Below are 69367 nucleotides of genomic sequence, written 5' to 3'. Positions count from 1 at the left end.
GATTTCTTTCTCTAAACAGAGCCCCAAATAGTGGCACACACCAGTAAGTAACCCTAGCACTCAGACTAAGGCAGGGAGATTAAAAAAAAATCCAAGCTAACTCAGGTACTGGTGGCTTACTCCTATAATCTCAGGGGTCTGAGATCTGAGGATCCACATTTGAAGCCAGCTTAGACAAGGAAGTCCATAAGATTCTTATCTCCAATTAACTACCAAAAAGCCAGAAGTGGAGCTGTGGCTCAAGTGGTAGAGCAGGAGCCTTTAGCAGCACCGAGGCCCCGAGTTCAAACCACAGGACTAGCATGGAAAAAAAAATCATCCAGTAAGATTTGCATGTTTGATCTGTGCCAATGAAATGAAGACACTGGTGTCGACAGAGAGTCTTAGCTCCAGGAGAACACTTTAAATATAAAGTGCCCTTCTGATCTGCCACTTGGGAATACTCTTCCAGCCCTGCAGCTGCAGTCAGTCCCCGTCTGGCTGAGCTGTGGTGGTCCTTACTCTCTGGGACGCTGCTGGGTCACACAGAAGAAGGGAGCCACCTACCTGCAGCAAGTCTTACAGAGAAGCACTAATCTGCCATTTTCTTTCACTGGGCTTGAACTTGGCCTAGGTGCTGTTCCTGAGCTCTTTTGCCCAATGCTAGCTCTCTATCACTTGGAGCCACAGCTCTACTTCTGGTTTTCTGGTGAGTAATTGGAGATAAGAGTATGAGAGTCTCATAGACTTTCCTGCCCAGGCTGGCTTTGAACTGTGGTCCTCAGATCTCAGCCTTCTGAGTAGGTAGGGTTACAGGTGTGAGGGCCACCGACACATGGTATCTCTGCCATTTTCACAGAGAATGATAGATTTGTTCTTTATCATCTTTGCCAAATAACAACAACAGGATTTCAGAGATGTCTTTTTGGGGTTTCCCCCATTATGATAGTTCTTAAACCACAGGCGGAAAAAGTTAGTCAGTGTGAAGCTTGAGGCACCAGTGGCTCACACCTGCAATCCTAGCTACTCAGCAGGCTCAGATCTGGAGATTATGGTTTGAAGCCAGCCTGGACAGAAAAGCATATGAGACTCTCATCTTCAACTAACCACCAAAAGCCAGAAGTGGAGGTGTATCTCAAGTGATTGAGTGCCAGGCTTGAGAAAAAAAAAAAAAAAAGGACAGCACCAGGCTCTGAGTTCAAGCCCCAGTATTGGCAAAAAAAAAATTATTTAAAAATTTAAGAAGCTGAGACAGGAGGATCAAGATTCAAGGCCAGCTTGAGCTTCATAGAAACACCCTATCTTGGAAAGACAGAGAGAGGAAGAAGAAAGAAATAGAAGAAGAAAGAAGAAAGGAATAGAGAGAGAAAGTGGGTGGGGATCAGCAGGGATGAACCTAGGAATTTGGGAGCATCAGGCTCTTGGGTTTTCTGTTTTTGTTTGTTGTACCGGTGCTAGAACTTGAACTCAGGACCTAGGCCCAGTTCCTATGCTTTTTTGCCCAAGGCTAGTGTTCTACCACTTGAGTCACAGTTCCATTTCCTGCTTTTAGGTAGTTAATCATATATAAGCATTTCATGGACTTTCCTACCCAGGCTGGCTTTGAACCTGGATCCTCAGATCTCAGCCTCCTGAGTAGCTAGGATTACAGGCATGACACCCTCACCTGTTTTAAGTTTCAGGGAAACCTCTGTTCCTGAAGAGGGAGGGGAACTGGCCAGGACTGCAGTGTGTCATTTTCTCCAGCCATAATTGAGCTCTGGGCTGGATTCTCAGCAACCTAAATGTCTAGCCGCAGGAAATAAAGTCTCTTTAAATGCAGACAGGAAAACTCTGAGTCTGGCACTTCACAGTCCAATGGTGATGAATCATGCTAACCTTTCATTGCCTTTCTCTAATCAACGGTCCCTACAGTATGCATCTACTTCCAGGACTTGTATTCGTTCTGTCCCAGAAACTCAGAGTCTGGGAACTGAGTCCTCAGGGCAATAAAATCATTGGCTATTTCACCTACTGTAGCCTGCCAGGGCAACACCCTTACCAGTGGTGGGCTCAACCAGGACCAATGATCTATAACCATTTTTTGTTTTTGGTGCTGGTCCTGGAGCTTCAACCCAGAGCCTGGATACTGTCCCTGAGTCTTAGTGTTCAAGGCTAATGCTGTGCTACTTAAGCCATAGCTCCACTTCTGGCTTTTTGCTGATTAATTGGAGATAAGAGTTTAACAGACTTTCCTGCCTGGTTTGGCTTCAAACTACAATCCAAAAATCTCAGTCTTCTGAGTAGCTAGGATTACAAGCATGAGCCACTGGCCTCTGGCTAAAGATCTATCATCTTTGTGTGTGTGTTCATGTGTGCCAGTACTGGGCTTTTTTGTTCAAGGCTGACATTCTACTACATTTCCAGCTTCTTGGTGGTTAATTGAAACAACACTTAGATCTGTCAGCCCCAGATGGCTTCAAACCTCCATCCTTAGATCTTAGCCTCCTGAGTATCTAGGACTACAGGAGTGAGCTACCATGGCCCAGGCCATCATCTGTTTGTGCGTGCGTGCCTGCGTGCCTGCGTGTGTGTGTGTGTGTGTGTGTGTGTGTGTTTGCCAGTCCTTGGACTTAAATTCAGGGCCTGACTCTGTCTCTGAGCCTCTCTGTGCTTAATGCTAGCGCTCTACTAGTTGAGCCACAGCACCACTTCCAGCTTTTCTGTTCATGTGGTACTGAGGAATCAAACCCAGAGCTTCATGCATGCTAGGCAAGCACTCTACGACTAAGTCACATTCCCAGCCCCATCTATTTTTTTTAAAATGCAATTAAGCCAGACATTAGGGGCTCAGCAGCTAGCCTGTAATCCTAGCTACTCAGGAGGCTGAGAGCTGAGGATCTCAGCTTGAGGCTAGATAGGCAGGAAAGTCTATGAGACTCTTTACTCCAATTAACCACCAAAAAGCTGGAAGTAGAACTGAGGCTCATATAGTAAAGAATGAGCCTTGAGCACCAAACTCAGGGACAATGCCTAGGCCCTGAATTCAAGCCCCAGGATTGGCATACACATACACACACACACACACACACAAAGATGCATGAAAAAAATAAAAAGAAATGTCAGCCAGGCACTAGTGGCTTACACCTATAATCCTAGCTACTCAGGAGACTAAGATCTGAGGATCACAGTTCAAGGCCAGTATGGGCCTCCAATTAACCACTAGAAAAGCAAAGTGGTGTTACTACATAAAGTGGTAGAGTGCTAGCCTTGAGCAAAAGAGCTCAGGGACAGGAACTAGGCCCTGAGTTCAAGCCCCAAGCCCACCACCACCAACAAAAGAAAGAAAAAAACAAAAGGAGGGGGGTGGGAGGGGCAGCTGGGAGAGCAGGGATGGTAAAGGGAAACAAAGGAGGAGGCAACGGTGCTTGATAAGAAATGTACTCATTACCTTGCTCATGTGATTGTAACCCCTCTGTAGGGTATTTTCACAATTAAAAAAACATTAATAATAATAACAAAAGAAATTTCAGAGGCACAAGTAAGGAAAGGGAGGTGTTTCGAGGTACCTGTAGACTTCAAATATGCAGGATTAGGCTGGATTCCAGTCCTTGAGGAAGAGCGCTGCCCAGCTTTTCAAGAAAGTTCCAACCAGTCCTCCACCCCATTAGAACACCCAATTCCAGAAGGTCCTGGAGCTCCCTCTTCTGGTCATTTCTGGGATTCATTGGTATAAATTGTTCAGCCACTGTGTGATTCTCTAGGCTGGGCAAAAATGTTTGTTGTCTTTCTGGGTTTCCAAATTCCTTTATGTCTGTGCATACGTTTTCTTCTTCTGTCAAATGCCTTTTCTCCTGCTTAGAAAACATATGTGATGGGGTTGGGAATGTGGCTTAGTTGCAGAGTGCTTGCCTAGCATGTGTCAAGCCCTGGGTTTGATTCCTCAGTACCACCTAAACAGAAAAAGCTGGATTTGCCACTGTGGCTTATATGGTAGAGTGCTAGTCTTGAGCAAAAAAGAAGCTCAGGGATAGTGCCCAGGCCCTGAGTTCAAGCCTCAGGACTAGCAAAAAATATCTGTGAGCCAGTTCACCTAAGATAAAACAAAATGACCCTGGTTTCCTCCCACCCAGGTGGAAACAATTGAGGTCCATACTCTCTCTCAACTTCAACTATGGGCACAGTGGTACAGTGCTTGCCTGGTATGTATGCAGTCCATGATTTCATCCCCATTGATCTCCAGCACTGCAAAAGAGAGTTGGGGGAAGAAGGGGAGGGGAGGAGAGGAGAGAGATTGAGAGAGGCAGGGAGGGAGGGGAGGAAAGTTGCCAGGTGCCATTGGCTCATGCTTGTTATCCTAGCTACTGAGGAGGCTGAGATCTGAGGATTGCAGTTTGAAGCCAGCCCAGGCAGGATAGTCCATGAGACTCTTATCTCCAATTAACCATCCCAAAAAGTGGAGCTGTTGTTAAAAGTAGTAGAGCTCTAGCCTTGAGTAAAAAAATCTCAGGGACAGCACCCGGGCCTTAAGTTCAAGCCCCATGACACAGACAGACAGACAGACAGACAGAGACACAGAGACAAAGGCACACACACACACACACACACACACCAGCAGCAGCAGCATTTACATTTTGACCATATCCTCAAAACTCTTCTCCCTGGAAAACATACAACAGAGGGGCCTATCAGCTACACCGGACATTGATGAAAATGAACTAAGCAACTCAAAGGCAGCAATGGGAGGGAGGGAATGAGAGAGATAGAGGGAACAACTTACACTAAAGGAAAGAAATGTACATACCACCCGATGTGGAAGAAATATTGTCAAAGCTCACAGAATTCACAAACTTTATAGATCATGATAATGACAATTTGCCTCATGAAGTTTAAGTATCACTATCTCACAATACTGGGAAATTTGTGAAATTTATGTAATCACAATTTTTTTTTTTAAAGCTGAAGGAAATGTTACAGTAAATGGAGCAAGATGCAGTCCTCTGGCTCTAGGCATCTTGAAAATCTTCTGTGGGAGATGAGACTCAGAGGCAAGGATAAGACCTGGAGGACAAAGAGGTTTTTTACTAGAAGGCACTGTTGACATTTTCTCAACTCTTTTTTTGAGGATGGAATGGAGCTCAGGCATCAGTGATGACGTGTGTGTGTGTGTGTGTGTGTGTGCACACGCGCACGCACACGCGTGCACGTGTGCACGTGCACGTGCAGGTGTAAGTCACCTAATCACTTCTGCTTGGCTCTTGTTAAGGAAAAGAGGAACTTCTTTGGGGTAAAGGATTTGTAAAATGTAAGATTTTTGTCCTAAACTGATTTCTTTTCCAGATGAAGTATGGCATGCCTCAGAGTGTGTTCAAGAAATAGTAGAAGGGGGCTGGGAAGTTGGCTCAGTGGTAGAGCGCTTGCCTTGCATGTATGAGGCCCTGGGTTTGATTCCTCAGCACCACATATGCAAAAAGAAAAAAGCCAGAAGTGGTGCTGTAGCTCAAGTGGTAGAGCATTAGCCTTGAGCTGAAGAGCTGAAGGGCAGTGCCCAGGCCCAGAGTTCAGGCCCCACGACTGGACCAAAAAAAAAAAAAAAGAAATAGTTGAAGGTCTGAGTATATTTTGAGATTTATTTCTATGCTGTTAATCTTATTTCAAAACCATATTATGTAAATACATTCTACCCTAGCCAATTAGAAGCATATTGTGAACCTAAGCTCAACCAATCTGAGCAGTGGGGCAGGGCATGCTATGTTAGGAATAAATAGCTGAGCAGACAAAAACAAAACAAAACAAAACCCCTCTTCTCCCTGATTTCTCTGGGCACCGCCTGTCCAGGGCTGTCTCTCCCTGCATACACTTACATAGGCTTCTGGAAACTCCCCATTTCCCCTAAGTAAACTCTTGTTTTCTTCTTTGAACTATTCTGCCTACTGTCTGTGGCCCATCCAAATGGTAAAGCCAAATCCCTGGGCATCATGGTATGTTTCACCTGCCCCCAAACCACTTGATCCAATCATGGACCAACTCTAGTCTCCTCTGCTTCCTAAACATCTTGGTGACTCACCCCTCTCCTCCTCTGCTAGTCACACACAGTACAAGAGTGAGCTCTGGAATCTTTGCTGGAACCGCCCTCTCACGCCTGCAGCTCTTTCCTGTGCTACTCAGCTCCTGAAATGCCAGTCTGTCTTTTGGATAACTTAAGACCTTATTTTCCTCTAGTACTAGAGCTTGAACTCAGGTCCTGGGCACTGTCCCTGAGCTTTTTTGCTCAAGTCTAGTACTCTACCACTTGAGCCACAGCTCTACGTCTTTTTTTTGGGGGGGGGGGGTGGTTCCTGGTTACCTGGAGATAAGTCTCATTGACTTGAATGCCTTGGCTGGCTTTAGACTCATGATCCTGAGATCTCAGCCTCCTGAGTAGCTGGGAGTACAGCCGTGAATCACTGGCACTAGGTTTTCTTTCTATTTTATTTTTAAGATAAAATATCTCCATGTAACCTGGGTTAGATTTGAACTTGTGGGCTCAAGTAATCTAGCCTTAGCTTCCTGAGTGCTAATATGAGCCCAAGCCATTATCCTGGCATCAAGACCTTTTGAAATCTTCATACAAGCAGGGAGCTGGAGGCTCACTCCTATAAACCTTGCCCTTCAAAATTTGTATGTATGTATGTATATGCATATGTATATATATGTGTGTGTGTGTGTGTATGTACAGATGTATGTATACATATATATGTATATAGGTGTGTATATATATGGGTATTTTATTTTTCTATTTATTATTGTAAAGGTGATGTTCAGAGTGCATATATATTTGTATGAATATATTTGAAACAGAATTTCATACATCCTAGGCTGGCCTCAAACTTGAGATCCTCCTGCTTCAATTTCCAGAGTGCTGGGATTATAGTTGCATGCTACCAGGCCCTGATACTTAATATATTTTTATTCTCATAAGTTCATGCCTATAATTCTATCTACTCAGGAAGCTGAGATCTCAGGATTGTGATTCAACGCCAGTCTGAGCAGGAAAGTCCACGAGATTCTTTTTTATGTTTTTGGTCAGTCATGGGGCTTGAACTCAGGGCCTAGGCACTATTCCTGAGTTTTTCTGCTTAAGGCTAGAGCTCTACCACTCTGAGCCACAGCTCTACTTCTGCTATTCTAGGTGATTCTAAGGGACAATTCTTAGGTCCTGAGTTCAAGCCTCAACACTGGCCAAAAAAAAAACAAAAACAAAAAAAACCCCAAAAAACTCAGCTATACCCAAGGCCCAGCAATCTTGATAAGAGGGATTCTGTCCTCAGAGCTCCACCTTGTGTGGCTCAGAGTTACCAAAGGCTTTTTTTATAGTGGGGACATAAGGAGCAGACAGTGTCTTCCTCACCCAGGGCGGTATGTCTCTTTCTCCACAGGAACAGAACACCCAGTGGACTTTGACCTCCTGCAGCAAGTTCCTGACCAAACTGAATGTTAAGAAGAGGCACTGCCAAGGTCATCTGATGTTCTGGGTTTGATCAAAATCACTGAAGTGGATCTTCTCTTTGGAAATCACAATATTGGCTGGGTATCAGTGGCTCTCGCCTGTAATCCTGGCTACTCAGAAGGCCTGAGGATCATGGTTCAAAGCCAGCTTGGGGGGCTGGGAAGGTGGCTCAGTGGCAGAGCGCTTGCCTTGCATGCATGAGGCCCTGGGTTCGATTCCTCAGCACCACATAAGCAAAAAGAAAAATGCCGGAAGTGGCGCTGTGGCTCAAGTGGTACAGCGCTAGCCTTGAGCTGAAGAGCTGAGGGACAGCGCCCAGAGTTCAGGCCCCACAACCGGACCCCCCAAAAAACCCAAACAAACAAAGCCAGCTTGGGCAGGAAAGTCTGTGAGATTCTTGTCTCCAATTAACTACTTGAATGCTGGAAATAGAGCTGTGGCTCAAGTGGTATAGCACTAGCTTTTAGGATAAAAAGCTCAGAGATGGTACCCAGGCTCTGAGTTCAAGCCCAGGAGCAGCACACTGGCAAAAAATCTGCCACAGGGCTGGGAAGGTGGCTCAGTGGTAGAGCGCTTGCCTTGCATGCATGAGACCCTGGGTTCGATTCCTCAGCACCACATAAGCAAAAAGTGGTAGAGTGCTAGCCTTGAGCTGAAGAGCTGAAGGACAGTGCTCAAGCTCAGAGTTCAGGCCCCACGACTGGACCCCCCTCCCCCCAAAAAAAAAAAGCCAGACAGAAGTGTGGCTCAAGAGGTAGAGTGCTTGCCTTGAGCAAAGGAAGCTCAGGGACAGCACCCAGGCCCAGAGTTCAAGCCCCAGGACTGGCAGATGAATGAATGAATGAATGAATAAATAAATAACTCTACCTTGTGAGGAAATAGCCCTTATCCTGCTTTTAGTATGAGAAATGAAGTTGGAAAGGTTATGGTGCAGTTAGGTGAGGCCTAACTGTCCTTGTCCCACTAATAGCTTTAGCTAGCACTTTCCATGTATAACCAACTGTACATGTACTCTATTTTTAATGTGATATAAAAATAGTTGTATGGGGATGTGATTCTCTTAGTCTATGAGTCACTCATTTAATGGGGACAATTCAGCCAGGTGTGGTACTACATGCTTGTAGTCCTAGCTTCTTGGGAGACTGAAGCAGGTAGATCCTTTGAGGCTAGGAGTTAGGTTAGGAGTAGCCTGGGCAATACTGTAAGACCTGTCTCAAAAACAGACATGCCAGGCACCAGTGGCTCACACCTGTAATCCTAGCTATTCAGAAGACTGAGATCTAAGGATAATGGTAGACTCATCTCCATCAGAAAACCAGAAGTCGCCCTTTGGCTCAAGTGGTAGAACACTTGCCTTGAGCTAAAGAGCTCAGGGACAATGCCCAGGCCCTGAGTTATAGCCCCAGGAACCAGTGTGTGGTGTGTGTGTGTGTGTGTGTCTGTGTGTGTGTGTGGAGGGAGGGAGGGGAGGGGGTTGCCTCACAGACTTTCACCCTTGGCTGCCTTCAAACCATAATCCTCAGATCTCAGCCTCCTTCACAAGGCATTTTTCTTTTCTTTTCTATCTCTTTCCCACAGACCAGCTGTGAACTTGAAATCCTCCTAACTCTGCCTCCCAGTTCTGGGGCTATGGGGGTATAGCACCACACTCAGCTTCACATTGATTCAATATATACTCTGAGCCCTACTACTGTTCTATTGTGTTCCAGGCACTGGGGTTTCAAATGTACAGGAAAAGGAAAATGATGGTTTAACATTTTAAGTATTGGCTCAAGAAAGCTAGATGTGGCCAGGTGCTGGTGTCTCACACCTATACTCTTAGCTACTCAGGAGGTTGAGATCTGAGAATTAGGTTAAATCCAGGCTAGGCAAGAAAGTCAGTGATACTCTTTTCTCCAATTAACAGTAAAAAGACAGAAGTAGAGGTGTGGCTCAAATGGCAGAGAGCCATACTTGAGTGGGAAAGCTAAGGGACAACACCCAAGCCCTTATTTCAAGCCCCAGTACTAGCTATCTCTCCCTCTCCCTCCCACCTCCCATCCCACACTCTGAGCTACACACCCAAGTCCTACACATGATTTTATTTTTATTTTTGGTGGTCATGGGGCTTGAACTCAGGGTCTGGAGCACTGTTCCTGAGCTCTTCAGCTCAAGGCTAGCATTCTACCACTTTGAGCTACAGTGCCACTTTCAGTTTTCAGGTGGTTAAGTCTCATGGACTTTCTTACCCGGGCTGGCTTTGAACCTTGGTCCTCAGATCTCAGCCTCCTGAGTAGCTAGGATTACAGGTGTGAGCCACCAGTGCCCAGTGAACACTTAGATTTTTTTTTTTTAATTATTCTTTGTAGTGCTGAGATTGAACCCTGGACCTCAGGCATGCTAGGGAGGTGCTATCCCACTGAGCCACATCACCAGCCCCATAGATTTTTTTTCCTCAGCTCTTCAGCTCAAGGCTAGCGCTCTACCACTTGAGCCACAGCGCCACTTCTAGCTTTTTTCTTTTTGCTTATGTGGTGCTGAGGAATCGAACCCAGGGCCTTGAGCATGCAAGGCAAGTGCTCTACCACTGAGCCACCTTCCGCCCTAGCCCCATAGATTTTAGAGAATGATTTATGAAAAAGGTTTCAATGGCTTGCATTACAAGAAATATATATCAGATGTCTTGATTTCCATATTTTTGAAAATAGGTTATTTATAATGAGATTGTCTGATAAGGAGAAATATTTGCTGGCAGTTGAAAGACTAAACCTGAGTAGCTCAAGAGAGCAAAGGCACCACAATTTGAAAACATAACATTTGCTGGGCACTGTGGCTCCTATTATCCTGGCTTCTTGGAGGCAGAGATCTGAAGATCACGGTTCAAAGCCAGCCTAGACAGGAATTTCTGTGACATTCTTATCTCCAGTTAGCCACCAAAAAGCTAGAAGCAGAAGTATGGCTCAAGTGGTACAGTACCAGCCTTGAGGGAAAAAGCTAAGGGACAGACAGCATCCAGGTCCCGAGTTCAAATCCAACTATTGGTACACACAGACACACAGACACACATGCACGCACACACACAGCACACCAACTACAGAAATTGAAATTAGTAAACAATGAGAAAAATCTAATCACATTATCATGCTAAAAATCGAGTAGCAAATTTACCTTTTCTTTTTTACAAGGATATCTTTCAGATTGGTCTCAAAATCTATGTAGCTCAGGGTGGTCTTGAATTTGGGATAGTTCTGATTCACACTCCTTATTTCTAGGGATGATAGGTTAAGCACTACCAGGGATGGCTTGATTTTGATATTTTTCTTTTTTTCATAAAACATTTTTAAAATTTCTTATTCTTTATTATTTTTGTGAAAATTGGAACTTGAACTCAGGACCTTGCGTTCTGACCTTTCTTACACATGGTGCTCAACTAGTTGAGCCACACCTCCAGCCCATACTTCTTAATGTTTTTGTTTTTTGTTTGCTTGTTTTCTGGTCATGGGGCTTGAACTCTGGGCCAGAGCATTGTCCCTGAGCTCTTTAGCTCAAGGTGAGCACTCTACAACTTAAGCTACAATGCCACTTATGGTTTTCTGGTGGCTAATTGGAGATAAGAATTTCACAAACTTTCCTTCCCCAGGCTAGCTTTGAACTGAGATCCTCAGATCTCAGCCTCTTGAGTAGCTAGGATTACAGGCATGAGCCCCTGCGCCAGCTTATTCATTTATTTGTGTGTGTGCCTGTCCTGGTGCTTGAACTCAAGGTCTGAGTACTGTCCCTAAGCTTTTGTGCTCAAGGCTAGCATTCTATCTCTTGAGCCACAGCTCCCCTGCTGGCTTTTTGTATTTTGAGAAGTTACTGGAGTGTCTCACAAGGGATGGCGTTGAACCATGATCCTCAGATCTAAGCTTCCTATGTAGCTAGGATTACGAGAGTGAGCCACTAGTGACTGGCTTATTATTATTATTTTAAGTAGTTGTACAAAGAGGTTCCAATTCAGTAAGTCAGACTATGAGTACAGTGCACCTTGATCAATGTCACCCTTCTCATCATTCTCCCCACCTCTCTTAGACCCAACACTCTTTCAAGCTATCTGGTTCCATTTTCATAGTTATACTTTGTATATTATGACTGTGACTGCTTATCTTTAATAATGAAAAATTAAAATCTGGGTGCTGGTGGTTTAGGCTTGTAGTCCCAGCTACTCAGGAGGCTGAGACCTAAAGACTGCAGCTTGAAGCCAGCCTGGGGAAAGGCTGGAAGTGGTGCTGAGGCTCAAGTGGTAGAGCACTAGCCTTGAGTCAAAACAGCTTAGGCACAGCTCCCAGGCCCATAGTTCAAGCCCCAAGACTAGCACAGGAAAAAAAGAAATTAAAATGTCTTAGGCTGGGCACCAGTGGTTCACACCTGTAACCCTAGCTATTCAGAAGGCTAAGATCTGAGGATCAAGATTCAAAGCCAGCCTGGACAGGAAAATCTCTTATCTCCAATTAACCATCAAAATGCCAGATCTGGAGCTGTGACACAAGTGGTAGAGTGCCAGATTGGGGCAAAAAAGCTGAACAAAAACTCTAGGCACTAAATTCAAGTACCAAAACATACATACACAAAATGAAGTGTTTAAACTAGATGCCAGTGGTTCATACCTGTAATCCTATCTTATCTCCAATTATCCACCAAAAAGCTGGACATGGCATTGTGGCTCAAGTGGTAGAGCACTAGCCTTGAGCAAAATGAGCTCAGGGACAGCACCTAGGAGTTCAAACCCCAGGACCTGCACCCAAAAATGAAAAAGGAAGTAAAAGTTTAATGGGGCTGGGATGGGACTCATGCTTAGCACGCTGGAGGCTCTTGGTTCAGTCCTCAGTACTATCACATTAAAAAAAAAAAAATCTAGGGCTGGGAATGTGGCTTAGTGATAAAGTGCTTGCGTAGCATTCATGAAGCACTTAGATTCCTCAGTACCACATGCAGAAAAAGCCAGAAGCGGCACTGTGGCTCAAGTGGTAGAATGCTAGCCTTTAGCACAGAGAAGCTCAGGGACAGTGCCCAGGCCCTGAGTTCAAGCCCAGGACTAGCAAAAAAGCAAACAAAATCCAAGGAAAAAGTCCTGCACTCTTGGTTCATGCCTGTAAACCTAGATACTCAGGAAGCTGAGATCTGAGAACTACAGTTTAAGGCCAGTTTAAGATCAGGCAGACACCAGACAGGCAGGAAAGTCTGAGACTCCAATTAACCAGCAAAAAGCCAGAAGTAGAACTCAGGTCCTGAGTTTTAAGCTCCAGTACTGGCACAATATGTATGTCTGTGTGTGCATGCACGTGCATAAATGTGTATGTATGAACTCAGTCCTGGGTTTGAAGCTCCAGTACTGGCATAGTGTGTGTGTGTGTGTGTGTGTGTGTGTATGTATATGTGAATGCATATGTATATATAAATGGAATATTTACTAATCAGAAGTGTTTAGAATGAAAATCTGTACAACTGCACAACTCATTCAGGGTATGCTTCCTAAAGGCTTGGACTGGCAGTAAAAGCTGTTTTAGGGTGCCCCTGGCTGGATTTCCTAGATAGGCATTCCTTCTGAGCACCCCTGCAGTCACTCACTGGAGTCTGATTTCTTATCAGAAGCAGGTGAAAGGTACTAGGACCCAGTGAGGGGGAACCAGCTGAGAAGAGTTCAGTGTCTTAGCTGAGTCCATGTAGTTCAAATCCTGAGCATGTCAAAGAGAGATAAAATCATTTTGACTCTTATTTTTTATCTTGTGTGTGTGTGTGTGTGTGTGTGTGTGTGTGTGTGTGTGTGTTTACTGGGACTTGAAGTCAGGACCTGAGCACTGTCCCTTAATGTTTTTGCTCAGTGCTGGTGCTCTAACCACTTCAGCACTTCCTGGGCTGGCTTTGAACTGTGATCTCCATAGCTTAGCCTCCTGAGTAGCTAGGATCACAAGTGTGACTCATTGATGTCTGGCTGGATAGAGATGAAATACATTTTCAAGTCTTTTTGCTGGTTAATTGGATATAAGAGTCTCAAACTTTCTTGTCCAGGCTGGCTTTGAATCACAACCCTCAGCTCTCAGCCTCTTGAGTAGCTAGGATTACAGGTGTGAGAGACTGGCTTTTGGCTCACTGTTCTTTAACATATGAAGAGAGGCCAGAGGAGGTAGAACTTCTTTCAATGTCCATGACTTTTTTTTTGTGTGTGTGTGGGACTTGGGGCTTGAACTCTGGGCCTGGGTGCTGTCCCTGCGCTCTTCAGCTCAAAGAGAGCACTCTACCGCTTGAGCCACAGCGCCACTTCCTCAATGTCATTTAGTATATAAGACAGGCCTCAGGTTCAAATTCTGATACACCCAAACCTCCAAATTAGCCAGGTGCTAAATAGCAGGAGAGAAAGAGACTGAGAAAGGAAATGAGAAGGAGGCAGGTGCTAGTGCCTCACACCTGTTATCTTAGCTACTCAGGAGGCTGAGATCTGAGGGTTGTGGTTCAAATCCAGCCCAGGCAGGAAAGTCCGTAAGACTCTTATCTCCAATTAACTACCAGAAAACTAGAAGTGGTGGTGTGACTCCAAGTGGTCGAATGCTAGCCTTGAGCTGAAGAGCTCAAGAACAGCACCAAGGCCCAGAGTTCAAGCCCCATGACTGACCAAAAAGAAAAAACAAAATTCTACCTTCTACATTTATGGCAAGGGGCACACACTGAGAGGCACAGAGACAATGAGCTGTTCTTGCACGCGTGGGAGACAGGAGCTGATACTGCCCTCAAGAAGACTGGTCCCCGGAAAAGCCATACAATGAAGGCCCAGGAAGGCAATTACACAGGCAGAGAAGGGTGAACATTGCAGCCAGGCCAGGGTCATGACCTCTCCATGAACGAATGTGTATAATGAGCCAAGTATGCAGCCAGGCATCACAGATTTCCTGGATGCCTTTCGGTTAAGCCTCAGGCTTCCAGGTGTACCAAGACACAGGCCGTGCAACCCAGAGGGCAATGGCAGCCACGCCTGACCTGACTAGAGAGGCTGCCCTTCATTCATGCATATCACTGTTTCTGCACCTATGTGGGAGCACAAAAGGGCCACTGGAATGTACAGTGTTCTTCCTGCCTGGCCCTTGGCTGGCAGTCATTGCTCAGGTTTCCCTCTTTTTCCTTTTTCTGTGCCAGTACTAGGGCTTGAACTGAAGGCTCTGTGATCTCACTGGCTTTATTGCTAAAGGCTGGGACCCTTACCACTTGAGCCATACCTCCACATCCAGATTTTTGCTGGTTCATTGGTAATAAGAGTGCCTTAGATATTCTTGCCTGGGCTAGCTTTGAACTGTGATCTTTGGATGTCAGCCTCCTGAGTAACTAGGATCACAGGTATGGCTCACTGGTGCCTGGCTGGACTGACTGGGACTCCATTTTCACAGCTGTCTCACAATTTTACAGGGGACCAGTGTTACCTTTAGGGAAAGGTATGCTGGTGGCACATACTTGTAATCCTATTCAAGAGGCTGAGATCTGAGAATCAAGGTTCAAAGCCAGCCTGAGGAGGAAAGACTGTGAAACCTTTTTTTTTTTTTTTTCTCTTTTTTACCAGTGCTTGGGCTGGGGCTTGAACTCAGGGTCTGGGCACTATCCCTGAGCTGCTTTTGCTCAAGGCTAGCACTCTACCACTTGAGCCACAGCACTACTTCTGACATTTTCTGTTTATGTGGTACTGAGGAATTGAACCCAGAACTTCATGCGTGCTAGGCAAGCCCTCTACCAATGAGCCATATTCCCAGTCTGACTGTGAGATTCTTACCTCCAACAAACCACCAAATAGCCCAAAGTGTTCGTGTGACTCAAGTGGTAGAGCACTAGCCTAACTAGCCTTCAGAGAAAAGGCTAAGAAATAGCATCCAGCCTCTGAGTTCAAACCCCAAGAAGCACACACATAAAAACACCCGTCCTGGGCTGGGAGGTGGCTCAGTGGTAGAGCGCTTGCCTTGCATGCATGAGGCACTGGGTTCGATTCCTCAGCACCACATTAGCAAAAAGAAAAAAGCCAGAAGTGGCGCTGTGGCTCAAGTGGTAGAACGCTAGCCTTGAGCTGAAGAGCTGAGGGACAGTGCCCAGGCCCAGAGTTCCCCACGATCAGACCCCCCCGCCCCCCAAACAAACAACAACAACAAAAAAACACCTGTCCTTTGCCAGGTGGTGGTGGCTTAAGCCTGTAATCCTAGCTACTCAGGAGGATGAGATCTGAGGATCGTGATTCAAAGCCAGCCTGGTCAGGAAAGTCCGTGAGACATTTTTTTTTGGGGGGGGTCAGTTATGGGGCTTGAACTCTGGGCCTGAGCGTTATCCCTCAGCTCTTTGGCTCAAAGCAAGAGCTCTACCACTTGAGCCACAGCACCACTTTGTTTTCTGAGTGGTTTATTGGAGATAAGAGTATCATGGAGTTTCTTGTCCAGGCTGGCTTTGAACTCAGATCCTCAGATCTCAGCCTCCACAGTAGCTAGATTACAGGCAGGAGCCATCGACTCCTGGCTCCATGAGACTCTTATCTCCAACTAACCACCAGAAAACTGGAAGTGGTGCTGTGGCTCAAGTGGTAGAGCACTCACCTTGAGCTGAAGAGCTGAGGGACAGTACCCAGGCCCAGAGTTCAAACCCCACAACCAACAACAACAACAAATCCCGTCCTGACTCTTCATCCGTTCTACTGTTCCCAGAGGACCTGGTACCCCACTGTTGGCACCAGATCCCTAAACACCCACTCCTGACAACACTCCCTGGGACTCACTTTTTTTTTTCATGTTTGAGCCTGGGACTTGGAACTTAGTACTTGCCACTTTTGCTGCCTAGTATTCTACCAACTGAGTCACGGCCCCAACACCAATTGCTCTGAAGATCTAGGTGGACTTACAGAAGCCTACCTTCTCCTCCCAGGAGGCCCTGAAGTCTCACCCACAGTTCCCCCACTCAATGTCCCTCTGCCCTGGGCTGGCTCTGCCCTGTGTGGCAGGTGAGCTGTTTCTTTAAGAGCACCTGGGGAAGGGAGGCTTCAAGCAGTTTACTAGGAGCTGACCAGCTCCCTCCAGTCTGCTGCTCTCTTGCCCTGGGCGGGGTTCTGGGTATAAAGAGCCAGAACCCACCTAAAGGTCCCCAGCCCAGCCCGCTCTTCAGACCTGCTGTCCCTTCAGCCTGGTTCAGGTAAGCCCTCAGATGAGCAGGCATTTGCTAGGACTTCAGGATGGCCAGGTAGAAGAGGTGGTCATGGAGATCCCAGAATTCTGAGTAATGAGTTGCTGTTTGTAGGTTTTGAAGACAAGTAGCTTTAGCAGCCCCTAGGGCAGTAGGGACTTCATGCTTTATGCCCTTGTGTGGTGGTGAGCTGGGGTTGGAGGAGTCAATCTTTAGTGGAAGGATCTGTGGGGTAGAGATGACATCTTTATAATCTACCAAATCCAAGCTGGGTGATGTGGCTCATGCCTGTAATCCCAGCTACTCAGGAGGCAGAGATATGAAGATCAGGGTTGGAAACCAGCCTAGGCAGTAAACATCTGTGAGACTCTCATCTCCACTTAACCACCAAAAAGCCAGAAGGGGAGCTGTAGCTCAAGTGGGAGAGTGCCGGCCTTAAGTGAAAAGTTAAAGAAATGTACCAGGGCCAGAGTTCAGCTTCAGTACTGGCACACATACTACAATCAATCAATTGATGGATCTAGGATCCAGGGTAGAGAAGAAGCAGAAGACAGATAAAAGACTAAGAGAAGCCAGTTTGGACACTGGCCTAGTTCACAAACCGCATGTCCCCTCTCATGGCAAAAGTACCCAGGTGTTTATTGTTTATTTAGTGTTGGTCCTGAGGCTTGTATCAGGGCATGGGCACTGTCCCTAAGCTTTTGTACTCAATGCTAACACTCTACCCCTTGAGCCACAACTCCACCTCCAACTCTTGCTGGTTAGATTGAAGATCAGAGTCTCATAGACTTGCCCAGACTCAACTGCAATTCTCAGATCTCAGTCTCCTAGTACCAGGCATATATCTTTGGCCTGGCAAATAGTTCATTTAACTCCACCATTATAACTTGCCAAGTTGCTGCTATTTACAGGTAACTGAAGCTCAGAGAGGTTGAGCAACAGCTAAGTCACACATCTGGTGTTGAAGAGGGAAGTGTTGGCCCCCGATCTAGGATTTCATTAAGAGACCAGAGCCAGGCAGGACAGAAATGAACAATGGCAGAGACTTCTCTGAAACCCCCAAGTGTTGGAACTCAGATTCTCTGGGAAATCAATATAAGAGCTCCAGACTGGAGTTCATGCCTATAACCCCTAGCCCCTCAGGGGACTGAGATCCTAAGGATCAAGGTTCAAAGCCAGCCTGGGCAGGAAAGTCTATGAGACCCTTATCTCCTAACTAACCAGCAAAAAGCTAAAAGTGGAGCTGTAGTTCAACTGGTAGAATGCTATCTTTGAGCAAAAAAAGTTAAAAGGACAGTGCCCAGGTCTTGAGTTCAAATCCTAGTACTGGCAAGAAAACATAACTAGTATTAGGTATATATAAAAGAGAGCAGAAAGTGGTCATGTGTGCAAGATTACCTTCTAGGAAAGTATATACACAGCTACTGTAACCCTGTTCTGCCTCTTGCCTGTCCACCCATACTAAGGGGATGAATGATGACTCCCAGACAGGTGGTTGGATTGCAGACACAGCCCCCTTCTCTTGCCTCTATATCTTGCTTTATAGCAGCCCTGCACTATACACCGACCCAAGATGGAAGGAATGACTTGTGCCTTTGTCTTCATGTTGGCAGGTGAGTCCCACAGAGACCCCACCCACTAAGGAAATGGAGACACACAGCCTGTTCCCCAAGGACGGCTTGTGTCCAATAAATGTGTGTATGTTTAAATTGTTAGCCAGATACCAGTGATTCACGCCTGTAGTCCCAGCTACTTAGGAGGCTGAGATCTGGGGGTTGAGGTTCAAAGTCAGCCCATGCAGAAAGTCTGTGAGACTCTTATCTCCAGTTAAGCAGCAAAAAGCCGCAAGCGGAGCTAACCTTGAGTAAAAAAGCTAAGGGACAGCACCCAGGCTGTGAGTTCAAACCTGAGGGATAGCACTCGCGCACACACACAAACACCACACACATTATACCACCACCACCACCAGTGGGAAGGTCCCTTCAACTTTGGCCAGTTCACCTCTCCTTAGGCAGCCTGGTGGGCCTCTCCCAATAGTGAAGTTGAAGTGTGGACACCCAAAACACAGTCCACTGTAAACCAGAACTCCTGACCACAAGTGATCATATCATCTCAGCCTCCCAATTAGCTGGCATTACAGGCGTACAATACTGTGCCCACCTACCCAAAATATTTGAATACCAGTGCCATGAATGACCATCCACTTCCTTTGCTTTGCCTACCCAGGCCTGCCTGCTTTGGAAGCCAATGACCTATTAGGTGAGTGACCCCTAGCTGCCATGCTTTCTCCTTCTGAGACCCCCACATCCAGTCTCTTAGTTCTGGTCTTTATTCTGTGTTTTTTCTCTTTCCTGCAGATAGAAGCAGTCCCTTCTACTATGGTAAGAGAGGTTTGCCTCCCTCCACCTTTTTTTTTTGTTCTGGTCCTGGGGCTTGAACTCTGGGCCTAGATGTTGTCTGAGCTATTTTGCTCAAGGCTGGTGCTCTACCACTTGAGCCACAGCTCCACTTCTGGCTTTTTGCCGGTTAACTGAAGAGTCTCACAAACTTTTCTGCATGTGTTTTTTTTTTTGTCGGTCGTGGGGCTTGAAGTCTGAGCCTGGGCACTGTCCCTCAGCTCTTCAGCTCAAGGCTAGCGCTCTACCACTTGTGCCACAGTGCCACTTCCGATTTTCTGGTGGTTTATTGGAGATAAGTGTCACTAGGTTTCCTGCCCAGGCTGGTTTTGAACCCTGATCCTCAGATCTCAGTCTCCTGATTAGCTAGGATTATAGACATGAGCTGCCAGCAACTGGCTGCATGTGTAGATTTTGAACCTCAGTCCCCAGATCTCAGCCTCCTCAGTAGCTGGGATTAAAGGTCACAGTACCTGATTTTTGCTATGGTTCCTCAGAGCCCTTCTTTCTCTGAACTTACCATTTCTTCAGAAAACCAGACACTACAAGTTGTAAAAGTTGTATCTGTTGACTGCCTTGCTTGCTTGCCCTCTCACTACCTGGATGGAAATGTCAAATGAGCAGGAATTTATTTATAAGGCAGACTGCCCAAGCAGGAGCTTGTAAATACTTGCTACAGCGCCTCAGGCTCATAAAATATTTTGAATAAAGCTGGCATTGGTGGCTCATGCCTGTGATCCTAGCTACTCAGGAGGCTGAGATGAGGATTGCAGTTCAAAACCAGTCCAAAAAGTCTGCACAACTCCAATAAACAAATCCAAAAAAGCAGTAAGTGGAGCTATAAATAGGTTCAAGTGGTAGGGGACTAGCCTTGAGCAAAAGCAGCTCAGGGACAGTGCCAGGCCCTGAGTTCAGAACTATCACCAAAGTAAACACACACACACCCTTGAGTAAATGGAGGTCACTGGGTGGGGAAGAGCTCACTATGCATGTCCCCTGTTCTGTTTCTAGACTGGGAAAGCCTACAGCTGGGTGGGATGATATTTGGAGGGCTGCTGTGTGTCGCTGGAGTTGCCATTGTCCTGAGTGAGTGTTGGGAAAAGGGTGGGGAGAGGGAGCACTCACACTTAACCAGCTCTGACTCCTCTTTTCCTTGCCCAGGTAGCAAATGCAAATGTAAGGGCAGTCAGAAGTCCAGGTAAGGCCAGCCCCCTCTGCACATGCACCTTCTGCTGTACACTGATGTGAGCATCAAGTCCCAGGTCTCAGCCAGCCAGGATAAGGCTCCTAGCTCTGTTTACTGGGCTTGCAATTGGATTGAGTCAGATATCAACTTTGAGGGACCCTAAATCAAATCTTGTATACTGGGATTGAACTCAGGGCCTGGGTGCTTCCTCTTAGCTTTTTCACTCAAGGCTAGTGCTCCACTACTTCAGCCACAGCTTTACTATTAGCTTTTTGCTGATCAATTGAAAATAAGTCTCAGGCTTTGCCATCCAGTCTTTGAACCTTCATCTTCAGAGCTTGGGCTCTTGAGTAACTAGAATTTACAAGCACCTGGCAATCTCACCCCTTCCTTATTTCCTCTCAACATGGCTCCCTCCAGGAATGTCCCAACTCCCCGGCACCACCTCAAATGCTGCTGATTCAGGAGAGCTTTCTTTAGTTCCTTTTTTTTTTTTTTTGTCTATGCTGGGACTTGAACTCTGGGTTCTCACTTTCTTGCTTGGCCTTTTTGGTCAAAGTTGGGACTCTACCACTTGAGCCAAGCCTCCATTTCCAAGGACCCCAAGATGGAGGCTAACCCCCTTGGGATTTGTGTGAAGTGGCCATGAAGTGTCACAGAGGAGGGCCACCAGGAAGGAGAAAGAAGCCCATCCCCAGTGCTAATCTGACTCCCTCCTTTCTCTAGTCCCTTACCTGAGAAGCCCATGCCACTGATCACTGCAGGTGAGTGTGAAGCTGGGGGGTGGGGGAGGCCTGGCCTGTGTCACTGAGGACCTGTCTTAATTTTGTAGGCCCTGCCAGTACCTGCTAAGTACCAGACAGCTTAAAGGGACTCCTGGGCCCCAGCTTTTGCTACCCTTTGCTGCTTCTCCTTCCTGGTTCTTCCTGTATGGCCTCCCTCTAGGACTGGCTGTTCGGTGCCCTGATCAGGGCAATGTCCAAAGCTTATTTTGGTATCCAAATAAACTGGTCTTACCTCTCCCATCTGTGTTCTTGTGGCCTTCTGTGGAGGGAGGAAAGGGTGTACTAGTAACTGTCACATTATTCCGTGTCCAGAGGCTCATTCCTGGCAATGCGCCACTTGAGAATCTCCCCTGGTTGATTCTGTCACCCACTTCATGTCCCATCACTCCCAGTCCAACAAGCCACAGGTTTTATCAAATGAATTTATAGGCTAGGCACAGGTGGCTGTGAGATCTGAGGATTGTGGTGTAAAGTCTGCCTGGGCAGTGAAGTCCATGGGACTCTATCTCCACTTAAGCAGTAAAAACCCTAACTGGGTACCTGTGGCTCATGCCTGCAATCCTACTCAGGAGGCTGAGCTCCAAGGATCGTGGTTCGAAGCCAGCCTGAAGTCCCTGACTCTTATCTCTAATCATAGAAAAAGCTAGTAGTAAGTGGCGCTGTAGCTCAAGTGGTAGAGCGCTTGCCTTGAGTTGAAGAGCTGAGGGACAACGCCCAGGCCCAGAGTTCAAGCCCCACGACCGACAAAAAAAAAAAAAAAAAAAAGCTAGAAGTGGCACTCTGGCTCAAGTGGCAGAGTACTAGCCTTGAACAAAAAGCTCGGGCAGCAACCAGGTTTAGTGGGTGGGAACTAATTGAAACTAGGTATGTCTCAGGCTCAGAAAACTTGAGGCGAGTGCAAGCCCCACTACCAGTATATAACACCTTTACAATATTCATACCTGATAACTCAGTGGTAGACATCATAGAACCTAGTTCTTTCACTGTCTCACCTGCCCCAATAAAGTCCTCAGACCAACAGTGATAGTAGCCTCCAGCTTTTTGGGGGATACCAGATAGTGCTTCATGGAGCACTGCCAGGTGCCAGTGGCTCATGCCTGTAGCCCCAGCTATTTAAGAGGCTGAGATGTGAGGATCATGTTCAAAGCCAGCTTGGACTGGAAAGCACATGAAACCCTTATCACTGTCACCAATTAACCAGAAAAAAGGCCAGAAGTGGAGCTGTAGCTCAAGTGGTAGAACACCAGCTTTGAGAAAACCCACTCCCCACCCCCCCCAAACACTAGACAGTTCCCAAGCTAGCCTAGTACTGACAGCAGGAGGGGTGGGGACAACTTATCTACACAAATCTTATGTTCCCATGGGCATGGCAAGATGCAAGCACTGGCAAACAGAAGGTATGCTTGCTCACTGCTCCTCAGGCAAGGCTGCATGGATGGAATGCAGGTGATAAGATCGTAGCCTGCAAGTACACGGGGTATGAAGTTGCAGAAAGCAGGCCTGAACAGAACCTGTGGAGGTAACTCAGGGCATGCTTAGGTACTGGGCAGTGAGGACAGTACTGTAGCATGAGTAAAAACCTGGTCCCTGCCTGGCACATTTGAACTGTGTGCTGGTCTTGGGATTGAACTCAGGGCCTGTACTGGTGCTTGGCCATTTTGCTCAAGGCTTGTGTTGCACTACTTGAGCCACAGCTCCACTTTTAGCTTTTGCTAAACTGGACCCAGTTCTGACTTGAAGTCTGCCCAGACTAGTTCTTAACTGTGATCCTTAGAGAAGTCTCGAGTGGCTGAGATCACACTGTTCAGCCAGTGGCACTAGGTTCACCCTTGCTTCTCAACCAGGGTGTCGAGCACCCCGCTGTTCTTGTGGGTATTTCCTGTTACATCCAGTTCTGCTGTCCTCAGGCGTCAAAGCCACAACCTAATTCCTATTATTCATTCTGATTGATGTGAAGCCAGCTAAGTCCCCAAGACCGTGTCCCAGTGGCATGGAGCATCAGCTATGTTAAAGACCAGTGCCCGAGCAGGGGCCAGTGCTTAGTGGGCCGGGGAATGGTAGAGTGCCAAGAGCTCAATCTGGATGAGCCAAAGGCAGACCTGAAGCAGCTGCTGATCCCCAACTTTGTCTTGTTTCCTTTGGTGCATGGAGTGGGCAGCCATGGGACTAATACTGGGTTCTATACAGGCTTTGCAAATTTCTCTATACCCCAAGTGCTGCCCTCAGCCAGGATCATGTGAAGCACCACTGTGGCATTTGTTATTTTATTGTTAAGTAAATACAGGAAAATGCTTTTGAAATAAAGGCCTTGTGTAAGAATTAAGAACAAGGAAGTGGAGGTGTGGCAAGTAGTAGTAGAGTGCCAACTTTTAAGTGAAAAAAACTAAGGGACAGACTAGGCCTGGAGATGTGGCCCCAAAAAGAAACTACATGCAAACATCCATAGCAGTTGAATAGCCACAAGCTGGTGGCTCACACCTGTAATCGTAACTACACAGTAGGCTGAAATCAGAGAATCACAGTTTGAAACTAGCCTACATAGGAATATCTGAGATTATTTCCAGATAACCACCAAAAAGTGAAAAGTATAGGGGGAGGGGTTATTAACCAAGATGCACTATACTTAAATAATATAACTCAGATATTTAGTTGTGAGTCAGAGATTGGGAGGATCATTGTAAACTATGTTGTATGAAGCCTGATCAGGATTCTCATTTCAGACTGGGAATGTGTCTTAGCCGTAGAGTACTTGCCTAGCATGCATAAAGCCCTGGGTTTGCTTCCTTAGTACAACATAAACAGAAAAAGCCTGAAGTGGAGTTGTGGTTCAAATGGTAGAGCACTAGCCTTGAGCAGAGGCTCTAGGACAGTGCTCAGGCTCTTGGTTCAAGTTCCAGGACTGGAAGGAAACCAACAAACAAAAAATTCAATTAGCAAGACCTGGTGACAGGCATCTGTAACACTTCACCTAACAATCTATGCTGGAGGTTATTAGCAATGGAACTAAAGAGCTGACTCAAAAAAAAGAGTGCCAGTGAGCACGGTTCAAGTAAGAAGTGTTTGAAGCACCAAGTTCAAGCTCCCAATTAAAATAGGAAATACATGGCAATAGCATCAAGTAAAAAACTTGAGAAGGGCCAGATACCAGTGGCTATCATCTATAATCCTAACTGCTCAGGTTGAGATCTGAGGACCAGTTTGAAGCCAGCTAGGCAGACAAATCCAATTAACAAGACTACAGTTAACCAGAACTGAAGGGACTGATCAAGTGGTAGAGCACCAGATGTGAGCGGGACAGGGTTTTGAGTTTTAACCCATAGGCCAGTACCAAAACCAAACTTTGAAAGATTGTAGCCTTAAAACTAAAGCCATTACATATGGGCTCAACAAACAAAAGAATTTTAAAGTAGAAAAAAGATGTGGCTCAAATGCGAGCGTGATTCAGGGATGGCTAGGAAATGTGGGGCTTCTTTGTACCTGCTTGATGCGTTCTAGTCACCTGCCTCAACCCTTACAAGAAAGCTCAGACTTGATGTGTGACTTGTACTTTGATGTGTAATCTGTACATTAAAATCAATAAATCCTCCCTGAGTACCCAAGTCATTTGCTAGCTATTGCTGAGTAGATAATCTGTGCCAGTCATTGTGGAAAAGTCTTTATTTTAAGAAAAAAATTTAGTTAACAAAAAAATTTTCTTTTTAACAAGTTTCACTTAGCAAAATACACCCGAAAGGAAATCACAGTACAAAGCTTAAGTCAAGGCCTCACCAATTCCTACAGTATTAGTATTGTGTCTCAATTCGCAAAACTAACTTTTAAAAAGCTGAAATTCAACCTAAAAGATTTTAAATGAAGGAAATAGAAACTAGAATGAACCAACATGAGAAATGTTTCTCTTCGAATGAGGGACCTAGCACCTTGAGTTCTCCAAAAAAGCAATCGGCCCAATCAATGTGCTCCCTGCAGTTTGGTGTGAAGATCCAACATCTAACAGTCAGAACTACTGGAAGGGAAGGTCACTATCAAAATGTGAACTGCGGAAAGTGGAAGCAGATAAAGTTTGAGTTTACTCCATATCAGATGCTAGAAGAAAGGTCTGCATGAGAACACTGAAGAGGTAATTTCTTTAATCCAGATTTCACAAACTCATGGTGCAATTTGGGTCCCACAGCTTCCTCTAGTTATAGACTGCTCTCTCCCTGCTTCTTGGCTGCCTGGGAATATTTGATTGAAACTCCAATGCTTTTACAAAACTAGTCATAGCCACCCATGCTGTTCTGACTGGTGTAGCCAGTACCGTAACAACCGCTCACAGACTGGCTGTCCAGGCCACTGTAGGTGGCCTGGGCGGCAGACACCCCCATGCCCTGCATCACCTGGCTGCTGTATGCCCCATTGCTGGCCCCTGTGGTGGAATTCAGGAAGAGTTCTATGTATCTGTGCTGCATGTTGGCCCTGTCTTTTGACATTGCTGCCACTGCTTCTTCGTGAGTAGCAAACTCCACATCAGCCTCTCCGGTCACTCTTCCATCAGGCCCGATCTCAATGTGTACTCTCACAGGGTTGAGTGGAGAAAAGAAGTTGTAAATGTCGTTCTCGGTGGCTTTGTAGGGCAGCCCCCTCATGTGGACACAGTGGCCAGTGGTGCTCTGCACGGTGAACTCGCCATCCCCGTATCTATGGTCGTACATGCCCGAGAGACAGTAGCTGAGGTCTCGCCCAAAGAGGTCAGTGGTGAAGCCATAGCCATCGCTGAGCCCGCTGTACTCCTCGTAGCCCCCATAGCCTGCACTGTAGGCGCTGGACCTCATCCGATCCAGGCCTGCCTGCTTCACAATGCCAATGTACCTCCGGGCAGTGCCAGGCCGGTCATAGGGCCCTGGGCGCTGCACAGACATGAACTTCAGAGGTGGGTCTGAGTAGGACCTAACTTCCTCCTGACTGCTCTTGAACACCTCGATATACCTGTGCCCTATTCTCTCCTTGTGTTTCCCCAGGGCCTTCTCAGCTAACTCCTGCGAGGCAAACTGTACAAAGGCCTCCCCTGTAATCTTGCCCTCTGGGTCCACTGGTAGTGTGATCCCATTGGGCACAATTTCTAACCCTGAGAAGAACTGAACAATTTCTTCCTTTGTGCATCCAAACGGGAGGCCCCGGAGCCGCACGAAGCCATCATTGGCGCTGTCAGCGCTGTTTGGACCGCTGTGCTTCAACACCCAATCCATCTCGGTTCTGTGAGACTTGAACACCTCGATGTACCGGTGGCCCATGCTTTCCCTGTCTTTTTTCAGGGCCAATTTTACATCATCTTCAGATTCAAGTTCAACAAAAGCCTCACCACTCTGCCTGCCTTCCCTAGTGTAAATGAAATGGACCCCTGCAACCCCATCGTGAATGGTGCAGTCAGAGAGAAAGTTCTGCACATCATCAATTGAGCAGGACCAGGGCAGGCCACGGAGTTTGACCACAAAGCCTTCACCTCCCTCAGGGCCCAGCATCATGGACACTTTGCAGGACAGATGTCACACAAGCTTGGGTAGATTTTGTAGCTGAAAGAAAGCAGAAACTACTTCACATAAGTTTTCAGTTCATATATTGAGCAAGAACTTGCAGTAAATACTTTTTCCTCATTTACTAGTAAGATAAATATCAATCCATTTGAGACATTAATAGTCAGGCAAAGTGGCATGGTCATGTAAAGCTTAACATTAAGATGAGGAAGGAGTCCAGTTCAGCTCGGGCAACATACCCAAGACCTACTGAATCTCCAAAAATAGATGTTTCAAGATGGCAATCCAATCCTAGGGTCTTCCAAAACAGGCTGATGACCTAAGACACTCAAGTCAATAACCTAGAATTCTTTGAAAATGTAGCAGTGGGTCAATTACTGTGGACATAAAAACACAATCAATCTGGAGGTAATATTCAGATTCCCAATTCTCAGAGGAGGACATGCTCCCAGGAGGAGCACTTGAGTCAAATCATTTTTGGACTAGACTAGGAAACACAAACCCATTAAAACAACTGTTTTCAAATGTAGACATTTTACCTTTTTACACTTGCAAATATTGAGACCTAACATCAGAAATTTATATCATAGTGCAAGATGCACAAAGAGTTGCTAATGAGAGTTGAGCACAGCCTTCTCTGCATAAACGTCCTACTACCAACTGCATGTACACTTGGAGTAAATGTGCAGTCACTTAACGGGCCAACTCTGAGGCATTCATTGTCTAATGGCCTGAAGTGCTGGCAGCTCATGCATGCCTGTTATCCAAGGATTAAGGTGAGGACCCTATCTCCAATTGAGCATCAAAAAAGCTTTAAGTGGAGCTGTGGCTTAAGTGGTTGAACACAAAATTTCAGGGGCAGTGCCTAGGTCTGATGCAACCATTTACTTTTTTCTGCAAAAAATAGCATCTACTTATTAGTCTCTTTCTTTACCTGAGAACATAAATGAGGATCAGTGGGGCTCCTTGCACTCCTCCATTTTTAATGCCAGGACAAAAGTGAGTGGCCAGATGACTCCTGGTCATATACCTCTGAAGACACCACGTTACCAGGTCATCCTAGATTATCTTCAACGATCCTCCACTAACTGTTCCCAAGCACTGCTTCTGAAAGTCTAAGAGTCACAATGGAAAATCCCACTATGACCACATCCTACAGCTACTATCCTCCAAAGACTGCAGCTTCCTTATTCAACCCCCTTTCTCTACTTTCCTGACCCACCTCAGACTCAGGACTGGATGGACCTAGTCCCATGGTGCTTCTGGGGGGCTCATGTGCACTCACAGATATGGTGCCTCTCTACTCAATACTGCTTGCATTTTGAAGCAGTCTCTATGTAGAGCCTGCTGTCTTGTGCAATTCCAGGCTCTTGGCTGCAAAAGTGGTCTCCACCACTAGAGGCCAGTGGTACTCTTCATCCCAGTTATCTCCAGATATTCTCAAATGTCCCCTGAAGTTAACTGCCTCCAGGTGTGAACTTATGGAGAGTAGTCTCCTTAAATGAAGAAAGCTACCACAGCTGCCTCCTGGCAGACTTTCAGATCACTAGGCCCCAACCTAGAAAAACCTTTTTCCTCACTTCCACTGAACAGTCTCCTACCAACAAAATATGCTGTCTTAACCATCTTTTAACACAGGCCTTCTCTGCTTCAGCTTCTAAGAATCATCTTGGAAGGACAAATGCCCATCTCTTCATTGTACTGTCCCCTCCAGCGGGTGCCTCCAGATTCTATTTTATACTCATTTCTGGCCAGGATAGAGGACATGACTATCCAGCCTTCAGTGATTTTCTTTCTAATGCCCAGCTTTATAGATAGAATCCCATTTTCAAACTGAACCCTTGTCCCTAAATTCTATTCATTAACAGGATTGCTACACTTATATACCAGAAAGTCCATATATTGAAAATATCTCACATGTTCTTAATGCACCCAATATTGCTGAAAGTATGGCTCAAGTGATGGAATACCTGCCCACTAAGCAGGAAGCCTTGAGTTCAAACCCTAGTATCACTATCAAAACCCACTTAACTTACCCAACATTACAACTTTCACTTGGGTCCTTTCTAAATGTGCTCAGATTATTCCCTAATGCCTACAGTCAGACAAAGTTCATGGCTGACCTAGGAACCCTTTCTCAAGCCATCACAATGTTGAAAAATTTCAAGTTGAACATGGTGAAATTAAAGAATCCTATAAAGGTTTCTCACACTCTGTACTTTTAGACACCACTCTGCAGGGAAGATTATAGCATTAATTACATCTTACTTCCTTTTTTTTTTGGGTCCGGTCGGCCTGAACTCTGGGCCTGAGCACTGTCCCTCAGCTCTTCAGCTCAAGGCTAGTTGCCCTACCACTTGAGCCACAGCGCTACTTCCGGCTTTTTTCTTCTTTTTTTTTTTTTTGCTTATGTGGTGCTGAGGAATCGAACCCAGGGCCTCATGCATGCAAGGCAAGCCCTCTACCACTGAGCCACCTTCCCAGCCCCTCCTTTTGAAATTTTTTCCCTCCTCAGTGCCTAGAATTTGCTATACTTTGCTCCCTGAGGGATTTGACCCACATGGTTGACTTGACCCACATGGTAATTCTCCCTCCAAATATACTCTGCCCAACCTTCTGCTGATCTAAATCCTGCTAATCCTTCAGGTGTCAGTGCTAGTCCTCGGTAGTCCCACACACAAAAAAATCTCATTCTGTGGCTTGCAACCTAAAATCTGGTGTTAACTTTCAGCACTCTTTTGCTTGAAAGTTCTTCTCAAACAGCACTGGGAACAAATTAAGTCTGTTGTCCACTATGATCCCATCTTTACCATAAGCCAGACACAGCAGGCCCCAACCAAGATTAGCAAAGGATTATAGCTAAGTGGGGTCAACAGCTTCTACAAGAATGCAGCAGCCTAGGTAGGCTGAAAAGACAAAGGAAGTATGAAAACACACACTTTACACATGCCTGAGATCTGACAAAGCATCACGCAAGTTTTCTTTCAGAAACACTAGAGGCCAATAAGGGAAAAAGCAATCTTTCCTAAAACCCATGTTTACTTTTAACACCTTGCTTTCACTACTCAATTTTCTACTCCCATCTAATTCATTAACTAAAACTGAACTGAAGAATGCTGTGAAACTCTAGTCAAAGTAAGTGGTAACAGGAAAGGAATATAAAGATGGAGAGGAAGGGTAGGCTAGTTCAGTCAATACTCAATGTACCTATACAAAAATTAGACCAAGTAACTGAGAAATCAGTGGGTGGGGTTGGGAGAGAATGGTATAAAGGGGGATTAATGAAGGGACTTTAGCATTGATATTTGTGATCAAGTAAAGCTTTATCAAGTATAAATGAGTTGAATGTTTCCTTAAAAGAGCTTACCTCAAACAACCACAGATGCCTTCAGTGGGAGATACAATAGATGGCAGACTGTTCTTCAGGGAAAAAAAAAAAAAGAACATTGGATTTCTGGTCAGAAAAACATGGCCCTCTGGTACTAACCTGGGCATTCCCAGGACAGGCCTTTTCAGCACAAAGGCTAAGACTTATTATTTTCATAGAAGAATGGTGTTTACTACAATGATTTGGATCAACTTGACTTATACTTTAGGGTGGTGTGAAGACAATGAAAAGACTGGATTTATTTGGGAATTCCACATGAACTGATTTTATGATATCGGAATAGGGAGACAAAATGTTGAAATAGGTTTTAAAAAATAGCAAAGACAAGGTACTACCCTCATCATTAGCCATTTGAACACTGCCTGCATGGGTGTAACAAGGGCTAGAGTCTACGGAATATTGCGACTTAAGCTGCAATTTTTAAGCTTTGATTGGAAGCATGAAATTGGAAATGAATTAATGTTACTTACTCAGCTTGCTGCCTTAAAAAAAAAACCACAAACTAGCCTGGGGCGAGTGGCTCACACCTGTAATCCTAGCTACTCAGGAGAGTGAGGTCAAAGAATCACGGTTCAGCCTGAGCAGGAAAGTCTGCGAAACTCTTATCTCCAATTAACCACCAGGAAACTGGAAGTGGTGCTGTGGCTCAAATGGCAGAATGTTCGCCTTAAGCTGGAGAGAGCTCAGGGACAGCGACCAGACCCAGAGTTCAAGCCCCTTGCCGGACCCCTCCCCCCAAAGAAACCCCAGCAACACATACTTACACCTGACCAGTCTTACTTTTAACTTGTGATTACATAAGACGAGGAGTGGGTGTGTACAAATAGAAAAACTAACAGTTAAAGGGCAATCTATTAGGAAATGGAATGGAACCAGGTTTTCACCAGGCTCTCTCTACCCACATGCCCAGCCCCTCTACCTCCTAGGAGGCAGGGATCTGAAGGGTGGGTGACACCTATTCACTCACCTTTCAGACTCTTTTCCACCCCAGTTTATCTCCCCCACCCCCAGCTCCTTTCCAAGCAGTTTGCTGAACCACACCTAAGGCCTCCCTGAGGTCACTTGTGGACTGGCAACTGGCCACATTTGCTGGTTGGCAGACAATGTGGATATGGGACAGTTATGAGTGCAGGCTGCAGGTACATTAAACATTCTCAGTACAAGTCTATGGGTGTGTCAGCATGAATGGCCCAGGTGACTGAAAGGTGTAGACAGCATGTCTAGTTTGTGGAGTACAAATCAAAAATGAAGGTGCACACGAACCCTGTGAGAGAAAGTGGCTGGGAAAAGGTTACGATACTACACTTCTAACCAGCAAGGAATAAACACTCCCAGCCAAGGGGATAGTGGTCAGACAGGATAGGAAGCTGCCTCAAGGTAGAAGCAATCAAAATAATCAGGGTGTGCCTTTGAATTCTAAGGTAGAGTAAACAGGGCAGTGCACCACCCACCTGGTTCTTTTTTGTGGTGGAGCTGGGGTGAGACTCTGCCTACATTCAAATCTAATTTACCCTCCCAGTCTCCACCCCTTTCACTGGGAGCCCTTCACTTTCTAAGTTTTGACCTCCGGACTGTTGGGAGTGTGTCCAGACTAGCCTCAGTAAGTTTTACTTCTGAGTCAAAGTCCACAGGTGCTGATTGGGGTTCCAGAACTAAGCCTCTTGTCTTTTCTGCTCCAAAGACTTACCTCCAAGGAAGGTACAACAGGTCTCAGTTTTCATCAAGCAACAGCGGATTACAGCCAGGGAACCCCAAATTCCACCCAACGCTTTAAAAATGCAGAGAGCTCCGAGGAAAGTCCAGGTGCATCTTCTTTTGTTCTTAACCTGAAATGGAAGCTCAAATAGTCAGAGTCAACTACTGAAAGGGTGGAGCCTCCAGGGCCTGTGGCTTGTTTTGGCGGGAAGAACCACTGAGGCTCAAAGACAAGGGCGAGCAGTTTTCCACCTGGCCACACAGCTCACAACACAGACCCAAGATGGTTGGGCCCAGGGCCTGTGCTAAGGCGTTTCCGGGCTAGGGCGGCTGGCCGGTTCCTCAGCTTCCCCCGCAGCAGGGGGAGGGCAGGGCTTGTGGAGTTCGGCAGCCCCTGTTCCTGCCCCTCCAGGGCCTGTGGGCCGTGGGGGAGTGAGTCTAAAGGAAAAGGGTGGCGGTGCAGGGCAAGGGGCAGTGACAGGCCGAGGTCAAAGCCGTGCATAGGCTTTGCTGTGGCCTGGGTAGTTTTTTAAGCGGGTGCCGGAAGGTTGGAGTCTTGGGGCTTCAGGGAATGGGGCCCGCAAGGGGCTCACCTAGCCTGGGACGGGCTGTAGGGTCCGGAGTCCGGGACGCAGAGGCCGTGTAAGCCAAGCCGGCAGCCGGACGTGGGTCACGGGGTGCCGAGGAGGAAGTGCCACCGCCGGCCCGCCAAGATGTCACCAATGGGAAACGCGTGCCTGCAGGTGCAGCCGCGAACCGCGCGTTTGGCCCGGGCAGGAAGTAGGGAGGGGGGAAGAAAGCGAACAGTTGTCAGCAAGCACGCTGGAGGGGGTCAGGATGACCGCAGGGGAGGAGAGTGACCGGGCAAAGTACAGAACAGCGCAACGGGAGGCACGGGGAACCTCAAAGATCACCTGGAAAGGTGAGATGGAAACCTGCCTTGTTATCCTGGCCCTTAACGAAATTCCTAAACTATATACTTTTGAGGCCTAAGTCAAAACAAGTGGCAAGAACAGTGACTATTTTTTTGGAACTACTGTTGTATCTGGAGTCGAGTCTGTTTCAAAATAAAATGGAAGAAATCAGATGGGTATCCAAGCTACTAGTAATGTGTACATGGAGGAGTTTCATCATACTTCCTGGAGTTTAAAAGCCAAGTACTTTTGCTGAAGATCCCCAATTCAAACCCCAGTATGTTACCCAACCAGAAGTGTGTATTGTCCTAGTTATTCCACTATAGATAGCTTTCTATTTCTGAAAAACGCAGCTCCAGGGACTTGAACTCAGGGCCTGATTTATTTTTTGCTAATGCAAGTGCTCTACCACTTGAGCCACACAGCTCAAGACTTTTTGGCAGAGACAGAGTCTCAAATTCCAGCCTGAGGAATATAGGCATCAGCCACCATCACCCTCAGATCTCCATTTAACTTTTTTCTTTTTGTTGGTCTTAGGGCTTGAACTCTGGGCCGGGGTGCTGTCCCTGAGCTCTTCAGCTCAAGGCTAGCACTCTACCACTTGAGCCACAGGGCCACTTCCAGTTTTCTGGAGGTAAGCATCCAAGGACTTTCCCTCCTTGGGCTGGCTTTGAACCTCAATCCTCAGATCTCAGCCTCCTGAGTAGCTAGGATTACAGGGTGAGCCACCAGCACCCAGCTTCCTTTCAACTTCTTTTCACAAGCTCCATGGGTCTGGGAGAAAGATTTCCCTGGTGATACAGTATATGAATATAGCCTATACCTATACCTACTTGTCATGGAGGTCTTTTGGGTTTTGCTAGAAATTAGATTTAATGGCCTCAACACCATCTTCCCGGTTTTCTGGCTTGCTTCTTCCCTGGTGGTAGGTTATTACATGCTGTGTACTCAAAAAGACTATACTCCACGCCAGGACAACTCTGTCAAAAACACATACTAACAATTTGTCTAAACTTTTCAAGGGGCGCAAGTGATCCCTAAAGCTCTCTATTAATGACCAAGAAGCTTTAGATGAATAATTAAAATTGGCATCCACCAAAAGGAAGCATCATTATCTGTATGCCAAGGGAAGGCATTTTTCCATTTACTTTTTTTTGGGGGGGTGGGAGGGAGGGAGGTCCGGTCGTGGGGCCTGAACACAGTCCTTCAGCTCTTCAGCTCAAGGCTAGCGCTCTAATCACTTGAGCCACAGCGACACTTCCTGCTTTTTTTTTTTTGCTTATGTGGTGCTGAGGAATCGAACCCAGGGCCTCATGCATGCAAGGCAAGTACTCTACCACTGAGCCACCTTCCCAGCCCTTATCTTTTTTAAGCAGAAGTTTATGTGCTTTATCTAATTACTTTTCTCAAAAGCTGTTTTATTAAAATATATAATGTAATATATTAGGTTAAGTTTTCTGTCCCTAATGCTTTTATTAAAACGCACAGGAGGAACAAATTTTTACCAACACAGAATAAATCCTTGCTGATAGACTGCATTTTGCAATTAATTCAAGAACCAAGACCATCTAAATTAACAGAAGCCACGACAAATAATTTCCATGTTCATGAGATGCAGCAACTAGACCAAATCTGCCCTCAACTGAGGGAGAATCCTCATCATCCAAACAATTGGTAGCTATTTACCCCAGGAGAAATAAAATCCCTGTGTAGCTAAGAAATGTGAGTACAGATTCTGTTAAAGAAAATACAACCGAGCTCGGTATTGGTAGCTTTTGCCTGCAATCCTAACTACTCAGGAGGCTGAGATGCCAGCCCAGGGCAGACAAATCCGTTTAGACTAGCTATCTCCAATTAACTAGCAAAAATCCAGAAATGGAGTTGTATGTAGCTCAGGGACAGCACCCAGGCCCCGAGTTCAAGCTTCAAGAGCTGTACCAACAAATATATAAAAAAAAATAATTAGGAGAGAAGAAGAGAGAAAGGGGGGAGGAAAATACACTCTGGGAAGATTAGGTTATCACAACCTCCTACAGCAACATTCCATTATCTCCGGAGCAAGGCTTGAGAAGTCCTAATAAGATCCTGAGCTTGGTGATTAGGCATAGCAAAGCCCATGGGGTTTGGATACTGCTCCCTAGGGAGACTACAGCCTTTCAGAAGGTGTCTCTCTTTTGGCTTACAAAGATGGATTTTTTTTCCTCCACCTTCTCTTCAGAAAACAGACACCTTGCCTGGGTCCTGTGTATGTGACCATAGGTGCTCATGCTGCGGTAGCTCTTGTTCCTTTAGAAACAGAGTACCCAGCCGAGGGAGAAAAAAAAAAAAAGGAGAGCTAGGAGCAGAGAAAGGAACATGATAATGTGTGGTGGTGGTGTGGGAAGCCATCTCCAGCACCTGGAATAAATATACCAAACTTCACAGGTGGGCAGTTTCAGGGAACAAGAAGTGCTAGACAAAACCATCAATATTTTAACAGGAACAAAACATAAGCACTTTCAGACATTTTGTTTCAGTATTAAAAACTTTCTGGTAATAAAATCCTTTCACCTTTCAATTTATAAGTAATGAATTGGCAGTAAAAGTCAGTAGTAGCCAGGTAATGCAAGTACAAAAAAAAAAAAAAAAAATCACACAACATAAAGAAGGGGAAAGGGAGTCTTTGGGACATACTTTGTGAATCAATTCTATCTGTACTTTAAATATAGCTTAAAAAAAAAAATTTTATGCTTGGGTTGAGTTCTTTGTAAATATCCCAATGGGAATACCACAGAATCAAGTGTATCTTAAGCCAGCAAAATTTCCTTTCATTCTTTTATCTCTTTCCTCCAACTGAGTCTGTTTCCCTTGTCTCTGAAGGAACTAACTCTTGCTGACAAATTGATCCTACAGACTTCTGGCACACAGAATTAAAAGAAAATAAGTTCCCTTTAAGCCAGAAGGCTTTGGTACTTTACCAAAATCAAACACATCAAAGAAAATAACAGACTGGAAAGTGTCAAAATGTCACAGAAGCTATCACTTGAAATCCTAGGTTACTCAAGAGGTTGAGTCTTGAAGGGAGAGGCAATTAACCTGAAAAATGTTGGTCCTCAAGTATTAGACAGACATGTGTAATTCTCTGGCCCCAATAAATTCAAGTACCACTTTTTGCCAGTACCAAAAAAGAAAAGCAGAAAAAGATTACAAAGTATTGTAAGATATAGAACATTCCATACATTCACAAATTTGACTACTAAAAACTTTTGAGTTGTTCATTTTTAAAAACTTGAGTGAAGCCAGGCGCTGGTGGCTCACGCCTATAATCCCAACTACTCAGAAGGCTGAGATCTGAGGATTGTGATTAGAATCCAGCCCGAGGATGGAAAGGCCAGGAGGCTGCAAAAGCCGGAAGTGGAACTGTGGCTCAAGTGATTGAAGTAGCCACCAGCAAAAGGAGCTCAAGGACAGTGCCCAAGCCCAGAGTTCAAGCCTCACAACCAAAGATACAAATAAATAAATTAAAGCCTAAGATTTCATATTGTAATTTTATTGAAAAGCACTGCTCTAACCAGGTATCATTAAGCAGAACAAGAGCCTGGATTCTAACAAGAACAGAGGTATCAATAACTGATCCTCTTCGGAATGTGTATGTATGTAGTTACTGACTTAAAAGTTGAAATTATACTGGTAATATGAAATGTTTTAAAAACAGCGTGCTTGCATCTTTCTGATTTAAATCTTGCATTTTTAGATCTACAATCACCCTAAAATCAGTTTGTCATTTCCAACAGTTCTAAAATAAGGTAAATTTCAGGAAATAATCTCACCTATGACTTAGATGCAAACATCCTTAACAATAGCAAACATCCTTAACAAACACTAGCCCAAGTCCAGCAAGACAAAGCATCAGAATCAACATGACCAAACTAGATTAGAAAAAGCAAGTGTAGTCAAAATTTTCAAGGTTATTCCCAGGAATTCAACATACTGATGTATCAACGGACAAAGTCTGAGTCTAGATATAACAAGTGAAAAGCTGGGCTGGAGATGTGGCTCATGAAAATAAAAAGGCAACTTGAGCACGCTTGGTCTTGTACTCAATACCCAGTAACAAAATAAAATTTGACAAACATTCTGAAAGGTACCCACTGGCCCCAAGCAAGATTATCAGGATTTTGCTATGTACAGCACTGGGGCTCGAACCCATGGACTCCTGCCTCCTAAATTGGCTCGATATCGCTGAACCATGCCTCATGGAAAAATAAAAATACTTAGGTGGCTGCGACTACAGCTCATACATCAAGTCCTGGATTCAATTCCTAACCCCACAAAAATAACTGGTATGGGATTAAAAAAAAAAAAAGCAATTTTTGCTTGAGCTCGGTTGCAGCTCAACCAGCTGATCCCCAGAGACCTAAGTCCCAGTCCAACTGTGTCCGTGAGTAAAGGACTCCACCTTTTTCACATCGGCTGTTCTAAGAAGTTAATTTCCTTTTAAAGGGAGTTGGTAAAACCACCAACTCTGCGCCTGGACATTACGGGCCAAATGCTCCCGGCTCTCAATGGTTTAGTCTCAGGGCAGCACCGGCTTCCCTATATACAACCAATATTTTGCTTTACAACAATCCTTATTTTCAGCAGGAAACTGCATTTAAGAGAAAACTTTTTTTCTTGTAACACCACGAGTCATTTGCCAGCTTAATAAAAAGTTATAGCTTGGCTGGGCGCCAGTGGCTGGCCAGTAATTCTAGCTACTCAGGAGACTGATAGGAGGATGGCCGTTCGAAGCCAGCTCGGGTAGTGAAAGTCCGAGGCTCTTATCTCCAACTAATCAGCAAAAAATTGTTAGTGAAGCAATGGCTCAAGTAGCAGAACACCAGCCTTTAGCGAATAAGCCAAGCGAGAGCAAGGCGCGTGCGCACACACGTTACAAAGTGTTTTCACTGAGACCAGTACACGTTGTCTAACAGAAGTACCTTCACTCTTTTAGCTCTGAAGTTAAAAGAGTTCACTTATGTCTAAAGCACCAAGAATACGAAAATCGGTCCAGTTCTCTTGTGTGAACAGATAAATACACGGCCCTCCAAACCCGGAGCTCGGCTCCTTCCTAAACCCCGAGCGGGCCGTGCCGGGAACCCCAGGCGGCCACACAGCTCCTTCCGCGCTGCCCGCCCCGCGCAGGCAGGAGCCACGGCTCCCCCGGCACTGAGGCAGTGGGAAGGTCTTCCCCCACCCTGCCTCCGGCTGAGCGCGAGAGGAAGGAAGAGCGGCCGCGAAGCGCCCCAGAGGAGGGGGTGCGGACCCCCCGCCCGGCACGCGCGGGCGGCTCGGCTCCCGGGCGCCGGCGCCGCCCGCCAACTCCGGGACGCGCGGTGGGGGGATGGGCACGGCCGAGCCCGCCGAGCTCTCAAGTTTCCCCGGACTCGGAGAACCGCACCCGAGAACTCACAATTGGAGAAAAAGAAGCCATCCACTAACCTCACGAGGCCTAGATCTTTTTTTTTTTTTCCGTCAAAAGCGCAAACACGGGACCTACGGGCAGGGGACGAACGCACTCCGGCGCAACCGGCACGCGCGCCGCCACGAGGAGGAAGAAAAGGCCGCCGGGCCCAGGAGCAGCGGCAGCCCAGGCGCGGCGTGGGTGGGGCGGGGCGGAGCGGCGCCTCCCCGCCCGCCGCCGAGAGCGCGCGCCCCCGCCCCCGAGGCCCCGCCCGCCCGCCCGGCCCCCGCGCACGTGGCCCTCCCTCGTCCTCGTGGTCCGCGGCCCCGCCACCGCAGAGCGCGCCCCACCTCCGGGACCCCACGCTTCCGGTCTCTGGCGTCCCGTCCCCTACCCTCCCGGTCAGCCCCAGGGTATCCCGTCCCCACCACATTAGTACCCCAATCTCGAGCCCTTGGGGTCCCCGTCTCGGAGAGACGGGACTCTGTTCCGCCTTGCGGGAGTGAGACCACACCTCGGTTTCCGCCTCAGCGATGCCACACTCCAGCCCCGGGGGAGCCCGGCTTCCCCTCGCTCGCGGGGCTAGCCCTCGACTCTCCCTCCCCGACCCCAAACCCCAGTCCCGAGACCTCCCCCCCCCCCAATGGCTCAGGCGCCCTCCCCTTGGATCCTGCGGGTCCGGACCCGGGATCCCGCCCGAGCCCAACTCCCGCCTCCCAGCCCCAAACTTGGGCCCCACTCTCCAAGGCCTGGTCTCCGCCCCCGCGCGACTCCGGACTTGGTTTCCCGCCTCCTCGACCCCAAACTCCGGCTTCGGTCACCCGCCTGAGGGCCTGGACCCCAGTGCTCCCGGGATGCGGCCTCAGACTCGGACTCGCTCTCCGCTGCCTCTCACCTCGGGCTCGGAGCCGCCACGCTCCCGCTCTCACATCCGGAACCTCGGTCTGCCCTCGGAGCACCTAGAGGAGGGTAGAACGCGGGGCACTTGGCAGTTGTAGCTGAGGCAGTTGAGGCTTGTTTACCGTCACCAAGGTAACTCGCGGCAACGCGCTCTCGGGGCGGGGCTTCGGAGGGGCGGGGCCAGGGCGGAAGGTCAGAGTTGGCCCGTCGAGCGCACGCGGCGCATCCGGAAGTCTTCACGGCGCGCAGTACACCCCAGCTCATGCCCCACGCCCCGGACACCCGGAAACGGCACTCCAAGAGCCCTCGCCCCGTTCCCACTGCTAGAAGCCGGCGTGGCGGCGAGTTAGCCTTTCCCGAACCCCACCTTCAGAAAGACGCGGCACTAACCTGCTTCCTCGACGGAACCGGAAGAACGTAGGCACCACGGCGGGGCGGAGCCCCGACAACGGATGTTAGGGGGCGGGACCTTCACGGCGCTATTCTGACGGGCCCCAAACGGAGTCAACCATTGGCCAGCCGTATGCAGGGCGGAGCTGGCAGGGTGGAGCTGGCGCTGGAGAGGGCCCGCCTCTGTGTGGGGGGGGGGCGACACGGGGGAGGGGTAGCGCACGCACCAGCCTATTTTAGAGGAAAGGCGGGAAGTCTTGACGCTGGTGAGCTCCGAAGCTTTTGAACCTCTAGGGGCTGCAAATTTGAAGACCAGCGGGAGTGAGGAGACAGAGGAAAAGAGACAACCTAGAGGCATCTGTGAGGGTTAGGCTTATGGTGGGATTGCCTGGTTGAAGTTGTTTGATGGTGTGTGTGTGAGACCTGAACTCAGATCCTGTTTGTTCACCGACTTAAGTCAAATTTCCACTTCCGGCTTTCTGGTTAAGTGGAGATAACTCTCACAGATTTTTCTGCCCCTGCTGGCTTCGAACCATGAATGTCGGATCTCCGCTGTCTAAGAAGCTAGAATTACGGCCGTGAGCCACTGGTGCCTACCAGGTTTGTTTTTCATATGGGTCCTAGCTCTGTCCTAGGCTGCCCTCAGAATTCTATCCAGCCACAATCTCCACACTGCTGGGATTACAGGTTTGTAGAACCTCATTGAGCCCATAAGCCCATTCTCTGTCTCACTTTCTCATGTGAAAGGGGAGATGAAAGAACTGAGAACGCCAGTTGAATGGCCCAGACATAGTATAAGCCCAATCCAAACTGGGCATTGGTGGCTCACAGATAGGGAGGAGACTGAGATGATGGAGGTTCACAAACAGCCCCAGGCAGGAAAGTACATGACTCTTTCCAATTAATCACCGAGAAAGCCAAGTAACAGCAACCTGGCTGAGTTCAAGCCCCAGTACTGGTGCACATGCAAATCACCCTTGTCTGAATGCCACCTTTCTCCTCAGGTAGGGTCATGTCCTCTAGTAGATGGATAACTCTAGTAGTAGGATAACTCAGTTCACTTCATTGTGTGCATATTTTCCCCCTCTTTTTCTTGCTCCTGGAACTAGAGATCCATTTTATTTTTATTTTTTTTGGTCCAGTTGTGGGCCCTGAACTCTGGGCCTGGGCGCTGTCCCTCAGCTCTTCAGCTCAAGGCTAGCACTCTACCACTTGAGCCACAGTGCCACTTCCGGCATTTTTCTTTTTGCTTATGTGGTGCTGAGGGATTGAACCCAGGGCCTCATGCATGCAAGGCAAGCGCTCTATCACTGAGCCACCTTCCCAGCCCCTTTAAATCTTATAGGAAGAGTCTTATTATTTGGCCAAGGTGGTCTTGAATCTCTAGATCAAAGCAATCCCCTTGCTTCAGCCCTCCAAGTACCCAGACTACAGGCATGTGTCACCACATCAAGTAAACATCTGGGTTAATGAAAAAGTTCACAGAGCTGGGCACCAGTGGCTCATACCTGTAATTGTAGCTATTGAGGAGGCTGAGATCTGAGGATCACAGTTCTAAGCCAGCCAAGGCAGAGAAGTTTTTGAGACTCCTATCTCCAAATAACTAGCAAAATGTCTGTGGCTCCAGTGATAGAGGATCAGCCTTGAGTGAACAAAGCCAAGAGAGCCAGAGACCCTAAGTTCAAGCCCCGGGAAACGTCCTCTTCTCTCCCCCCACCCAAAAAAACCCCCCATAAAACATCAAAACTGAAGGACGGGGAATATAGATCAGTGATAGAATAATATAGCTGTGAAATCCTGGGTTCCATCCCCAGCAACACACACAGCATTACTATAAAGACAACTTCTGAATAATGAAATCTTTCAAAAGTTCAGATAAAGTGTAATATATAACCAGTGAACAGAATTGAAGATTTTGGACCAGCGCCTTAGCACAGTATGTTCTGCATTTACATAAATTGGTTTACAGAACACTGCTTTTTGTAATGTAGTGTTGTGTGAGGTTTTATTCTTCCTTGAACTACTTCTTTTGGGCTGGCTTGAGGCTCTCAGTTCTTTTTGTGACAGAAGATTAAGACTACACCCCTGAATACCTCCTTTATCAGACAGAGTATTGACACTAAGAGTTATTACTCTCCTGCCCAGGCCCTAATCATCCTTGGGCCAAGAGCCGACCAACAGGAGTTCACTGAAACTCGCAGAGCTCCTGAAGCTACTCAGACTAGGCGGTTCTCAAGCTGTGCCCTGCCTAACCCTTTTCTTCCTGCATAAACCACAACAAAAGTGCTTTCTTGCAGGTGCTGATAGCTCAAGGCTGGCAATTCTAGCTACTCTGGGGACTGAGATACGAGGATCTGGGTTCAAAGCTGTCCAGAAGTGCAGCTGTGGCTTTAGTTAGCCAGCCCTAAGAGAAAAATAGCTAAGGGACAGTGCCCAGACCCTGAATTCAATTACTAGTACCAGCAGAAAAAAAAAAAAAAAAAAGGAGGGGGGCCTTCTCACAGCACCCTCCTCTTGATTGTTGTGCCTTTTGATGTACCCCTAAGTGACCCTGAGTGGGGTACTGTGTCTTTAGTGAACTGTGGGTGCTGTGCTACCTCTCCCTTATCTGTGGTTTTTCATTCTATAGATTCAGTTACTTATGGTCAACACTATTCCAAAAACATTGAGTAGAAAGTTCCAGAAATATGCTTGTTTGAAACTCCCCTATTCTAAGTAGCCTGATGCAGTCTCTCCTTACTCTGAGCTTTCCAAGTGACCCTGTGTCTAATTTATTAATGGATGTAGTTACAAAATTATTTTTGATGGTCTCTTTGTATATACCACTGGCCTTGAGCTCCTTAAAGGTGCATGCCCCCATGCCAGGCTGTTAATTTCCCCTTCCTTCCTTCTTTCCTTCCTTCCTTCTTTCCTTCCTTCCTTCTTTCCTTCCTTCCTTCCTTCTTTCTTTCCTTCCTTCCTTCCTTCTTTCCCTCCCCCTATCTCCCCCCCTTTTTTTCTCTCTCTCTTTTTTCGTTCCTTCATTCTGCCAGTCTTGAGGCTTGAACTCAGGGCCTGGGCACTGTCCCTGAGCTTCTTTTGCTCAAGGCATCTTACCACTTGAGCCACAACTCCACTTTTGGCTTTTTCTGTTTATGTGGTACTGAGGAATCTAACTCAGGGCTTCATGGATGTTAGGCTAGCTCCCTACCACTTGAGCCAAAACTCCACTTTTGGCTTTTTCTATTTATGTGGTAGTGAGGAATCTAACCCAGGGCTTCATTGATGTTAGGCAAGCACCCTACCACTAAGCCACATTCCCAGCCCTCATTGTTAATTTCTTAACCTAACTTTTAAACTGTATTCTAAGTATATATGGAAAAAAATACACTGTGTTTGGGGTATGGTATAGTCTTGAGATTCTTGCTATCCATTGGGAAGGGGGTGGTCTTGGAACATGTCCCTAGCAGAGAAGGGAGAATTAATGTCAAGAAAATTGTAGCTGAGGGGCTGGGAAGGTGGCTTAGTGGTAGAGTGCTTGCCTTGCATGTATGAGGCCCTGGGTTCGATTCCTCAGCACCATATAAGCAAAAAGAAAAAAAGCTGGAAGTGGCGCTGTAGCTCAAGTGGTAGAGTGCTAGCCTTGAGCTGATGAGCTGAGGGATAGCGCCCAGGCCCAGAGTTCAGGCCCACGACTGGACACAAAAAAAAAAAAAGAAAGAAAAAGAAAGAAAATTGTAGCTGGGTGCTAGCAGCTCCTAGCTACTCAGGAGCTGAGATAAGAGGTGTAAAGCCTTTATGGGCAGGAAAGTACTTGAGACTCACTCATCTCTAGTAAACCACTCAGAAAAAGCTGGAAGTGGCTTAAGTGGTGCAAAAGCTCAGAGACTGTGCCCAGGCTCTGAGTTCAAGCCCAGGACTGGCCAAAAAAAAATTGTAAACTTTTTTTTTCCCCACTGTATACCTGTAATGATGAATCTTGAACTCAGGTTCTGGACGCTGTCTCCTTAGCTTTATGGGTTAAGGCTGGTGACCTAACATAGCTCCACCTCCAGCATTTGGTGATTACTTGAAGATAAATCTCTTAGATGCCTGGCACTGGTAACTCACACCTAACTACTCCTAACTACTCAGGAGGCTGAGATCTGAGAATCAAGCTTCCAAGCCAGCCTGAGCAAGAAGGTCTGTGAGGCTCTTACCTCCAATTAACTACCAGAAAAGTGGAAGTGGAGCTTTGGTTCAAAGTGGTTAAGTGCTCTTGAGTATAAAAGCTCAAGAACAGGGCCCAGACCCTGAGTTCAAGCCCCATGACTGATTAAAAAAAAAAAAAGAATCTTACAGACCTTTCTGCCCAGGTTGATTTCAGACCTCAGTCCTCAGCTCTCAGGTGCCTAAGTAGCTATGATTATAAGCCTAAGCCACTAGCCTACAGCAAAAGTTCTAAAACTCTTTTCTTTTGCATTTTTTATTGTTAAATTATTAAGTAGTTGTACAAAGAAGTTACAATTCCTTAATCATTTGTTTCTTGATCTGTATAATATGACACCATACCTCACCCAATTGCAAAGCATGTAAAGCCAGTAGCTCACACCTGTGATCCTAGCTACTTAAAAGGTTGTGATTTGAAGATCTCAGTTTGCAACCTGCTCAGGTGGAACAGTCCATGAGACTTGCCAATTAACTGCCAAAATGCTGAAGTGGAGCTATGGCTCAAGTGGTAGAGTGCCAGCCTTGAGTGAAAACACTAAGGGGCAGTGCTCAGGCTCTGAGTTCAAGCCCCAGTATCAACACACACACACACACAAAATACATAAAATGTGTTTAGTTGTGTGGAAAGAAACTGTTGCCTGTGGGCTCTGCTGCATTAATCCCACATTCCTGGATGTACACCAGCCCCTGCATAGTTGGAGGGAACATTAGGAGGAAAAGGTGGCCAAGGGTTCCTGAGCCTCATTCCACCTAGGAAAAGAGGACAGAGGAGGGGTCCCATGCATTCCTCTGAGAAATAATTATCAGCCTAGCATTTTACATTTCCTCAGCTTTTGTTGGGAAAAGGTCTGTAGAAAAAAACTTTGTCCTGCTAACATTGATGTATTGACTAAAAAATATTCCCACTTACACCTGTAATCTTTTTTTTTCATTAAAATTTGACCATCAAACATTCTTTAATAGTTCTTAAATTACAACTATAATAAATGTAATCATACACACTCATAAACCTTTTTAACTTCCATCTTTCATATTTAAGGCTGATTCATTTGATACAACCTTTTCAGCCTCTTGATATTTTTTGTCCTAGCTTTTTAGTGCTTTGGAATATATTTAAAAAAAAATTATTTTCTTGTAAAGATGCTGTTCAGAGAGGTTATAGTTACATCAGTAACACACCTGTAATCTTAACTACTCAAGAGCCTGAAATCTGAGAGGATCATTGTTTGAAGACAGCCTATGAAGTAAAGTCCATGAGAGTTTTATCTCCAATAAACCGGGGGGGGGGGGGGGGGGGGGGGGGGGGGGGAGGCCAGAGCTGGAGATGTAACTCAAGTGGTAGAGCACTAACTTGAACACAAAAGCTCAGAGATAGTGCCCAGTGCCTGAGTTCAAGCTCCAGGATTCCATCTCCCCCTCTCCCATCTCCCCGACATATACACATACAAATTCCCAACTTTTAATGGGGTGTTAGTGGCTAACCCTTGTCATCCTAGCTACTCAGGAGGCTGAGATCTAAGGAGCCAGTTCAGAGCCAGCCTGTGATACTCCAATTAACCACCCAAAGGCCAGAAGAGCAAAAGAAGTTCAGGGAGTGCCCGGGCTGAGTTCAAATCCCAGGATTGGCACCAAAAAATAAGTGGTTTCGTGTACGTGACGCCCTTCGTAGACCAGAAAACAATGCGCACTCGGGATCCCCAGGGGCAGGGCCTTCCTGTTAGCCACGCGGCCCCGCTAGGTCCCCTTCCGCGTATGGCCAGGACTACAAAGTCCAGAAGCCTCTGCGCCGGACGTGGGGAGGGGGGCTGGGAGAATCTCGCGAGCTTTGGAAAGCTCTGCTGCCACCACCCTACAGCTCTCCTGCTTCAGGCGCCGGGTTCCCGCCTGCTGCTACCCCAGCCTTGTTCCATAGCTGCTGCTTAAGGCTGTCGCTGAGGCTGAAGTGGGTTATCGTAATTTAGTTTTGCTGTTACTAGGGCTTGGACTTAGGGCCTGCTGCTGTCCCTGAGCTCTCGCACGTTCCTTCCTAGGCTGGGTTAGAACCTCGATCCTCAGTCCTTAGTCTCCTGAGTAGCAAGGATTACAGGCGCCAGTTACCACCAGAGCCCGGCTTTTCCAGCTTTTTTTCCTGGCTAATTGGAGACTGTAACAGGCGTTTTTTTCAACCTGGCTAGCTTTGAACTGCGATCTTCAGATCTCAGCCTCCTGAATAGGGCTACAGGCCTAAGCCGCTGACGCCTGCCTTGAAAATAAAGAGTTTGAGCTGTCAGGTCCTTCCCCTAGACCAGCCTGCGACTGGTCTATTTAATCAGCAGGTTTACTGAGTTACCTAGGACCTCTTGGCTATGATTTACTGGCCTGGGGGGTAAATTAAAGATCTGTTGGCCCACCCTACTTGGAATGCTGCAAGTGTAGTACTCTAAAATCCCATCTTGGAATTCCTGATCTTGATGGGAGTGGTATTAAGGGCTTAGGGAAAGCTTAACTACAGTGTTTTCTCTCAGAGACCTGGGATCTCATCCTATTTAACATCTCATTTGCATTTCCCATTGTTCTTGGCAACCTGCTACTTGTGAGTCTACTAGACTTTCCTCCCAGGCTAGTTTCAAACTGCAATCCTTAAATCTCAGCCTTATGAGTAGCTAGCATAACAGGTGCCAGTCATTGCCTCCCCAAACAGTAGTTGTTTTGTTGTTGCGTGTTGGTCTCGGCATGGCCACTGTCTCTGAGCTTTTTGGCTTAGTGATAATGCTCTACCACTTGAGCCACAGCTCCATTTTTTAGCGTTTTGGAGATCATAATCTCATGGACTTTCCTGCCTGGTATGGCTTTGAACTGGGATCCTTAGATCTCAGCCTGAGTATATAGGATAACAATGTTAGTTCCAAGGAGAAGCAGCATCTGGACTTCTGGATGTATAGAACTATCAAGTGAAGCTGTGTGGGGGTGGGCTTCATGCTTGTAGTTCTAGATATACTCCGCAGGCTGAGAGCTGAGGATCTTGGTTCTAAGCCAGTCTTGGCAAGATAGTGTGAGACACTCTTATCTCCAACTAAGCACCAAAAACACAAGAAGTGGAGCTGTGGCTTAAGTGATAGAGTGCTAGCTTTGAGCAAAATAGCTAAAGGACTGTACCCAGGCATGAGAGCACACGTGCACACACACACACACACACACACACACACACACACTAATGTGAAATAAGGATACTAAATCTAACTCATGCCATCTTGGCATCTTGATAGAAGATGGGGATTTTCTGAAACTTCTTGAGGTTACAGAGGACATTTAAAAAATTTTTTTAATTGTAAAAATAGTGTACAGAGGGGTTGCAGTTATAAGAATAAGGTAATGAGTACACTTCCTATCAAGCATTGTTACCTCCTTCTTTGTTTTTCCCTTATGATCTCCCCTCCCCACCCCAAGTTGTAAAGTTTGTTTTCAATATAGTGTCTTGTACATCTCATTGTTATAATGGGTCAACCTGTATCCTTGTTTCAGCATTTTGTTATTTCCCTTCCCCACAGAGGACATTCTTTGGATTGCAAATAAGTCATGAGTTGGGCTCCAGGGAGCTCATGCTTCCTCTAGATAATTGGGGTCCTAATGGCCCCTTATTGTTTCCCTGTATAGTCAGCTCTGCCTGTGTATGGTGTATGACTTTTATTAGAAATAAGTTATCCTCATCTAGCTTGTTTTTTTGTTGTTGTTGTTTTGGGTCCGGTTGTGGGGCCTGAACTCTGGGCCTGGGCGCTGTCCCTCAGCTCTTCAGCTCAAGGCTAGCGCTCTACCACTTGAGCCACAGCTCTACTTCCGGCTTTTATCTTTTTGCTTATGCGGTGCTGAGGAATCGAACCCAGGGCCTCATGCATGCAAGGCTAGCTCTCTACCACTGAGCCACCTTCCCAGCTCTTGCTTTGTTTTTATGGTCTCCACCCCAGCTTGTGGTTTTTGCCTTTAAAAGTTTTGTGTTAGCTTGGTGCTTACATCTGTAATCCTAGCTACTCTGGAGGCTGAGATGTGGGATCGCATTTCAGCACCAGCCCAGGAAGGAAAGCTAGTGAAACTCTTATATCCAATTAACCACCAGAAAATCAGAAATGGCACTGTGGCTCAAGTGGTAGAGTCTGAGCCTTGAGCTGAAGAACTCTGGGACAGTGCCCAGGCCCAGAGTTCAAGCCCCACGACTGACAAAGTTTTGTTAGCTCTGTTCAGAGCAGTAGGTCTTTGAGACAGGAGTCTACCTGCAGCCACTGGCTTTCTAATCTAATAGACTCCTGATTCAGCCTCCCAAATGTGGCTTCTTTGTTTCTCAAGACTGAATTCCCGGAATTGCCATACATTGGTAATTCTAGATTGGAATTAAGCCAGCTCTGGCAGAGTCTGTTGAGACTCTTATCTCCAATTAACCTCCAAAAAGCCATAGATGAACGTGGCTCTAGTGGTAGAGTGCTAGTTTTGAGCAAAACATCTTAGGGACAGAACTCAGGCCTTAACTTCAAGCACACACATGGGTATACAACCACATACACAAACGAAAAGAAATATCAAGTGAAAGGTAAGATAGCAAGTTGAAAGGTAGATGGGCAACCATATTTATAAACTACTCTCAACCTATTGGCTTTTTGAAAGTATAAGTGATCCGTTTGAAATCTGACAGTAATTCCTCCTCTGGTTTTTTTCTAAAGTTTGGGCCCTCTTTGCCAGGATGAGTTTTTGTCCAGGTTCAGTCTGTACAGAATCAATCTTTCCTTCCCCCTCCCCCTTCCCTCCCTCCTCCTCCTCCTCCCTTTCTTCTTTGTCTTTGTTGTTGTCCTTGTCAGTTGTGGGGCTTGAACTAGGGGCCTGGGCACTGTTCCCGAGCTCTTCCGCTCAAGGCTAGTGCTCTTTGAGCCACAGTGCCACTCCTGGTTTTTGAGTTGTTAATTGGAGATAAGAGTCTTAACGGAGACTTTCCTGCCTTGGCTGGCTTTGAACTGCAATCTTCAGATCTCAGCCTCCTGAGTGTAAGGTATATTAAATAGGTCGGTTTCATTAGGTAGCTGATGAAGAGAACACCACGTGCTATTCAGGCAGGAAAAGAAGTTTATTTACCGAACTGCTGCCCCGCAAACCCCCCCCCCCTCCCCCGCCCATGCATGATGGAGTAGCATGGCTGAAAAGAAAGGGGGTAGGAAGGGAGCAACCCACTCCTGGGCCAGGACTTATCTAGGCCAGGGACAGGAAGCGGTGTGGCCTGGCGGGAGAAAGGTGTGGCCACACTGGATTTGGATGGGACCTCAGGGTCTTAGGACCCTCCTAAGGTCAGATGAGAGGCATATGACCAGAGGTGGCCCAGGATGTGACCTGGGGGGGCGGGGAGTGACTGCTTCCAGGTCTGCCAGTTACCTAGGTAACAGATACAGGGTAGAAACAGCCCAGAGGGAGGGAGGTGTCCTTATTCAGACCTTACTCTCAGCAGCTGGGATTATAGATGTGAGCCATGGGCACCCAACTCTTTCCTTTTTATTTTCTCCCTTTCATTCCTGTTTTTTTTTTTTTTTTTGCTGGTACTGGGGCTTGAACTCAGGACCAGGGTGCTGTCCCATAGCTAGTGCTCTAACACTTGAGCCATAGCTCTACTTCTGGCTTTTTTCTGATTACTTACAGGTAAGTCTCATAGATTTCTCTTCCCGGGCTGGCTTCCAATCACCATTCTCAGATCTTAGCCTCTTGAGAAGCTAGGATTATAGGTGTGAGCCCCTAGCACCTGGCTGAAATACATGATTTTGATAAAGTTTCTCATCACACTCAAGCAGCTCTGGATACTTGTCTGTGTTGCTCTTAGTGTTTCCAGCCCAGCATCTGCAAATGGAAATCTTGGCTTAACACAATCCTTACCACACTACCTCCACCCATTTGCTAAATTCCCAGTATCTGGGAATTTGGTTTGCATATGTATGTGTATATACATATTTTTTTAATCTTAATTTTCAAAATTTTATGGTTTGTTTGTTTGTTTTTTGCCGGTCATGGGGCCTGAACTCTGGGTCTGGGCACTGTCCCTCAGCTCTTCAGCTCAAGGCTAGTGCTCTACCACTGGAGCCACAGCGCCACTTCCAGCTTTTTCTGTTTATGTGGTGCTGAGGAATCGAACCCAGAGCCTCATGCTTGCAAGGCATGCACTCTACCGCTGAGCTCCCTTCCCAGCCCCTCAAAATTTTATGTTTTGGCCAGTTGTGGCACTTGAATTTGGGGCCTGGGCACTGGCCCCTGAGCTATTTTTTGTCAAAGTGGTCTACCACTTTGAGCCACAGGTTCACCGCTGCCTTTTTTGTGATTCATTGGAGGGTCTCACGGACTTTCCTGGCAGGCTGGCTTTGAACCCCAGCTCTTCAGAGCTCTGCCTCCTAAGCAGCTTGGATTACAGGTATGAGCCACCAGCACGGGGCTATTCAACTTTTATGTATTATAAGGAACTCTGTGAAGCCCCATCATTATTCACACATTTCACTGTTATTACTACCACCAAGACTACTTTCCTGTGGGTAGTGAATCCCTGTGTTGTCCTCCCACCACCGTCTCTGGTTTAAGTCCAGCCCAGCAAGGGCAGAGCCTTAGCACTAGGTTCCCACCTAGAGGTCTCGCTCATGCGCGTGCGCAGCTCAGCTCCCAAGTCTTCCCCCCTCCCCCCCATAGCCTCTTGCGCATGCGCCTCTCAGGTTCTGAGTAGTTATTTTTCAAACTGCGGAGGTCGCGCAAGCGCAGCTTTGATCTGGGCAGAGTCGGGTCCCACTGTGGGTCAAAGGGCAACCAGAACACGTCTTCCTGGCAGAGCCGGGACTTGATGCTGCCAGAGACCCAGGCGGGCTGCGTCGGGCGGCTACGGGCGGGTCTCTAGGCTCGCGGTGGGGTCTCAAAACTTCCGCAGCGCCGCCCACGGGTCGCGATGGAGGAGGCGCGCCCCCTCGCGGCCATCGCCCGCAACTTGCGCTCCTGCCCGGCCGTAGCCGGGAAACCTCCCTCCCTCCCTCCTTCCTTCCCTCCCTTTGGCCTGGGCACTGTCCCTTAGCTTTTTCCATTCAGGGCTGGCTTTCAGTCACTTGAGCCACACCTCCTTTTCTAGCTTTTTGATGGTTAACTGGAGATAAAAGACTGAGGGACTTTCCTGCCCCAGCGTCTTCAAACCTTGGTCCTCGGATCTCAGCCTCTCAAGTAACTAGGATTATAGGTGTGAGTGGCCACATCCTGGTTTCTTGAATAAGAACAAAATAGTTTGGGCTGGGAAAGTGGCTCAGTGGTAGAGCGCTTGCCTTGCATGCATGAGGCCCTGGGTTCGATTTCTCAGCACTACATGAGCAGAAAGAAAAAAGCCGGAAGTGGCGCTGTGGCTCAAGTGGTAGAGCACTAGCCTTGAGCTGAAGAGCTGAGGGAGGGACAGCGCCCAGGCCCAGAGTTCAGGCCCCACGACCGGACCCCCCCCCCCCCAAAAAAAAAGAACAAAATAGCTCTGGCTGTGACAGGCACCCAAGATATGACACTGGACCTAGAGATGGCAGCACTGTGAAACCACAGGTTTAACCTGCTCTGTCCCAAGACCTGGCCTACAGTGGTGATCTTTAGCTCCCCAATTCCTTGGTATGAATGAGGACTGTTTGGATAATTAGTACCTGCACCCCTATTCTATGTAAGGTCCAGGACTTGTCATAAGTTAGAGCATAAACACCAGATCCCTTTCTAGTAATATTTCCTGCATTACTATAGCAAAGCATATATCCGTGTGTTTAGATTTTAATTCCTGGGACTTGAACTCAGGTCCTGGGCAGTGTCCCTGAGCTGCTTTTGCTCAAGGCTAGCACTGTACCACTTGACCCACAGTGCCACGTGCAGCTTTTTCTGCTTATGTGGTACTAAGGAATTGAATGTGGTACTAAGGAATTGAACCTGGGTCTTCATGCATGCTAGGCAAGCACTCTACCACTAAACCACATTTCGAGCCCTACATTCCAAATTCTAATGAGACATGAAGCATGACTGTGTATGTAGTGGCCTTTGCTCCTGTCCTGTATGTGAGGCTCTCATTCCCAATATTTAACCCAGACTACTCACTTTCACTATCATAAAACCTTAAGTTTGAGGTGGGCACAGTGATTTACACCTGTACCCCTAGCTACTCAAGAGGCTCAGATCTGAGAATCTTGGTTCAAATCCAGCCCAGGCAGTAAAGTCTGAGACTCTTATTCCTAGCTAACTAGCAAAAAAAGCCAGAAGAGATGTGGCTCAAGTGATAAAAGTGCCAACCTTGAATGGAAAAGCTAATTGACAGTACCCAGGCCCTAAGTTTAAGTCCTGCTACTAATATGCTCTTGTGTGCCCTTTTAAGAGCCTTTGAAGTTCCTTTGATGTTCGCTGCCTTTTCCAGATCCATATATTGTTACTGGAACCAGTGAAGGTGCCAGGGGGAGGTCTCTGCCTGGTTCTTGGAGTGGGTACTGAATTTATTTATTTACTTGCCAGTCCTGTGGCTTGAATTCAGGGTCTGGGTGCTCTCTCTGAGCTTGTTTTGCTCATGGCTAGTGCTCTACCACTTGAACCACAGTACCACTTCCAGCTTTGTCTGAGTAGTTCATGGAAGACAAGAGTGTCATGGGCAGACTGGCTTTGAACCTTGATCTCAGCCTTCTGAGTAGCTGAAATTACAGGCGTGAGCCACTAGTGCCCACCTAGAAAAAGAATTTATGATATTGTCACAAAAAACCTGTAAGGACACATCAAAGAAGAGACAAAGAAAGTGCATTAGTAAGCAAAGCCAAGCCAGTACACAACCAGAAGTGGATGTGGGCATGTCAGATGACAGGTACAAGGACCACCCTAGTCTCTGGGATACTTATGGTGAAAAAAGCAGTCTGGGGAAGCCAGCAACTGTGGCGCATGCCTGTAATCCTAGATGCTCAGGAGGTTGAATTCTGAGGATTGTGGTTCAAAGCCAGCCTGGGCAGAGAAGTCAGTGAGACTCCTATCTCCAGTTAACCACCAGAAACCTGGAAGCGGAGCTGTGGCTCAATGTGATAGGGTGCTAGCTTTGAGTGAAAAAGCTCAGGGGTAGCACTAAGGCCCAGATGTCAAGCCCTATGACTAACAAACACAAAAAATAGTCTAGGGAAAGTAAAGGATGACACTGTCCAGTAAAGAAACGTATTCATTACCTGACTTATGAAATGGTAACCGTGCTGTAGTTAATAACAACAATAAAATTATATTAAAAGAAGAGTTTGGGGTTTGGCTTAAATTCTTAGGATGAGTGTTTCCCTTTCATCCCACACTTGGTGCATTCTACCATGCCTGTTGTCAGTAACAGTTTTATCAACTGGTTAGAATTTCTAGGCTGGTCTGTTTATTTCATTTGGATCATTAAAACATAAAATGTCTGAATATTCCTTTTACCAAAAGGATAGGATCTGTCACAAACTCCTGGTGTCCATCTTTGAGATCAGTATTTTCCTTTGCAAACACTTCTCAAATGATTTGTTTCCAGGATGAGTATCTTTAAGATTTCCTTGTCTGTTCCAGAGTACACATTTGAACGAGCAGACAAGATTACAGGGAGCTGCTCTTCCCCCAACCCTGCCACTTTTTTTTTTCTTAATGTTGCAGTTTATTGAGGGAGTATAAGGCTAAAAGCAAAGAAAAAATAGTATCTGTGTGCTGCAGCTTTTCTTTCCTTTTTTTTTTTTTTGACAAGTCATGGGTCTTGAACTAAGGGCCTAGATGATATCCCTGAGCTTTGTTTGCTCAAGGCTAGCACTCTACCACGTGCTACTGCACCACTTCTGGCTTTTTGTTTATGTGCTACTGTGCTAGGCTAGCACTCTACCACTAAGCCACATTCCCAGCCCAGTTTTTTTTTTTTTTAAACTGGAGTTAGGGCTCAGTCACTTGAGCCACAACTCTACCTCCAGCTTTTGGGAGGTTAATTGGAGATAAGAATCTCAAGTCCTATCTCAGCCTTCTAAGTAGTTAGGATTACAGGCATGAACCACAAGCACCCAGCTTGCATTGCTTTCTTTCCTTCTCTGCTTGTAGTAAATGTACTTTTTCTAGTTCAAGCTGGACACTTAGAACAACTTAGGATATTTCTTCTTGTCTAAGGTAAACATTCAATACTACCATTTTCCCTCTAAGCCCCATTTTAGCTATACACAATTCATATTCATTCAGTTCAAAATTCCCTGTCATCTTCCCTTTGAAAGCTTTTGCTGGTTTTACCTGCTTCTGTCTTTGGGTCTTATCTGATGACATCAACAGCTCTCACAAAGCTTTCATTCACTAGATAGCTTTTCTCTGAAAACTACTTGGGCTCTTTCTTGTTTTCACCCTGGAGTACCAGTAAACTAGCACCACTCAGGAAATAAGAACTTATATTCATGAATAGTTGCAGGAGGGTTAGTAAACTTTGTTAAAATTATATACAGAGATGTACCTCACAAGTAACTCTTCTCTACCTTGTGTGGCCACAGATCAGTGTCTTTTGTGTGTGTGTGTGTGTGCAGGTTCTGTCTGGCACTTGAAATCAGGGCCTGTTTCCCCTGAACTCAAGGATGGTGCTCTACCACTTGAGCCACAGCTCCATTTCTAGGTTTTTGGTGGTGAATTTAAGAAGTTTTGGACATTTTCCTGACCAGCTTGCTTTGAACCTCAATTCTCGCATCTCAGCCTCTTGAGTAGCTAGGATTAGAAGGGTGAGCCACAAGTGCTGGCTGATGTACATTTTTGCATTGAACATCTGAGATTCCCAGGCCCACTCTCTGACCACCCTCAGGCTCATGGATAGAGTATGCAACCAGGGTTTAAAAGAGGATACTGAGGAATTACAGAAAATATGAAGATGGGGTTGGAGGCATGGCTCAGTTGGTAAAGCACTAGCCAATGAGTGAAAGTGACAGGTCTCCGAGTCTTGGAACTAAAACAAAAGATAAGAAAATATGAAGAACACAAGGCGCATTAATTGAAGAGCAACAGGCTCTAATTTCTCAAGGGAATGTGAATAAAAAGGAACATGCCTCGCTTGGACAAATGCAAAGTTAAAATGCTGGGTAGCAAAAGTATTTCTAATAATATTGGCTGAATTACAGTGAACAGATGTTTTCACTATACCCACTGAAAGATCTAGAACAATCCATCCACTGTACAGCATAACAAAGTGCTTGGTATTCAAATGTTTTACATGATTTTTCACTGAGGGAATTTATCTCAGTAGCTCTTATTGTTTCTCTTTTGCAGACTACAAAAGTTGAAGTTAAAAATATTAACTTAAACCGGGCACCAGTGGTTCATGCTGCTAGCTTCTCAGGAGGCTGGGATCTGAGGATCAAGTTTTGAAGCCAGTCCAGGCAGAAAAGTCTGTGAGCCTTATACCTCCAATTTGGCCCCCAAAATGCCAGAAGTGGAACTGTGGCTCAAGTGGTAAAAGTTCCAGTCTTGAGTAAAAGAGACTCAGGCATAGTGCCTAGGCCTGCATTCAATCTCCAGAACTGGCAGGGTTAGAGACTGAACTCAGAGCCTTGTACATGCTAGGCACACACTCTTACACTGAGCTACCTTGTCAGCTGATGTGTGTGTGTGTGTGTGTTGGTTTATTCCAGATCTTTCTGGGGTTCGAACTCAGGGCCTGGGTGCTGTCCTTGAGTTTTTTTTTTTTGCTGAGGGCTAGTGCTCTACCACTTGAACATTTAATTTATTTCCAGCTTTTACGATAGTTTAATTAAGGTAAGAGTTCTCACAGACTTTCCTGCTCAGGCTGTTTCTGAACTGCAATCTTCAGATTTCAGCCTCCTAAGTAGCAATGATTATAGGCATGAACCACTGGTACTCAGCTTCAAAATATTGCATCTTCACAACACAAGTATTTTGAAGGACTGAGCAGACCCATGTCTCTCAGCGAGGGTCCTTGCTGTGTACCCGCTGGTGGATGTGGAGGTTGGAGCTCTGGCTGAAGCCCTTCCCACACTGGCCGCACTCGTAAGGCTTCTCCCCAGTGTGTACCCGCTGGTGGATGAGGAGCTTGGAGCTCTGACTAAAGCCTTTCCCACACCTGCCACAGTGGTAGGGCTTCTCTCCGGTGTGGACACGGAGGTGAATGCGAAGGTCTGAGCTCTGGCTGAAGCCCTTCCCACACTCGTAGCACTGGTAGGGTTTCTCTCCCGTGTGGATGCACCGGTGAATGTGCAGGTTCGAACTCTGGCTGAAGCCTTTCCCACACTCCCTGCACTTGTAGGGCCTCTCCCCTGTGTGCACTCGCTGGTGTATGTGCAGGTTTGAGCGCTGACTGAAACTCATGCCACACTCGCCACACTCGTAGGGCTTCTCCCCCGTGTGCACTCGCTGGTGGATATGCAGTTTGGAGCTCTGGCTGAAGCCTTTCCCGCACTTGTCACATTTGTGAGGTTTCTCTCCAGTGTGGACAGCGTGGTGGATGAGCAGGCTGGAGCTCCGCGTGAAGCCTTTCCCGCACTTGTCACACTTGTAAGGTTTCTCGTCCGTGTGGACGGCATGGTGGATGAGCAGGCTAGAGCTCCGTGTGAAGCTTTTCCCGCACTGCTCACATCTGTAGGGTTTTTCTTTGAGGTCCCCTTGGTGGTGACGTGGCTCTGCATTCTGATTGCAGGGTTTCCCATCCTGATCACATTTGCAAAGTTTCTCTGCAGCTTGCACAGTCTCATGGGGATGAAGTCTGTCCTCATAGTGCTCATGGCCGCAGGACGTCCCCTCTGTGTGAGTGCTTTGATGACTGCAACTGACCAACAGGGGCTGTGGCTCACAAACATCTTTACAGTGACAGTCGAAACTAGCAGGAGATCCTTTCAATTGTCCATTCTGGCAAGGTGCCTGACCACTGAGCAATGGCAGCCCCACCTCTGTTACAGCAGATGCAAGGTGGAGTTGAGGGTTGTCTGAAGGATGGGCCTCGTGAGGACTTTCTCTGCTTACTAACACTTTGCTCTCGGTGCTCTCTTCATTTACAAAGAGACCTTTGCTCTCCTGAGACTCCTTCTTACAGAACTCCACAGAGGAGTCTCGTATGGCCATTTGGCTTTAGACTTTTCAAAGACAATTTTTTTTGTTTTTATTTGTTTTTATATTTGCAAAATCACTTTGAAGAATTACCACACTCTTTGTGTTCGTGGAAATATGGTAGAATGTTTTTTCTCCACTTGTGTGTGTGTGTGTGTGTGTGTGTGTGTGTGTGTGTGTGTGTGTACCAGTCCTGGGGCTTCTTAGGGTCTAGATGCTGTCCCTGAGCTTTTTTATTTCTTTCCCCCCTCAAGTGCTCTACCACTTAAACCACAGGTCCATTTTCGGCTTTTGTTGGTGAATTGCAAATAAGAGTTTCAGACTTTCTTGTTCGGGCTGGCTTCAAACTGATTTTTAGATCATAGTCTCCTGAGTTGCAACAATTATAGGTAGAGCCACTGGCATCAGGCTGTTCTTCACCTTTGAATCTAGTTCAGGATCCCTGTTCTGTTCCCCCTTGAAGATTCACTATGTAATCCTGACATCCGGGTACTGAGTGGTTGTAGTTTCTTCCAAAATTAGGCAGCAGGAAAGCTCATGTACGGAGTACTTATGTTCTTTTTCTTCAAGAATCTCCATAGAATTTTCACTCAACTTTCCTAGGAAACCATTCAGTGATAAGAAAAAAAAAGGGTAGACTTTAAGATTTCAGAACAGGAGTGCCTAAGGCCTAAATGCTTGGCAACTAGGACAGAACCTGGCTTGTCCTTGGAGTCATCTCCTTTAAGTTACTGTCAGGAGAAGGGAGACAGACCTGTGTTCAGAAGACAGACAGTTCTCTGCTTTTTTTCTTTGGTATATGTGTGTGTGTGTGTGTGTGTGCTATTACTTAGGCTTGAACTCTGGGCCTGGGCACTGTCCCTCAGCTCTTCAGTTCAAAGCAAGTACTCTACCATTGGTGCCACAGCACCACTTCTGGTTTTTTGGCCATTAATTTTTCCTGCCCAGGCTGGCTTTGAACCATGATCCTCAGATCTCAGCCTCCTTAGTAGCTAGGATTACAGGCATGAGCCACCAGTGCCCAGCCTGGTGCTGTTCTTTAGCTTTCTGCTCAAGGCTGCTCTACCAATTGAGCCACACCATTACGTCTAGGTTTTTGGTGGTTAACTGGAGATAAGAATCTGATGGACTTTTCTGCGTTGGCTGGCTGAGATCCTAATTTCAGCCTCCTGACTAACTAGGATCACAAGTGTGAGCCACTGGCACCCAGCTTGAGAAGATTTCTTTTCTTTTTTTTTTCTTGGTCCGGTTGTGGGGCCAGAACTCTGGGCCTGGGTGCTGTCCCTCAGCTCTTCAGCTCAAGGCTAGCGCTCTACCACTTGAGCCACAGCGCCACTTCTGGCTTTTTTCTTTTTGCTTATGTGGTGCTGAGGAATCGAACGCAGGGCCTTATGCTCTCTACCACTGAGCCACCTTCCCAGTCCCTTGAGAAGATTTCTGAGTAAAAGTGTGGGACATGGAGACAAAATAGTGGCTGATATTCAGTACAGGGAAAATTTTGGAAGTTATAGGCACAGTAATTATTGGCCCACCTTTGGTCCTCAGCTCCACCCAGACCTGAGTTCCTCCCTGCCCTGGAGTTCCCGCCATACAGCTGACCCCATCCTTTCTCTGCTCAGACCCACCAGAACTCCCATCTACCACACTTCCTACCACTCAGACCCTGCTGCTAGTGGAGGGTGCCATGTGCTCTCTCTCTGGGGTAAATATGGCTCCTCCAATAAACCTTGTAATAATCTTTCTCCCGCGCCTGCCTGCCTCTGCGAGGTTCTCTGGGATGGATGTGATGGATCCTTTCAATTATTTTCTGCATGGAACTTCAATTGCCCAAAAAAGAGCAACAAGAATTAACAAATGTGCTAGGTGCCATTGGTTCACATCTGTAATCCTTGCTATTCAGGAGGTTGAGACTTGCAGATCACGGTTCAAAGCCAACCAGAGCAAGAAAGCCTGGGAGACTCTTATCTCCAATTAATCAGCAAAAAAGATCAAGGGTTAGAATGTCTGCCTTGAATGAAAAAGTTAAGAGAGAGTGCCAGGCTCTAAGTTCAAGCCTCAGGGCTGGCATTAAAAAAAAAAAAAAAAAAGACAAAATAGGATTGCATTAAATAAAAACAGTATTATACAAGGAAGTGAAAACAAACTAAAAAAAAAAAACAAGACAACTCACAGAATGTATGAAAATCTTTGCCAGATAGTCAACAAATAAAGGATTAATATTCAGAATATACAAAGAGCTCAAGACATTAAACAGCAAAAGAATAAATAACTCGGGGCTGGGAAGGTGGCTCAGTGGTAGAGCGCTTGCCTTGCATGCATGAGGCCCTGGGTTCGATTCCTCAGCACCACATAAGCAGAAAAAGCCGGAAGTGGATCTGACACTCAAGTGGTAGAGTACTAGCCTTCAGCTGAAGATCTGAGGGACAGCACCCAGGCCCCGAGTTCAGGCCCCACGACCGACCAAAAAAAAAAAAAAAAAGAATAAATAACTCAATAAATGGCCAAATGAACAGTTCTCAGAAGAAGAAATACAAATGACTCATAGATACATGAAATGTTCATCATCCTTAGCCATAAAGAAATGCACATCAAAACCAGAATAAGATTGTATTTCACCTCAGAACGACGATCATCAAGAGAACAATAACTGCTGGTGAGAATGCTGTGGAAAAAGCAACCCTTATACACTGTTGGTATGTGCACGGGTGGATGTGGACTGAACCCAGGAATTTGAACTTGAATGCTAGACAGCATTCTGCTACTGAGCTACACTCCTCACACCCACTGTTTTATAACTTTATTTTGTGCAGGTACAGGGCTTAAACTCAAGGCCTGAGCATTTTCACTCAAGGCTGGTGCTCAACTACTTGAGTCAAAGATCTGCTTTTGGCTTTTTGGTGATTAAGTGGAGATGAGTCTCGGACTTTGCTGCCTGGGCTGGCTTCAAACTTGGATCCTCAGATCTCAGCCTTCTGAATAGGTAGGATTATAAGTGTGAGCCACCACCAGTGCCAAGCTTATTATATACATACACATATATATATATATATACACATAAAATATACATAGTATGTATGTATGTATATATATATATATATATATATATCTGAAGGACAGCTCTCAGGCCCTGAATTCAGGGCCCAAGACCTGTATGAAAACAAAACTTCTCCCACAGCAAAGTGTCAGGCCATCTTAATAAAAGGCCTGATCTAGCTTCATTGCATAGCAAAATGAAAATGTTAAGGTGAAGACTGAGAGATTAATATGGAGTGACAATTAAAAAAGCTTGGTTGGGGGCATTGCTCAAGAGGTAGAATGGTTATCCCATAAGCATGAGGTACCAAATTCAATCTCAAGTACCATACACACACAAAGTAAACACTCATTTCCTGAGAGTTTGACAATAGTAAAGATGGGATGAAGTGACAGAAAATGATCCAAGAAGTAGCGCACAAAAAAATGTTTCTTAGAAAATTCAAGATTCAACCAGGTGCCAATGGCTAATGCCTGTAATCCTAGCTACTCAGGAGGCTGAGATCTGAGGATCATGGTTTAAAACTAGTCCGGGCAAGAAGATCTGTGAGACTCTTATCTCCAATTAACCACCAGAAAACCAGAAGTGGCGCTGTGGCTCAAATGGTAGAGCGCTAGCCTTGAGCTGAAGAGCTCAGGGACAGTGCCGAGGCCCAGAGTTCAAGCCCCAACACCGACAAAAAAAAAAAAAAATCAAGATTAGTGTGCAGTGCATGTAAAAGCAAAATATAAGGTTTTAGAGGTGTGGCTCAGTGTAAGCCAATGAGCCAAACAAAGTGTCAGGTACTAAATTTGAGTTCTAGTCTTGGACCAATCTGAAAAAAGCACTATGTGAAATGACTCAAAGCCAAAGCACAAACTGCAACTAATCCTCAACTCAACTAATCCTAGCTTCTGAGTCCAGACTCCATAAACAAAACACTCCATAAACAAAACAAAATCCAGATAGGACAGTGAAATTGCATACACGTAAATGTGGATTTTATGGGCACTAAACTACAAATGGATAGAAGATACTGCAAAGTGAAACTAGAATGCTACATGTAACCAAGCAACCATTTCAATGAGAAGACATGGAGGAATTCAATTACTAAAATAAATCACCCAGAAATGGACTACAGAAATAAGCTAAGGAAAAGATGATACACGAAATAATAAAGTACGTAATCCAGGACTGGTGCCTGGTGGCTTATGCCTATAATCCTAGCTACTCTGGAGTCAGATCCAAAAATCATGGTTTGAAGCCAGATCAGGCAGAAAGTCTGTGACACTCTTTCTCCAATGAAACAGCAAAAAGCCAGAAGTGGATCTGTGGCTCAAGTGGCAGAGTGCTAGCCTTGAGTGAAAAAAGCCAAACAAGGTATAAGTCCCTGAGTTCAAGCCTTAGTATTGGCACCCACAAAAAATACCTCTTTACCTGACCCATGCAACTACAAGCCCTCTGTACATCACTTGTTTTGTTTTTAGGTTTTTGGGTTTTTTGCCAGTCCTGGGGCTTGAACTGAGGGCCTGAGCACTGTCCCTGAGCTTCATGCTTAAGGTTAGCACTCTATCACTTGAGCCACAGTACCACTTTCAGCCTTTTGTTTATGTGGTACTGAGGAATTGAACCCATGGTTTGTGCATGCGAGGCAAGCACTCTACCACTAAGCCACATTTCTAGCCCCTGTACATTACTTTTATAATAACAATAAAAAATAATTAAAAGTACTCATGAATTGATAAACTGAACTGAAACCCCACTGTACAACTAATGATTTTATATATATTTAGGGTAAATCAATTGTTGATCTAACCAAAATTCTGCTGTATCATTATGGAATAAAAATCTTTTTTTTTTTTTGGTATAGGTTGGGGTTTGGGCACTGTCCCTGATATTTTTTTTGTAGGTTGTGGGGCCTGAATTGGCTAGCGCTCTACCACAAGGCTAGTGCTCTGCCACTTCAGCCACAGCACCACTTCCGGCCTTTTCTGCTTATGTGTTGCTGAGGAATCGAACCCAGGGCCTTATGCATGCAAGGCAATTACTCTACCACTAAGCCACTTCACTTTCCCAGCTCTGTCCCTGAGATGTTTTTATTCAAGGCTCACGCTCTACCACTTGAGCTACAGTTCCACTTCCAGCTTTTTGGTGGTTACTTGGAGATAAGAGTCTTCACTGACTTACTTGCCCAGGGTGACCTCAAACATAATCCTCATATCTCAGCATCCTGAGTAGCTAGGATTGTAAACATTAACTACCAGTGCCTAACTTATTTTAAAAAAAAGCAAATATTAGCTATGGGAGTAAAAATGAGGAACTATAACCATAGTGTGTTACTTGATTTTACAGGGAACCATAATTATGGTCAAAGGAATAGAAGCACTTGAACAGTGAAATTCTGATACAGAGTTGGGAGGATGGATATATTAGGGCAGGTAATATAAAAATATCCTCATATACGATCTAAAAAAATCATCAGGGGAGCTGGGAAGGTGGTTCAGGGGTAGAGCGCTTGCCTTGCATGCATGAGGCCCTGGGTTTGATTCCTCAGCACCACATAAGCAGAAAAAGCCGGAAGTGGAGCTGAGACTCAAGTGGTAGAGTGCTGGTCTATAGCTGAAGAGCAGGAGGACAGCGCCCAGGCCCAGAGTTCAGGCCCCACAACCGACAAAAAAAAAAAAAAAAAATCAGCCCAGCATGTGGGAAGTATTTTGGTCTAGGCTATCCCAGGCAAAAAAATAGGACCCTGAATAAAAAATAAATACAAAAAGGGCTAGAGGGGTGGCAGAGCACTTGCCCAAACAAGAGTTAAGACCCTGAATTCAAAATGCAATATAGTAAAAAAATAAAAAGGAAAACAAAATGCCAACTATAAACAGTATAACATCATACATTTGTAATCACAGCACTTGGGAGTCTGAGGCAGGAGGGACAGAAATTTAAGACCAGCCTGGGGTACATCTAAAAACAACAGCAAGCCAGATGCTGGAGGTTCATGTCTGTAATCCTAGCAACTCAGGAGGCTGAGATCTGAGGATCATGGGTCAAAGCCAGCCCAGGCAGTTAAGTCCATGAGACTCTTATCTCTAATAAACCACTAGAAGATCAGAAGTAGCGCTGTGGCTCAAGCGGTACAGCATTTGTCTGATCTGAAGAGCTGAGGGACAGAGCACAACCTGAGTTCAAGCTCCATGACTGACAAAAAGAAAACAAAAAACCCAGCAATTAATTTTTTTGTCTTGTTTGCTCATACTCACTGGACACTGTTGAAATGATCTAATCAACTTGTGAGCAGGGATGGGAGGGGAAAAGTTGGAGGGAGTGAGGGAAGTGGTGACATTGCCAAAAAGAAATATACTCTTGAGCCAGGTGCTGGTAGCTTGTGCCTGTAATCCTAGCTACTTAGCAGGCTGAGATATGAGGATTGTGGCTCAAAGCCAGCCTGGGCAGGACACTCCATGGGACTCTTATCTCCAATAAATTATTCAAAAAAGTTGGAAGTGGCACTGGGCACCAGTGGCTCACACCTGTAATCCTAGCTACCCAAGAGGCTGAGATCTGAAGATCGTGGTTCAAAGCCAGCAGGGGCAGGAAAGTCCGTGAACCTCTTATCTCCAATAAACCACCAGAAAACCGGAAGTGGTGCTGTGGCTCAAGTGGCAGAGTGCTAGCCTTCAACTGAAGAGCTGAGGGACCCAGATTCAAGCCCCATGAAAGACAAAAAAAAAAAAAAGTGGGATTGTGGCCCAAGTAATAAAGCACTTACCTTGAGCAAAAGAAGCTCAGGGTCACTGCCCGGGCCCAGAGTTCAAGCTCCAGGACCGGCAAAAACAAAACAAAAAAAAACAAGAAATATACTCTTTGCATGGCTTATGTAACTATAGCCCCTCTGTACATCACCTGTATAATACCAATGAAAAATGAAACAACAAAAAAGCCCAGCAGAGCTAAACCAACAAGTTATTAATTATTTGAATAAAATACAAAGCTGGATTTATTTTATTTTAATTAATTTTGTGCCAGTACTGAGGCTTGACCTCAAGGCCCGAGTGTGGTCTCTTTTCGAATGAAGGCTGACGCTCCCTTACTTGAGCCACCGCTTCCCTTCCAGCTTTGTGGTGGTTAACTGGAGAGGAAGCTTTTCTCATGGACTTCCAAACAGTGATCCTCATCTCAGCCTCCTGCGTGGCTTGTATTACAGGCATGAGCAAGTCACACAGCATCTTCGTGGCTGTACCCATTTGGCAATCAGGGAAGCGTGATGATGCCAGGTAAAAACAGCACACAGGAAAGACACAGGGTCTGACACCAAGCAGGTACTCCATTCATTCTGATGTCCTGGCTCCTGTCCAAAAAAGGAGGGAGGTGTCTGACTTTGGAGAAGGAACTTACCTGGACTGCGGCCACATCCTCCGGGAAGGGCAGAGTCCTGGAAAGGCGGAGGAGAAAGAAAGAAGCCATGAAAAGGTCCCAGCTTCGGCGAAGCACCGCCCCCCGCCCGGGCCCCAAGCCGCGCGGTGCCTCCCCGGGGCTCTCCGCGCGGCACTTCCGATCACAGAGGAAAACATCCCAGTCCCTGCCGGCCGCAGTCTCGGCCTCCCTCAGGCCCTGCCCTCGAGCGCAGGGCCGGTCCCCGGCGAGCAGCAGGCCGACTCAGGCCGGCCCTGCGGCGCACGGTCGGGTCCGGCGACCAGGAGGCCCCCGGAGCCGCGGCCTGCGGTGCCGGAGGGGGTGGTCTGCGTGCGGCCCGTGGCCCTGCGCGGGGACGCGGCGCTCGGCCACGCGCGGGTGGCGCGGGGCGACAGCTCGGCCCAGGCGTCCAGGGTCTGGGTACACCTGCAGCTGACCCGGGCCGCCGCCGCGGGGGCCGCCCCGCCCACCTCACCTCCCACGTGGAGGCCTCGGGGAGAGACGCCAGGATCCCCACACCGACCCGCGTCCTCCGTCAGGCCCGAACTACAAGTCCCAGCAGGCTGCGCGGGCGCGCTGGACACGCCCGCCTCCGGCGGCAGAGGACGGAGGGGGCGGGCTCCGTTTGTGCTGCTTTGGACTGAGCATTGGCTAGGAAACAAGTGATAAAGTTAACCAGAAACACGTAAGAATAACATCACGGGATGCATTTTTTTATTTGTTGAAATGTCACTGGCCCGGAACGGGTTGCAAATACCACTATAAGTATTTTACCTTTAAAAATATTTAGAGGCCCGGCGCTGGTGGCTCATGCCTGTAATCCTAGCTACTCAGGAGTCTGAGATCTGGGGATCGTGGTTCAAAGCCAGCCTGGGCAGGAATGTTTGTTAGACTCTTATCTGCAATAGACCACTCAGAAAATCGGGAGTGGTGCTGTGGTTCAAGTGGTAGAGTGCTCTCTTTGAGCTGAAGAGTTGAGGGACAGTGCCCAGGCCCAAGAGTTCAAGCCTCACAATGGACAAAGATAATAATAATATAACTCAAAGAGCAATGGGGCTGGCTGTGTCCCTCAGTTGGTAGAGTGACTGCCTAGCAAGTGCCAAGCCTGATAATAAATGCCAGTACCACAAAATTTAAAAATAAGTGACAATGTTTTTAAACACTCAACAGTTTCCTCTGACTTCCAAAGCTTTTTCATACCACTTAGTATGACAATGAAATCTAGTACAGCAATCTTTATTTTTATTTTTATTTTTGGCTGATCATGGAGCCTGAACTCTGGGCCTGGGCACTGTCCCTCAGCTCTTCAGCTCAAGGCTAGTGCTCTACCACTCGAGCCACAGGGCCACTTCTGGATTTTTCTGTTTATGTGGTGCTGAGGAATCGAACCCAGGGCCTCATGGATGCAAGGCAAGCACTCTACCACTGAGCCACCTTCCCAGCCCAGTAGTACAGCAATCTTCAAATTCCCATTTCCTGCCTGAGGAACAGGAAATATTTTTCTATTTGTCCCAAGTTTAGCCCCACTATAGTAAAATAAATCCTTACTAAAACTTTAAAAATAAATGAAAAGGGCCAGGCACTGGTGGCTTACACCTGTAATTCTAACTGCTCAGGAGGCTGAGGTCTGAGGTTCAAAGCCAGCCAGCCTGGACAGGAAAGTCCACGAGATTTCCTCTGGGTAACCACCAAGAAGCCAAAGTCAAGGTGTGGCTCAAGTGACAGATCTCAATCTAGCCTTGAGCAAAAAAGATCAGGGACACACACTGTCCAGGCCCTGAGTCCACACTCTAGGATCAGCAAACACACACATACACACACACACACACACACACACACACACACACACACAAGAAACCTCTAGTACAATTTATGCTATTAACAAGAAAAAAATTCAGCATATCAAAGTAAAAAAAAGAACAAATCATTAAACTTAAGTGTTACAGGACTGGGAAGGTGGCTCAGTGGTAGAGTGCTTGCTTCGCATGCATGAGGCCCTGGGTTCGACTCCTTAGCACCACATAAGCAGAAAAGGCTGGAAGTGGTGATCAAGTGGTAGAGCGCTAGCCTTGAGCTGAAGAGCTCAGGAACAGCGACCAGGCCCAGAACTATTAAAAATAAAAAGTGCTACATTGGAATTGTTTCCCTCATATATTTTCAGATTGAAATCCTAATCTCCTAGAGCCCTAGAATTAGACCCAATTTGGAAATAGTCTTTGCAGATGTAACAAAATTGAGATTATTGTGGGGTCTAACCTAACCGGAAGAGGAAATGCAGCTGGGTAGAAATGCATTCAGGTTCCAGTGATTCATGCTTGTAATTTTAGCTATGCAGTAGGCTGGTATCTAAGGATCCAGGTTAAAACCAAGCCTGAGCAGGGAAGTCTGTGAGATTCTTATCTCCAGTTACCCCCCCCCCCCCCCCACACACACACACAGAGCCAGAAGTGGTGGTGTAGTTCATGGCTACAGCATTAGCCCTAAGTGGAAAAGCTAAGAGAGAGCACTGGGGCCTTGAGTTCAAGCCCCTATACTGGCACCAAAAACAACCTCAGAAAAACCAAACCAACTGAAACAATGCTGTTATGATAGTACACACCCCACATACATTCCCTCATAATCCAGCCTCAGTGAAAACCCAGCCCTGCGCAGGTGCTTGGGGAGGAGGTGCTCAGTGCATGAGAGCACTTTCTTCACTTATTGCCCATCCTGCCTGATCCCAGGACTGTCTGGTTATTTATGAACAGGAAAAGAACCCACAGATTTGGTAACACCAAGAGGCACTTTGGCCCTGTGTTTGCTAAGAATCACTGACTCCTTCCTTATTTGGGCCCACAAGAAAAAGCAGAAGCTTGGCATCCATGCCTCCATTAAAAATGTATCTTCTTTATTCTGAGTCTCTCCTACAATTACTTGGGTTCTATGGAAGGAAAAGAATAATCCAAAACAATTGATTGTACCAGTATAAAGACTTGAATGCTGGGCCTGGGTACTGTCCCTGAGCTTTTTGTGCTCATGGCTGGTCCTCTACCACTTGAGCCATACCTTCAACTCCTGACTTTTTGCTGGTTTATTGGAGATAATAGTCTCACAGAGGGGCTAGGAATGTGGCTCAGTGGTAGATTGCTTGCCGAGCATGTATGAAGCCCTCGGTTCGACTCCTTAGTATCCACATAAACAGAAAAAAGTCAGGAGTGGTGCTGTGGCTCAAGTGATAGAGTACTTATTTGGAGCAAAAGAAGCTCAGGGACAGGCTCACTGATTTCCTGACAGGACTGGCTTGGAACTGCAGCCCTCAGATCTCAGCCTCCAGAGTAGTTGGGATTACAAGTATGAGTCACCAGCACCCAGTCCTTGAGATTTTTTATCTTCAGTTAGCAAGTAGAGCTAGAAGTGGAGTTGTGGCTCAAATGGTAAGGAGCCAACCCTGAGTGAAAAAGCCAAGGGGCAGTGCCTAGGCCCTGAGTTCAAGCCCCAGGCAGGACCAGCATACACATACAACACACACAAAGATGATTTTGGGGTGGGGAATGTGCCTTAGTGGTACAGTGCTTGCCTAGCATGCAACAAGCCCCCGGTTTGATTCATCAGTACCACATAAATAGGAAAAGCCAGAAGTGGTGTTGTGGCTCAAGTGGTAGAGTGCTAACCTTGAGCAAAAAAAGCTCAGGGACAGTGCCCAGGCTTTGAGTTCAAGCCCCAGGACTGGCAAAGAAAAAAAATAGATTTTTCCCTTTGGATTTTTCCCAGTGTCTTTTTTTTTTTTTTTTTTTTTGCCAGTCATGGTGCCTGAACTCTGGGCCTGGGCACTGTCCCTTAGCTCTTCAGCTCAAGGCTAGCACTCTACCACTTGAGCCACAGCGCCACTTCCGGCTTTTTCTGCTTATGTGGTGCTGAGGAATCGAACCCAGGGCCTTATGCATGCAAGGCAAGCACTCTACCACTGAGCCACATTCCCAGCCCTTTCCCAGTGTCTCGAATGGGATTATTTTGAATATGGAAGGAACAAAAGACTTTAAAATTCATAAGGGGTTGATTTTTTTTTCTTTAGTGTTGATACTGGGGCTTGAACTCAGTGCATGGCTTTTTCATTCAACACTGGCACTATTACTCGAGCCATAACACTCTACTTCCAGCTTTTTACTGGTTAACTGGAGATGAGTTTCATGGACTTTTCTACTTATGGTAGTTTGAACTTTGATGCATAGATCGTTGGCTTCTAATTAGCTCAGATCACAGGACTGAGCCATTGGTGATAGTTCTGTTTTTTGTTTTTTTGGTGTAGGTTCTGGAGCTTGAATTCAGGCCTGAGCAGTGTCTCTGCTTTTTAGCTCAAGGCTAGTGCTCAACCACTAGCTCCACACCTGGATTTTTGGTGGTAAATTGGAGTTAACAGTCTCACAGACTTTCCTGCCCAGACTGGCTTCAAACCATGATCCCCAGATTTCAGCTTCCTAAGTAGCTGAGTAGGTGTGAACCTGGCCCTGATTTTTTTCTAACAGGCAGATGCCATCAACTCTGTAAGTTTAAAATCTATACTTGTGATACTCAGAACAACCTCTAATGTGGCATTCAATTAATAAAGGTACCGTGGGAAATCAGGTCAAAATAAACAGAAATTATGAATTATATAATGATGTAAACAAGACATTTATTTTTTCATAATCATTTGGGGGAAAGGGAAAAAGTCAGTTTGCCCTACCCAATGCAGGTCTTCCTGGAAGATTCTCCATTTATTCCACAGAATTCAACAGGCCTCTTGATCTCAACAGAGGGTTTTTAACCCTTCTTTCATAAAGAAAACTTGCTTTGCAGGGCATGATCAAGCTTGGACTTTGTTGACTCATGCCTGTAATTCAAGCTACTCAAGAGGCTGAGATCTGAGGATCAAGGTTCAAAGGCAGCCTGGGAAGGAAAATCTGTGAAGACTCTTTATCTCCAACAAACCACCAAAGAAGCCGGAAGTGGAGCTGTGGCTCAAGTGGTAGAGTGCTAGCCTCGAGTGAGAAAGCTAAGGGATAGTGTGCAGGCTCTGAGTTCAAGCTCCAGTACTAGAGCAAAAGGAAAAACAGAAAAGGGAGCTCAGAGGGTGAGCCTTTGTGAGCAGCTTCTCTGGTGCACAGCCAGACTGCCCCTCTGGGTGAAGCTCTTTCCACACTGGCCACACAGATAGGGAGTTTCTCCTGTGTGGACTTTGCCATGCAGGACACAATTTCCCCTGGTGTGAAAACTCTTCCTGCACTGGGGACAGGCGTAGGGCTTAAGGCCGGTATGGACTCTTATGTGGACAATTAAGCTTCCTTTCTGACTGAAGGCTTTCCCACACTGCTCACACCTGTAGGGCTTCTCCCCGCTGTGAACTCTTCGGTGCACGGCCAGGTTGCTCTGGTTCCGGAAGCTTCTCTGGCAGATGGCACACTCATAGGGTTTCTGTCCGGTGTGGAGCCGCTCGTGCACGGCCAGACTGCCTCGCTGACTGAAGCTTTTCCCACACTCCTGGCACTGATAGGGCTT

General features: G+C 46.5%; 4 protein-coding genes across 21 annotated transcripts in view; 1 reads left to right on the top strand and 3 right to left on the bottom strand.

Annotated features, from left to right (window-relative positions):
- The first annotated feature begins 16472 nt into the window (after window positions 1-16472).
- Fxyd4 (FXYD domain containing ion transport regulator 4) lies at window positions 16473-21207 on the top strand. Of its 3 annotated transcripts, none has more exons than XM_042696292.1 (8): window positions 16473-16612; window positions 18153-18216; window positions 18830-18862; window positions 18961-18984; window positions 20011-20085; window positions 20161-20197; window positions 20912-20949; window positions 21018-21207. In XM_042696292.1, exons 2-8 carry the CDS (start codon window positions 18177-18179, stop codon window positions 21035-21037), a joined length of 267 nt encoding a protein of 88 aa, XP_042552226.1. In that variant the 5' UTR covers window positions 16473-16612; window positions 18153-18176; the 3' UTR covers window positions 21038-21207. The 3 variants fall into 3 exon arrangements, with proteins under 3 accessions (XP_042552226.1, XP_042552228.1, XP_042552225.1); XM_042696294.1 differs by having other exon boundaries at window positions 18091-18216; XM_042696291.1 differs by having other exon boundaries at window positions 16475-16612; window positions 18150-18216.
- A 3402-nt stretch (window positions 21208-24609) lies between these two features.
- On the bottom strand, window positions 24610-39211 carry Hnrnpf (heterogeneous nuclear ribonucleoprotein F). 10 transcript variants are annotated; one of them, XM_042696283.1, is made up of 5 exons: window positions 38795-38990; window positions 32157-32300; window positions 31556-31694; window positions 29848-29900; window positions 24610-26519 (listed from the first exon to the last, which is right to left on the bottom strand). In XM_042696283.1, exon 5 carries the CDS (start codon window positions 26469-26471, stop codon window positions 25224-25226), a length of 1248 nt encoding a protein of 415 aa, XP_042552217.1. In that variant the 5' UTR covers window positions 26472-26519; window positions 29848-29900; window positions 31556-31694; window positions 32157-32300; window positions 38795-38990; the 3' UTR covers window positions 24610-25223. The 10 variants fall into 10 exon arrangements, with proteins under 10 accessions (XP_042552217.1, XP_042552218.1, XP_042552219.1 ...); XM_042696284.1 differs by lacking the exon at window positions 38795-38990 and adding an exon at window positions 37938-38089; XM_042696285.1 differs by lacking the exons at window positions 32157-32300; window positions 38795-38990 and adding an exon at window positions 39190-39211.
- A 15800-nt stretch (window positions 39212-55011) lies between these two features.
- On the bottom strand, window positions 55012-64410 carry Znf239 (zinc finger protein 239). 3 transcript variants are annotated; one of them, XM_042696447.1, is made up of 3 exons: window positions 64329-64410; window positions 63836-63872; window positions 55012-57026 (listed from the first exon to the last, which is right to left on the bottom strand). In XM_042696447.1, the coding sequence occupies exon 3, from the start codon at window positions 56440-56442 to the stop codon at window positions 55291-55293; it is 1152 nt and encodes a 383-aa protein (XP_042552381.1). In that variant the 5' UTR covers window positions 56443-57026; window positions 63836-63872; window positions 64329-64410; the 3' UTR covers window positions 55012-55290. The 3 variants fall into 3 exon arrangements, 2 of the variants coding, with proteins under 2 accessions (XP_042552381.1, XP_042552385.1); XM_042696451.1 differs by lacking the exon at window positions 64329-64410 and adding an exon at window positions 64280-64316; XR_006150146.1 differs by lacking the exons at window positions 55012-57026; window positions 63836-63872 and adding an exon at window positions 63437-63788 and having other exon boundaries at window positions 64329-64406.
- A 4446-nt stretch (window positions 64411-68856) lies between these two features.
- Znf32 (zinc finger protein 32) overlaps window positions 68857-69367 on the bottom strand; it is a 6141-nt gene continuing 5630 nt past the window's right edge. For all 5 annotated transcript variants that reach the window (XM_042696358.1, XM_042696360.1, XM_042696361.1 and 2 more), the window contains one exon: window positions 68857-69367. This exon is cut by the window's right edge. In XM_042696358.1, coding sequence (XP_042552292.1) covers window positions 68936-69367 — 432 coding nt within the window. In that variant the 3' untranslated portion in view covers window positions 68857-68935.

Source organism: Dipodomys spectabilis, unplaced genomic scaffold (genome assembly GCF_019054845.1).
Source record: "Dipodomys spectabilis isolate Male_0828 unplaced genomic scaffold, ASM1905484v1 ptg000207l, whole genome shotgun sequence".
NCBI classification, from domain to species: Eukaryota; Metazoa; Chordata; class Mammalia; order Rodentia; family Heteromyidae; genus Dipodomys; species Dipodomys spectabilis.
The sequence above is the reverse complement of the archived record's forward strand: the minus strand, read 5'-3'. Positions and strand labels throughout refer to the sequence as shown.

Coding starts and splice junctions, on each gene's coding strand:
- Fxyd4 (XM_042696292.1), top strand. CDS start 18,177: ATGGAAGGAATGACTTGTGCCTTTGTCTTCATGTTGGCAG. Junction 20,086..20,160: donor TGGAGTTGCCATTGTCCTGA/GTGAGTGTTGGG, acceptor TTCCTTGCCCAG/GTAGCAAATGCAAATGTAAG. Junction 20,950..21,017: donor CATGCCACTGATCACTGCAG/GTGAGTGTGAAG, acceptor TTAATTTTGTAG/GCCCTGCCAGTACCTGCTAA.
- Hnrnpf (XM_042696285.1), bottom strand. CDS start 26,471: ATGATGCTGGGCCCTGAGGGAGGTGAAGGCTTTGTGGTCAAACTCCGT.
- Znf239 (XM_042696447.1), bottom strand. CDS start 56,442: ATGGCCATACGAGACTCCTCTGTGGAGTTCTGTAAGAAGGAGTCTCAG.